General features: G+C 32.8%; 1 protein-coding gene and 1 long non-coding RNA gene across 2 annotated transcripts; both read left to right on the forward strand.

The window, feature by feature from the left end:
* Positions 1–8,599: 8,599 nt before the first annotated feature.
* Positions 8,600–13,494, forward strand: LOC120187597 (potassium transporter 4-like). Its single transcript, XM_039191288.1, has 9 exons — positions 8,600–8,668; positions 9,535–9,775; positions 9,859–10,101; positions 10,862–10,912; positions 11,038–11,298; positions 11,390–11,442; positions 11,646–11,760; positions 11,841–12,095; positions 12,329–13,494. Exons 1-9 carry the CDS (start codon positions 8,615–8,617, stop codon positions 13,420–13,422), a joined length of 2,367 nt encoding a protein of 788 aa, XP_039047219.1. The 5' UTR covers positions 8,600–8,614; the 3' UTR covers positions 13,423–13,494.
* Positions 13,495–22,752: 9,258 nt separating this feature from the next.
* LOC120187503 lies at positions 22,753–24,600 on the forward strand. Its single transcript, XR_005522293.1, has 7 exons — positions 22,753–22,856; positions 23,192–23,361; positions 23,560–23,807; positions 23,887–24,097; positions 24,199–24,291; positions 24,370–24,468; positions 24,546–24,600. It is a non-coding gene; the product is annotated as an uncharacterized LOC120187503 (long non-coding RNA).
* Positions 24,601–72,089: the final 47,489 nt, after the last annotated feature.

Below are 72,089 nucleotides of genomic sequence, written 5' to 3' on the forward strand. Positions count from 1 at the left end.
TAGAGGCCCAACAACCTATTCCTAATGATCTAATTAAATTGGTAGAGGACCTAAATGCATAGAACCTGTTTCCGTGGGGTTCGTATCTATGGAGAGCTACATGGAATAAGTTGTCGTCTGCCTTTGATGATCGGAAACGTTTGTGTGGCGATGGTTCCAAATACACTTTTGTCAGGCTTTATTTGGGCCTTTAATGTAATAATTTTTATATAATGTTTCCAAAATTATAATTAATTCTTTAACAATTACTAATGTTTGTTATTATATTGTTTATAGATTTGGATATTTGAGGCCTTTCCCGCCATGCAGACATATGCATTAAAAACTTCTAATGATATTCCTTGGGTTATTTCTTGGAAGAGGAAACGGTCCTTGCAGCAATGAGAAGATTTACTACTGTATACTAAAATAAATAATGTAAGTTAACACAAATACTACCATATGTTTATAAACAAGTTATTACTAGTACACGTTTAACTTTGTTTGAGCTTTTATATTGTTAGGAGGCTAACACTCCATTACAGAGGCTGACACCCACGGAAGTTGAGCTTGCCACATATTGGTGGCAAGCTAGTAAGCGTTTTTTTGATGGCACGGATGATGAGCAGCCACCACTTCGAGAGCCATCACCTCACCCAGAGCCATCACTTGATCGACCTGAATATACACATCCACAACGAGAGTCGTCACCTATTCTGTCACATCATCGAGCCTCTTCTCCACCATCACCTCATGATAGGCGACCGACAAAGATGCCACGACGTTTATCTCCCTGTTCTCCAACTCCACGGGATGAGTTAGGGGAGTTACGTAATGAGGTCAATGCCTTGCGTGAGGAGGTCGGTACTTTACGCGATGACAATGGTGCATGGCATGTTGAGGTGTCTACTTTACGTGGTGAGGTATCAGCTCTACGTGAGATTGTAGCATCGTTGCAGAACGAGGTTCATACTCTACGCAACAAGGTAAGTTTAATATTTTTCATATTTAACTTGATGATAAATTTACTCATAATTTCACTTAGATTGCTTAGTAAATTCATTCGGTTGCTGCCAATACTATTTAACTGTTTATTCTTTAACCCTGTGAAGTTAGTATTTGTTTTTGGTTGTCTTTTGGTTGAAGTAATGCAATCCATTCAAGTTTCAATTTGCAGAAGAAGAATAGTTTACTATCGCAATGCGAAAATGACTATCGCAACGCGAAAATGACTATCACAATGAGAGAATCGCATTGCGAAATGAAAAGCGCAACAACAAAATCGCAACGCGAAAATGATTATCGCAATGCGAAAATGATTATCGCAATGCGAAAATGACTATCGCAATGCGAATTTTGACTATCGCAACGAAAGAATCGCAATGCGAAATGAAAATCGCATTGCGATTCTCTCGTTGCGATAGTCAAATTCGCATTGCGATAGTCAAATTCGCATTGCGATAGTCATTTTTGCATTGCGATAGTCAAATTCGCGTTGCGATAGTCATTTTCGCGTTGCGATAGTCATTTTCGCGTTGCGATTTTAAGTTTCAGATTCTATTCTTCTTCTGCAAATTGAAACTTGAATGAATTGCATTACTTCAACCAAAAGACAAATACTAACTTCACAGTGTTGAAAATTTAAGTTTCAAGAATAAACTACTACTCTTTATGTTGTCATTGAACCTGCACTAAACCTATATGTTATCCTTTTAAATGTTTATATAAGTGCTTACTTCTGGAATGTTATCTGATGCATTTTGTGAATAATGATATAATAATGACTTGGGTGAATACCGTGCAAGTTTGAAATATATTTGTCTTTGTTTTCACTGTTTAATATCATGTCTGTTTATTTACTGATTTATGTATTAATTTATTTTTTAGTGGACCGCTAAGGTGGATGCTCTACGTCGGGTTTTTCTTGCAAGACGGAGTTCACGCATCAGACGGCGTGCACGTTCCATTACGTCTCCGTTTACCCCAATAGTGCAAAGAATCCGTAAGAAAAAGCCTGACTCACCTGTCATCGTTCAAGAGGCCTCCCCTATCATTCAAGAGGCCCCTATCATCCCTCAAGAGTCCCCTCCCACCGTTCAAGAGGCCACTGTCATCGTTGAAGAGGTCCCTCCCAACATTCTAGAGCCCGATTCATACGGCGTAATATATCGAATTATTGAGAAGCCCCCTCACGTGCCGGACATGATGGATGACTGTTGGCTTTCGTATAAGTTACCGGCCAGTACCATTTCGGCAGATGAAGTGGACAGGAAACAACTACCGGAAACAATTCTGGATAATACCCTTTGGGCTAAGACCGCAGTTGATTTTTATCTACATGAGCGGAGCCAAGGGTGTTACGCTGACATATACAAACTCAACGATGATATGCATTTGTTGATTGAACGGTCTTGGTGGGGTGTATTATTAGGGGTTGAAGACAATGGCTATTTCGATGGGGGGAAAGTCTTATATTTCTTCTTATATTTCAGTTTGATTAATTTTTTTTAAAATTTATGTAATTCACTAATATATGTCTTTTTTTGTAAAACAACATATTGATGCATGGGTGACACGTCTTCTAATTGTAAGGAAATTGAAGAAAAATATAAAAAAAAACGTGATATACGATTATGCCGATGTCTTTTCACGTAGTTCACTTGAAGAATCAACGACAGGAATCATATGTGTTGGCTAATGGACAAGCTAAACTTTATCCTGCATGGTGGGAGGTCGATAATGTTAGTATTTATTTGTTTAAATATTTTAAAGGTGTTCATAAATAAGTGCGCAATTTGAATTATTACATTTCGATGCAGGTGTTTATCCCTGTTTTGGAACGTACTCATTGGCTTCTCGTCGAGCTTCAGCTCCCATCCCTAAAGACAATAGTATATGACAGCATGATAAATTACACATCATTGTCTGATTTGAGAGATATTATTAAGGGATGGAGCTCTCATGTGGCTAAATTCTTGGATGCAATTAATTATTGGACTAATTCTGGAAACAAGAAGCCAAAGAATTTCAATGTTACAGTTATCAGAGACGAGACCGCGCCACAACAAACGAAGGAAGCCAGAGGGGATTGTGGTCCTCTCGTATGCATGTGCTTGGAGCGTTTGACGATAGGAAGTACACAGTTTCTACCTCCCACCGATAGAGATAGAGGTGCAGTAGGCTTGTGGTTTCGGCATTTTACGGCTAGAACGATATATGCGAGACGCTGCCTACCTGCATCCGTGTTATGAAAGTGTCCATAAACAATTTGTAAGTCAAATGCAAGTGTTGTTAAACATATATACTCTTTTTGGTTTGAAAATGTTTGGTTAAGTAGCTAGAATTCAATAATTTGTTGTTTGTAGGTTTTAGATGTGTAGAAAGTGTTGTTGATTCAATGTTTGGTTTCTGCAGGTTAATCCTGAAGTGAGCTGCGTGAAATGGATGTATGGGTGCAAAAGTTGATTCAATAATTGATGAGGAAATAATTCTTATTATTATTTTTTGATTGTTTAATTGATTTGTAAAAGATGATTTGTAAGTGTTGATTTGTTTAATTGATGTGTTCATAATTATTATTTGTGCTTGTTTAATTGATTGAAATGTAATAGTTGATTTGTTGATTTCAATCTGCATTATGTTGAATGCAAAACAGACTATCGCAACGCGGAAATGACTATCGCAACGAGAGAATCGCAATGCGAAATGAAAATCGCAACGAGAGAATTGCAATGCGAAAATGAAAATCGCAACGCGAAACTAAATTCGCGTTGCGATTTTCATTTTCGCATTGCGATTCTCTCGTTGCGATTTTCATTTCGTATTGCGATTCTCTCGTTGCGATAGTCATTTCCGCGTTGCGATAGTCAATTCCGCGTTGCGATAGTCATTTCCGTGTTGCGATAGTCATATTCGCGTTGCGATAGTCAAATGAATTTCTAATAAGTGATAACAACTGAACATATCATAGCAATGTTCAAACTCAAGTTACTAATACATGCCTAACTGAAAATGTTAAAAGTTCACACATAATATACACATAATACAATGTTTGCATTTAAAAATCACCTAAGTTAACAGTCCTAAAAGGTGAAGCCGGTTGTGATTGGGATTTTGATGAGGATCCATATTTTGGTAGAGGAAAAGATGATTGTGATGGCACTGGTGATCCACATGTCAACCTTGTATGACCACTTTCCTTGCACCGACTACATGTCGATCTCTTCTTCTCTTTACCCTTAGACGGTATACGATCGTGACTTTTTGGTCGGCCAGGTAGCCTTCTGTCCATGGCTGGTAGCAAAACTGTTTGTAAGTCATCTGGTATGTCCCACTTAGAAGGATGTGGAATAGGGTAGACAATCTCGACATAATTCTGTCGATATACTTCTGTAGTGTAGCAATCCATAGCGTATGCGATTGAATCATCTTGGTTTAGATGAAGAGCAACTTTTATAACATGGCCACACGGATAACCAGATGTTTGCCATTTCATACAACTACACGTCTTTGCATTTAGATCGACAAGCCCATTTAAGTTATTATCCAGTACTTCAAACAAAGTGTTTGAACATGGTTCAACTCTCCATGACGTTGACTTCACAACACGTTTCATTATCTTTTTTTTTCAGTCCATGGTGTAACACGATGTTTCATGTTCCTGTAAATTTAAATAAATAATACTTAGTAAAATATATGATAAGTTACGAATTTAAAGAAATAATACCTGCATGGTTTCTTTTCTTGTAGTATCACTGTTGAATAGAGGCTCGAAAAAACTCCATTAACATAGTAATGGGTAATTTCCGGGAATGACGACTTAGAGTGTTGATTGATTCTGCACTATTAGATGTCATGAAATCATATCTTGCTCCAAGTTGATGTACTCTTGACCATCTTTCAAACCCGACATCTTCTAGTGTTTGAGCACACTGAGGCAAAACACGTCTTAAACAGTTTATATGCTTATTAAAATCCACTTCCTGATAAGCTTTTACAACCTTCCAGTATGTCCATTTGTGATTTTTTATACCAGCAGACCTTGATTTTAGATTTCTATACAAATGAACACCACAAAGTCCATGAAAAGCATCTGGGAAACACCTTCTAACAGTGTTGTCAATTGAGTTTTCCCTATCGGATATGATTTTCAGATTGCTAATAGGACCTATGCAATCCCTAAGATGCCCCATAAACCATGTCCATGAATCAGAGGTTTCAAATTTGCCAACCCCGTAAGCTATTGGCAGTATCCCATTGTTAGCATCCATGGCTATTGCTAATAAGTTTACTCCAAGGTATCGACCTTTTAAATGTGCTCCGTCAACTATAATAACTGGGCGCATGCAAGTAATAAACGAACGAATCTACAAAATCATATACACAAGAAATATAATCATTTAAATGTGAAATGCATGTAACTAACAAAAATGAGTCAACAAAATTATATTGATTTATTAACCAGAGCACCAATGGCGATAAACAACAACTCAAAGCGTCCATCTCTATCTGTTTTGATATGATTTACCGACCCAGGATTTTTCAGCTTTAAATTGTGACAATAAGCCGGCAGTTGGGCAAACGATGCTTCTGGCGACCCCCTCAACAATTCCAAGGCATAACATTTGGCTCTCCAAGCTTGAGAATATGAGATACTAATCTTGAACCGAGCATTCATGTCAGTCATAATTTCATGTCCCCGATATACCCTGCCATTCAAAAACATTAACTCAGCCAGAAAACCACCCAACACCTTTTTGTTTGCTTGTTTATGGTGAGGAAAAACTTGGGTTCTTGAACATGTATGTTTATCAATAAAAGTCCTAACTTGAAACATTTTGCAATCTTTTATCCTCTTTGTAATCATACGCCACATATAGTTTTTGTCAATCATACACCTTGTTTCGAAACGATCTTTGCTTGATTTGTTAACTTTTAGTTGATAGCCATCTTCCACACATTTCGTATACAAAGCTATCTTCAAGTCTTCCTTTGTATCAAAACAATCATCTTTCTTGATACGAATAATTTTTGTGTGACAATCAACTGCTATCTTTACCAACTCTTCTTCCGGTATCTGAAGTAATTCTAGCATATTCCAGTTATACTCCCGTGACATTTTCTTCGGGGACTTTTCTTTGGGGATTTCTTTTTCTTCTTTTTCTTCTTCAGGGTTATATGAATTACAGAATGGATGTTCAACATGTTCATTTATAGTCGTAACTTCCTCCTCATTATCATCAACAACATCTTCCTCGGCAACGGCTGCTTCATCATCAAAATTTGGGTATTGACCAATATCAAAATCATTACACGTAGGGTCTGTTTCTTCTTCTGAAAAATTATCAAAATCCGAGTATTGACCAAGATCAAAGTCCGGGTATTGAGCAAGATCAAATTTCGAATGCTGACTAGTACTCACAATTTTTTCTGTTGGCTCATCATCGTCTAACTGGTCAATACGAAAACCGGAATTTGGTGCTGAAAGTTGATTGGGATTTGGATTAAGGAAAGGTTGTGGGTTTTGAGATTGTGTTTGGTATTGGAAACGTGGTGAAACAATATTTGCTTGGTGATGAAATTGTGGTGGAACCATTAAATTTTGAGCACCATAAACTGGGGTTGAAAAACTTAGTTGATTACTACCCGCTACTGACCCAACTTCACTACTTCTAGGTTCAACAACATACAATGTAACATCATCACTTGAAACACTAATGTAAGCAATGAATCGTTCAACATCTTCATTGTCGGTTAACAAATAAACTTTACCATTTCTCTGATAAGATAGCCTAAATCCACTTAGGGGCTCTAAATTCAATTTATTTGCAACACGTAACATCAGAGTTTCATAAGTTAACTTTTTTAATGACAGTTTTAGTTGAAGATTCATGGGTAAAGGAATATATTGTAAAACACCATGAACATTCTCCCATGACCCTCCAAAACACAAATCTATCCAAACATGATCAACATTAGATGATTTCATTATTGTAAATTAATTTACTAAACAAACGAGCTGCGAAACTAAAACCTGTTGCCGGATGGGGAAGGATGTCGTTGGATATAGGAACGGATGTCGCCGGAGAGAATGATAGATGGAGATGGAATGAGTTGCGATTTAGAGATTTAGGTTATGAGTTGCTGCTGCGTAGTTATATACCCAAAACATTTGTGTTGCGAAACTAAAACCTGTTGCAAATTCAGAAATCGAGTTGCGAATTTGAAATTCAGTATTGCGATAGTCATAATCTCGTTGCGATAGTCAGAATCTCGTTGCGATAGTCAGATTCGCGTTGTGATTTACGTATTCGCATTTCGATTTACGTATTCTCATTGCGATTTACGTATTCGCATTGCGATTTACGTATTCGCATTGCGATTTACGTATTCACATTGCGATTTACGTATTCGCATTGCGAATTAGGAAAATCGCAATGCGATAGTCAGAATCGCGTTGCGAATCTGGAAACTGATTTGCGATACCGGAGATCGTATTACGAATTATCGATCGCATTGCGAATTATCGATCGCATTGCGATTTAGTTGATCATTTTGGCAAATCCAAAAAAAAGTTGGTTAAAATCGTATATTATAAGGCATTTTTGATCACTGAGGTTATTTTCTCGCACAAAAATAGTAGAACCATAAATCATATAATGTTGAAAGCAATTACTACAAAAATGAAAAATCCGATTACGTTTGATCAGTCAAAGGTACTCCTAAAGCTTTTGCCTCTTTCTTTTACATAACACATCAGGTTAGGTCAGGTAAAGAATAATGTCAATGCATCAGCAAAAATAATTTATAATGTATTTTTTTGTAATAATTTATAATTGATTATTTTTTAGTTTGTGGTATATTTTAATTTTCAATTTTTTACTATATATATATATATATTTATTTATTTTTAATAATTTAATTTATTGAATATTTTTTATTTTTAAATTTTAAATTTAAAAAATTAAATAAGTCCTTTAACTTTTAAAAAATAATTAAATCTTTGAACAAGATCAAAAATACAATTTAGTTTATCTATCACTTCATCAACCATCGTGAACTACTATTTCAATACCGTAACAATTAATGACGAAAAATTGTCGATCAAACGATCATATTAGATTTTTCTTGAATTCAGAGGTCACATTAAGAGCACAAATAATCAGAGGTGTCACATTATTTATTTTTTAAAAAATGTGAGGACCTAAAATATCATTAGTACGGGTGAACATAAACTAAAAAGTATATGAAAATTTTAATTGATTAGAAGGCTTTAATAGTAATATAGGTAAATAGAAAAATAACGGAAGGAAAATAGATAATAATGAAAAGCGCTATCTAGTCATCATCATCCAACCAAACCAAACCAACGAGAGTCATTGAATGGGACAAGTCACTGTCAGAACATTAATTTTCTTCATTGGCATTATCCTATCCTATAAATTTTAGATTTATTTGGAGGTATGCGCATGAGATGATAAATTTTGATATGATTCCAGATTAGAATAACAGCAGCAGCGTTTGTTGGACTTACTGTTTGTTCATAGTGGGAGATCCGTTGCCAATTGCATAACTCATTCATTAACCTACAAGAAAGAAACAAAATCAACACTCTCTTACTCCGACTCTGCTCTCGATGGAGCCAGACTCTGTAATCTCCGTTCCTTCTCCTTCTCGAAATGCTTCCCCGGTTAGTTTTCACTTAGTTGTTTTTTTATGATTTTGAATCTTGTTCTCGTTCTTGTGTGTTTGATTTTCTTATTTGTAATCTGCTTGTTTTGCGATGCTTTTCAATCCTTAACTTTTAATTACAGTTGCAGTCGTACATTCGTTCTTTATTTTAATTAGTTGTTTGATTGAGTTATCACTTAGTTATCAACTAGTTATCAACGATTCAATCACACTCCATTAATCCTTTACTTTTGCTAGACTAACTTCTGCTCATTTTCAGGTTACCGCTTCCATGCGGTCTATTTCTTTTATTCAACTTTCTCTTCTGATATAATATATCGTAACCTGTATTTATGTTTGGAATATTTTAAATTCTCCTCATGGATCCGCAGCCCGATTTTAGGAAGGGTAAATAATATCAGTTGTGTCCATTTTCTGTCTTTCAGTTCAATTCTGTGGTGAAATAGAGAAAATCGAATACTGTGTTTGGTCGGGAGAACGATGGAAAATTTATAGTCTGATGGTTGAGAAATGAGATTCATAAACAGATTCTAGTTTCGCAAGTTTTGACCTGCTTCCTGAAGACAAGGACAACTATTCTGCATAATCAGTGTCTTATTCCTACTTTCAACCATGTCAAATTTAAATGTTAATCTATATGATGGCGTAGAACAATCTGTAATATGCATATGATAACTTTGTGTTAGTTCCTTATATTGGAATACGTTCCTGATCTTTTTCTACGTAATATTTTCTATATTGACCACTGATTGAGTTGGAGCCTTTGGTTTAGCCGTTTAGGCATGTTTCAGCATATATCCTGGCATTAGCATCTGTGTGTTTTTTGAAACCCTAAAATGTTATCTACCTGTATCACTTTTGCAGCTTTTGTGGGTCAATCTCTCTAGGAACCTAATATTAGCATATCAGAGCTTGGGGGTGGTGTATGGAGACCTGAGCACTTCGCCTCTTTATGTTTACTCTAGCACGTTCATAGGGAAATTGCAGAAGCATCAGAATGAAGATGCAATATTTGGAGCATTTTCCTTGATTTTTTGGACCCTTACACTGATACCCCTTCTTAAATATGTGTTTATTGTGCTGAGTGCAGATGATAACGGTGAAGGTGTGGTAAACCATTAAACTTCACCGTCTCTCTTATAAAACTTTGCCTAATCATTTGCAAACTTATATATGAATTCTTGTCAGGTGGCCCTTTCGCTCTCTACTCGCTTCTTTGTAGGCATGCTAAGTTTAACTTGCTTCCCAATCAGCAAGCAGCTGATGAAGAGCTCTCTGCCTACAAATATGGGCCCTCAACACAAGCCACTGGCTCTCCATTGAAGCGATTTTTAGAGAAGCATAAAAAGCTAAGAACAGCCCTTCTTGTTGTGGTACTCTTCGGTGCTGCTATGGTCATTGGTGATGGTGTGCTCACTCCAGCAATATCAGGTAGAATTAACACGGCTAAATAAAGATGAATATAACAAATTCTTAGATTATTCTCTTTGTGGCTGTCCGTTATAAAGTTAACACTTTTACTTTCCTGGAATTTCCTCTTGAACATATGTGACGCATAGGACTATAAGAAATATATATGCTAGCCTGTATCATGTTAGTATGATTGTGGATGAAAGTTGTCAGCTTGAGAAGAAATTTCAATGAAGAGCTATGCTGATATTTTGCACATGAATAAAACAAGAATTTTCAATGAAAAACTTTGCTGGTACTTCACCTTTTATAGACACAGCTCAACAAGTTGATCCAAAGCTAGAGTTTTTGGTTAAGCGAATCCTTTTACTCGAACTTGCTTGTTTGAACCATTTGCTAGACAACACAATCAGTGTGGCAACTTCGCATGTCATATTAGAATTTTTACAAATCACGACTATGTTGATTCTTTCAATGTGCTTATTTCTCGATTGGACATAATTGACCTCCAATTATTTAGTTATGAGGTCCCATCATCAGAAATACTTTCAGGACCATAGCAGTGCAAATGTGGATTTCCATACTTGCTCTTTTTGCCAAGCGGTTGCATCAATCCTCTTGCCTATAGTATATATTGTTTGTGGAGATGCTGTTTGACATTTTCAGATTCTGATATTCCAATGATTTTGTTGCTGTATTTGTGCCTTTTCATCCTTAATTGGCTGTGTTAATGATTTCTCCCTCTCAATTGTTAAGGGGTTAAATGTTTTTGCATTTGCAGTTCTTTCATCAGTTTCTGGACTTCAAATTACTGAAAAGAAATTAACTAGTGGTAATTCAACTCTCATTTTGGTCTTCTTTTCCTCTATTGTTTCTGTTAAGTTCCTGGTTCATGATTTCTCTCGATATGTTTTTTCCCGTAGTGCTTAAAAACTTAGGCTTTATTTTTGAACCTAGGTGAACTTGTCGTGCTTGCTTGTGTCATATTGGTCGGCCTATTTGCTCTGCAGCATGTTGGTACGCACAGGGTAGCTTTTATGTTTGCGCCGGTCGTGATCATCTGGTTGGTTTCAATTTTTTCCATTGGCTTGTACAACATTATACATTGGAACCCTAAGATTGTTCATGCAATTTCTCCATATTATATTATCAAGTTCTTTAGAGAGACTGGTAAAGATGGCTGGATTTCTCTTGGAGGGATCCTTCTTTCAGTAACTGGTAAAATACTACAGCATGAATTTTATTTTAATCAACTTAGATGGTTGTTGATTTGAATTAGCAATCATGTGCAATTTTTGGGTCTCACCAGGCACTGAAGCTATGTTTGCAGACGTTGGTCATTTCACTGCCTTATCAATTAGGGTAAGAGTAATTCCTTATTTGCTCGTCTTAATTTTTTCATTCCTAACATGTGATAGTAAACTCTGGTTTGATTTAAACGTGCTTTATTCCCTTGCCATATAAGACTAATCCTCTTGCCATCTTAATCCACGTCTCTGGAACTTAATAGTGAACTTTTGTTTGATTGGTATATTACAGACTTGATAGTTTTCCTGATTGTGCAGCTTGCATTTGCATTCGTAGTATACCCATGTTTGGTTGTTCAATACATGGGTCAAGCTGCCTTCTTGTCCAGAAACCTGGAAAAGATACCCAACAGTTTTTATGACTCAATTCCTGGTTAGTGCAATCTGGTATCAACTGTTTTGCTTCTAAACATTGTTATAATATTTGCATAATGTTTCATTGTATCATTGCAGGTTCTGTTTATTGGCCTGTCTTTGTAATTGCCACCCTGGCAGCTATTGTTGGGAGTCAGGCTATTATAACTGCCACGTTTTCAATAATTAAACAATGCCATGCCCTTGGATGCTTCCCTCGAGTTAAAGTTGTTCACACCTCAAAACATATATTTGGCCAGATCTACATCCCTGAAATAAACTGGATACTCATGATACTTACTCTTGCTATAACTATTGGATTCCAAGATACAACTTTAATTGGAAATGCTTATGGTAATTCATTCTCTGATAACTCTCCATTTCTCCTCAATATTCTTGATAAAAATATGATTACATAATAAATTTTTGAACTAACGTTTTGGTAAGTTTGTTATGACACTTAAATAGAGTTCGAGGTATTGCTAGTGATCACATAGTTTAGATTCTTGAGAGTTACTAACTTGCATCAATTCGGCTGTTGTACTTTTGTTTAGACATGATGTTTCTTATTTGATATTGGTTTTCAGGACTTGCATGCATCACGGTGATGTTCACTACAACATTTCTCATGGCTCTTGTGGTGATCTTTGTTTGGAAGAAAAGTGTTTGGCTTGCTGCAGTGTTCCTTGCATTCTTCTGGCTTTGTGAAGGTGTTTACTTATCAGCAGCACTCATGAAAGTTCCTCAAGGTGGATGGGTGCCTCTTGTGTTGTCAGTCATCTTTATGATGATTATGTACATATGGCATTATGGGATTCGCAAGAAGTACAATTTTGACATGCACAACAAAGTATCACTGAGATGGTTGCTTGGGTTAGGTCCTAGCCTTGGTATCATGCGTGTGCCTGGTATAGGCCTCATTTACTCAGAACTGGCGACAGGAGTCCCTGCAATCTTCTCCCACTTTGTCACAAACCTGCCAGCTTTCCATAAGGTCTTAGTTTTCATTTGCGTGAAATCAGTTCCAGTCCCATATGTTTCACCAGAAGAACGCTTTCTTATTGGCCGGGTATGCCCCAGGCCATATCGTATGTATAGGTGTATTGTCAGGTATGGATACAAAGATATCCGGCGAGATGATGGTGATTTCGAGGACCAGCTTATACAAAGCATAGCAGAGTTCATCCAGATGGAAGCTGGAGAACCACAAGTTTCCAGTTCCGAGACTTCGTCATATGATGGGAGGCTGGCCGTTATAGGTAGCAGGACCATCCAATCAAGCTCGAGTTTAATAGTTGCCGAGAACGAGGATTGGGATGGTATCGAGTCCATACAAAGCAGCAAATCCCAAACGTTACAGAGCTTGAGAAGTGCTTATCCTGATGATCATGAGAATCAAGCAGCGAGGAGGAGGCGTGTGAGGTTCGAGGTAGCATCGAGTCCGGGTATGGATATGGGTATGAGGGAAGAGCTGATAGATTTGATAGAGGCAAAGGAAGCAGGGGTTGCATACATAATGGGACATTCGTATGTGAAGGCCAGGAAAAGTTCATCGTATTTGAAAAAGATGGTGATAGATATGGGGTATTCATTTCTTAGAAAGAACTGCAGAGGTCCTGCGGTAGCACTAAACATTCCTCGCACTAATCTGATTGAAGTTGGAATGATATATTATGTGTAGTTTAGTAGTCTAGTGTAGTGTAGAGTACCATACTGCTGATTATTAGAAAAATAACAAACTGTTGGTTGACAATATTATTATTATTATTATTATTATTATTATTATTATTATTATTATTATTATTATTATTATTATTATTTATTATTTTTATATTATTATTATTATATTATTATTATTATTATTATTATTATTATTATTATTATTATTATATTATTTTATTATATTATTATATTATTATTATTATTATATTATTATTATTATTATATTATTATTTTATTATTATTATTATTATATTATTATTTATTATTATTATTATTATTATTATTATTATTATTATTATTTTATTATTATATTCTTATTATTATTATTATATATTATTATTATTATTATATTATTATTATTATATTATTTTATTATTATTATTTTATTTATTATTATTGTTATTGTTATTATTATTAATGCACTTAAAGTTAAATTGAAATAGAGCTTAACCTGTTCCAAGATAGGAACTTTTTCTTTGTCCTTTTTTTTAATGGGTAAGGGGCTCTTGGGAATTCTTTTAGCTTGGGGTGAATTTATTATGCACCTGAAAAATAATATGATTTTGTTATAGATTGAGAGAAAAAGAAAAGATTTAAGAGAAGAATTTAGACGAGAGAGTTGATAGAGGAGAAAATTCATCATTCATTGCATAATGAATTTTTACAACCTAGTCTGTTAATTATTTAGTTACAACTGTCACTCATTTCATGCCAGCTGTCCCAATTATATAACAGATTGATTCTTCTATTTCTTTTCTTTCTTCTATTTCTTTTCTTTCTCAGGTATTGGGCCTTCGATATTGGCTGCTCCTTCAAACCTCCCTTTTGCTCAGCTTGTTTCTCTGATAAGGTAAGTGACCTCGTGCCTCTCACATGATTCAATTCTCAATTTTTGTCTTCAATCCCTAACCCTCGATCTTTATTTCCTAAATGATCTTCGATATTTCCTCGCCGTTCCTCTTCTTCTTCTCCAATCCTGACAATACCCACCCCTCGAGACGAGCCTTGTCCCCAAGGATCGAACGCCGGAAACTACCCTTTTCAGAGTAGAGTAATCCTCCCAAGTATCGTTCTCTTCAGCGAGGTTCTCCCAGCGAACCAAAAGTTAAGTAACAGGTTTACTGTTTCTGTTTATAATTCTTCTACCCATAATTTTCAATGTTTAATTTGTAACTCTCCTTCTTCATCTACTGTAGGAGGATCGGTAGCAACAATAGAGGAATCGCCTATGAACTTCAATAAATTGACATGGAAAACCGGATGCAAGCGAGAGGAATGAGGTAAGTCCAATCGATAGGCTACTGTTCCTATCTTTTCTAGAATTCGATAGGGTCCAAAAAAAATTGCTGCTAACTTTAAGTTCTTTCGCAGGGCAATTGATGTCTGTCTATAGGGCTGCAATTTCAGGTAAACTAAATCCCCAATCTCAAAAGTCCTTTCAGTTCAATTTTTATCTTCTTGCTGCTTCATTTGATTGCTTGCTAACTGTAACTGATTCTTTAGCAACTGCCTATTAGCCTATCTACTGTTCGTCATCTCTGAAATAGTCTATACTGTAGACTCAGTAGGCCAAACCATAATAGGTGGTTTGTATCCATATAATGCATGAGAAGGTGTTAACTTTAGAGCAGTATGATAAGTAGTATTGTACCACCACTCTGCATGTGGTAGCCACTTAGCCCATTGCTTAGGTTAATAGAAGCAAAGGCCTCTCAAATACTGCTATAAACATTGATTGACTCTCTCTATTTGTCCATCTGTTTATGGATGGTAAGCAGTGCTGAAAAGTGTCTGTGTTCCAAGCTATTTCATTAACTCCTTCCAAAAACCACTTGTGAAGGTCTTATCTCTGTTAGAAATGGCCATTTTAGGCTGGCCATGTAACTTGTACACATTGTCTAGGTATAGTTTAGCCACCTCTCACTACAACAAATTTGTCAATTTATGACAATTTCTATATGACGTTACGTATATCGTCACAAAACATACTATAATGTGATGTTTTTTTTTATTTTTGTCATATTTATTGATTAATGGTATATATTTTATGACAATTTTAAAAATGGTCATTGATTTTTGTCACTATATGTTTGGCGCCAAAATCTTCCCACCAAATTCTTTGGTGGGAAACCTTTAAATGACATTTAGATAAAATAATGACGTTGTAAAATCGTCTCCAATGAAAAACATGTATTAGTGACGATTTATTATAATGACGATTGAATTTGAATTAGTGGTGTTGCACATTTGTCACTAATAAATTTTATTCGTGACAATTTAATTTGTAATATTTTATAAGACACTAAAAGTGACATTTTATTATTGTCACAAAAATAGTTTTAGCATGACGAAATCAATTATTTGTCATTTGTTTTTCTCTTTTTTTTTTTATATGACGATTTTAAAAGATGTCAAGAAATTATGTCAGTTAATGTTAAAAAATAAGATAATCTAACAACTTTTTTAAATAATGCAATTTATAGAGTTTTTTTTGTGTTTTTTATTTTATTGACATGATTCTATTTAGATTATCTCACATTCAAAGTTTTTTAGAGTAAAACATAAAATAATAAATTGTTAAAATGAAATGAGCAGATGATTTTTTATATATTATTGTACTTCTATGATTTTCATGATGTTACATCAAAGTGTTTAGGAAAAAATAGATATTTATACTTGATCATAGAAATACCCATAAAGTTTTAGTATATTTAGATACCTATAACATCAATAATTTTAAAATATAAAATATTACTCTTTTATATATATAAAAAAGCTAATATTATAAAACAATTGTCATAAAAAATTAAATTATAAAACTCTTAAATTATAAAAACAATAACTTTCAACATAAATAACTTCAACTGTCTTTGTATAAAAAATAACAATCACACAGTTCATACATAAATAACATAGTTACAAAATAGGTTCTATATCAGTATCATATTCATCACATTCAATTTCATCCCCTCTAATGTCATCTTCACTCTCTTGATTACTGTCAACCAAAACATTCACATTATCTACAATATCACAGTTAATAACAGTTGATGTAATGTCATCCCTATGAAAAGATATATTTGCTGAAAACTGCATTTCCATATCGCGATCATAAATTTTTCAAAATCTTCATCAACGTCAGAGACTTCATCGTTTTCAACAGTTTGCATCTCTGGAACATCATATAAATGTCTATGGTGAAACTTTTGAATTACTCTCCAATCTTTACCTAACTTGGTATCATCCAAATAAAAAACTTGCTTAGCTTGAACTGTCAAGATAAAAGGGTCACTTTCATACCAATATTTGCTAATATTGACACTTAGCAAATGACCGTCTTTGTGAATTCTCCTCTTTTTATCACCCAAGTCAAACCACTTGCACTTGAACAAAACAACTTTATAATCATTGATATAATTCAACTGAATAATATCATCCAATATACCATAAAAGTTGATTTGGTCCTCATTGTGATTACTTTCAACTGTCACTCCACTATTTTGACTTGTCAAATGTTCATCACGTGCTATTGTGTAGAACCTAACCCCATTAAAAATGCAACCTGTGTATTTTTTAACACGTCTATCAGGACCATAAGCTAAAGAAAACAATTCACTAGATATTCTTTCTGAACCTTGATTGGCAACCTGCAATTTACATGAAATAAAATAAGCATAAATTATAATCGATGTTTGCACAATCCAGAAAAAACATTATAATATCATATACTTACATAATTTTTAAACCATAAGGGAAATTGCTCTATATGTCTTTCTTCAATATACAATGAACTCTGCAGCTGAATCTCCATTTTATGTTTTCTGTTTTAATAAACATAATATAAGTTAAATGACATTAAAAGTAAATCTTACATGAATGAGTGAATGGTAAGTAAATTACTTGCTTCATAAATGGTTCAACTTCATCACAATTTGTCAATATATACCATTGCATCATTTCAAACTCTTGGTCAGACAAGAATTCATATTTTGTACTTCCTAAAGAACGAAAACTTCCTGAAAAATGAGGAGACTATGATTATGAAATTCTTTCCCCCCATCATCATCATCATTTCTGTCTTGTATATTAAATTTAGTCTCAATCCCAGAGAGATACATAGAACAAAAGTTCAGACATTCGGTTGAAATATATGACTATGCTATACATCCTTCAGGACGAGCCTTGTTTCGTGTATATGTTTTAAGCTTACCTAAAAACCTATTATATACAAAAAAAACTTGTTATGAAAAAAATTATAATATTATAATTTAATTTAAAATATAAAAATTAAAGAATTACCTCTCAATAGGATACATCCATCGATAATGTATGAGTCCCCCAAGCATGACTTCACGAGGCAAGTGTATAACCAAATGTACCATCACATCAAAAAAACTTGGAGGAAAAATCTTTTCCAACTTGCACAAAATTATGGCATTATTCTTTTATAAGTCTTCTACTTCATTCTTCTTTAGCTTCTTACAACATAATCTTAAGAAAAAGTTTCCAAGTTCATCTAGAGCTTGAAACACATCTTTCGGAACGAAATCCCTAATGGCAACTGAATCAATATTTGCAAAAGGATATGACAATCATGATTCTTCAACCCTGAAACCTTACCATCATTTACATTAACGCATTGTGAGATGTTCGACGAATATCTATCAGGAAACTTTACTGACTTCAGAAAACAACAAAACTTTTTCATTTCCTCCTCAAGAGTGTCAACATATCATGCAAGACAGTATCTTTTGTTTTCCCTTATGTTCAACCGTTCCTAAAAATGTTATCACAGATGTTCTTCTCAATATGAATGACATCTAGATTGTGTCGTAACTTCATTGTTTTCCAGTAAGCCAGATCAAAGAATATGCTTTTCTTTGTCCAATTCAACTCTTCAGGGGTACGTTTCCTCTTCAATTTATTTGGATATTTCCCAAAGTCATTCTCTTTAAGACAATTTAATTGTTGTAACAACTCAATCCCAAATACATCTTTCGGCTGTGATCTATTTTCTATCTTACCATCAAACATTCTACTTTTCTCCAAACATGATGAGGGAAAGAAGATGAAACATGTAATATCTTATTTCTCAACTTTCGTGACGGTGCATCAACATTACAAATGGGACATGCCAAATATCCTTTTGTACTCCAACATGATAATTCCCCATAAGCAGGAAAATCATTTATAGTCCAAAGAATAACTGCATGCAATTGAAAATGCTCATTCTTGTAAGCATCATAAGTCCACACTCTATTTTCCCATAAATATTTTAGTTCATTTATCAATGGCCTTAAATAGACATCAATATCTTTTCCTGGAGAGTTTCTTCCAGGAATAAGTAATGACATCATCATGAATGGCTCTGTCATACATTTCCAAGGAGGAAGATTATACGGAATAACAATAATTGGCCATATACTATATGTACAACTCATATTCCCGAATGGATTGAATCCATAAGTTGCTAGGCCAAGCCTAACATTTCTTGAATCACTTGCAAACCATTCATTCTCCTTGTTGAAATCTTTCCAAGCATCTCCATCTGCCGGATGCCTTAATGTATCATCATCAACACGCTTTTCTGCATGCCACTGCATATCTTGTGCTATACTCTTTTTCATAAACAATCGTTGGAGTCTTGGTTTTAGCGGAAAATAACGTAGAACTTTCCATGGTATTTTCTTCTCAACAACCTTCCACCGTGACGTTCCACATTTCGGGCAACTTTGTCTATCTTTGAACTCCCTCCAAAATAGAGAACAATCATATATGCATGCATGAATTGGTATGTAACTAAGTCCTATTTCTCTCATAACTTTAACTGCATCATAATATGATGCTGGAATTGTACTATTTGGAAAAGCCTCTCTCATTAGTCCCAATATCACATTTATTGCTTTTTTACTCATTTGGCAATAAGCCTTGATATGTAACAATTTAACAATAAAAGACAATGTAGACATGCTTGAATATCCTGGTAATAAGACACGTGCATCATTCAACACATTGTTGAAACTTTTACCTTCTTTTTCACTTTCACTGAAATTAAAACCTTGATTTGTTTGATCTTCATCTAATATGGGGAACAAATCTCCTAATAAATCATTTAATCCATCATCTAAGACTTCAACATCATGAGATATCCCCTCATTAAATGGATCACTCCTACCAATGAAATCAAATTGCTCACCATGATAAACCCATTTGGTATAACTTCCTGAAATACCTTTTAAAAGTAAATGATCTTCCACCTCATTCTGAGTTCTAACACATACATTTACGCATTCCCGATAAGGACATCGAATTTTACATTCTGATCCCATATTGCTTTTAACAAATTTCATGAAAGATGAAACAACTACAACATAGTTCGCAGAATATTTGGACTCCATCATCCAATTTTTATCCATGGTGTTAAATTATCCTAGTACAAAAGAAAATATATATATATAAGAGGTTGAGTAAAAGATCAAATAGTTAAATTAGAAAAAAAACATGAATTTAGAATTAAAACATGAGCATAGTTAAAACAACATAATACAACTTCACAGTAACATAGATCACATGTGAAACAACCATTGCTTTAGACGGGAACATATTCTTAGCTAATGAGCCATATGAAACTCAATTCTCCTACTGGAAAAAGAAGGTTGGTCTCGCTTTACTTGTGGCTTTATCTGGGATGTCACTCGTAGATGTGAAATAATTTAAACTACTTGTTATTGGGTCATTACATATATACATCATAACCTTAATCCTGAAGTTTATCTAAACAAGTTACGTGGTTTGTGGGGTTAAGAGAGAACATTCTTATGATTTGCTTAGTTTTCATCATCACGAAGACTTTCAAATCTAAGTAACAAGAACAACTCTTTGCTAAAATGAGAATGAAAGGAAAAGGAACCCAAACAAATATTAATAACAAAATTTACTAAAGAAAATATTAAAATTATTGATTGTACTAATGATTTGAAATTTTGAAGTGAATCTTCAATGAAGATATCAAATCCAGGGTTCCAAGATAGAATTATTCACTTTGTCATTATGTGTGAAAACAGGGGTAATGATACTAAAGACATCATTAAGGGGTAGCAGAATTGATGACATCAATTTGAATGATCAAATCATAAAATCAGTACTTACTTGAGAGATCACTTCAAATGATGAACTTGGTCTTCAACAAGATCACGCTCATTCCTCAACGACCTTAGTTGCTGCATGAACGTACATGTATCGGTTGCAAGGAATTAAAATGCTATTATAAAATAGGAACGTGTAAGAGTTTTCATGCTTTAAAACTTCTACATGTTTTGGGCTGAATTATCCTTAAATCTTACCAAACAGATAGATGGACCATGAGATAATATAGATATGGACTAACGAATTCCTATCAAGTCAAAAACAGAATATCGTCTAAGTTATGCCACTTGTGTGATTACAACACATTCTTCTTAATGAATTAAAGTTTTACAATAAATTACCCAAACAGTCTCATACAAAATTTAAATTCCATGATAAACATCAAACATGTAAATCCACCTTTCGATTATCTCTTGATTACCAAAGCAATTCAACCTCCCTCTCAAGCTCTGGAACAACAAGCATTGTCCTCCATCCTAATCATAGAAAAATTACAGAATTCAAAGCTCTTATGCATCAAGATAAACCAAATATTCAAGTAGATGCAGTTTTTGTATGCTTTATATCACAACATTATAGCAAGTAGAAAATAATTCAACATACCTGTTGATGAAAAAACCTGATAAGCAAATAATTCAACAAATCCCGTTCTTGAACCTTTTTGGAGCAACACAAACCTAAAAAACCCCAATTGATGGCTCCACAAGAATAACACAGATTCCCGATAAGCATATAAACTGTTAGACATATCAAATATACATAGAAAGTAAGTTAATTATAAAAATCTTTAATATTCAATCAAAAAAAGTTCTTTAAAATATATTAATAAATTATTTAATATATAGAAAGTAAGTTAATTATAGTTAGTAAATTAATATATAGTTGATTAAAATATATTAATAAATTATTTAATATATAGAAAGTAAGTTAATTAAAATATATTAATAAATTATTTAATATATAGTTGGTAAATTAATATAAATTATGAAGTATACATAGAAATCGGTGAAAATGAGTATATAGAAAGTAAGTTAATTATAGTTAGGGGTGAGTGCTTGATAGAGTCAAGTAAAAAAATTTTGACCTATTCGAGTTGATGACTTATATTTTATAACTCAACTCACATTTAAGTTTTTTTTTTTTTGAGTTATTCGAGTTATTATTTGAGTTATATTTATAACTAAACTTGATTTTGAAATCTTTTAAGTTGAATTAAGTCTGTAAACTTATTAGTTGAGTTTTTTTAGTCGAACCAATTTGAAAATATCAATTTTTAGTCGAATTGAGTTCTATACACACCTAATTATAGCATGCGTTCGGACTATGAGTGTTAATAGATTCAAATCGTCCACTCTTTATTCAATAATTGTTGGATAAAACATAAAAGTATTTAACTTTTATTCAAATTGTGTGCTACTTATGAGCTTTCCCTAGCAACACGTACAATTGATTGTATTATTTTTTGGTACAATAAAGTTTAGGTCAGGGTGCCATCTTAGTCTAGGGTCAGGGCATACTTAAGATCCAATTGAGATTTACATAGGAATTTACATATTTTCCACCAAGAGTGACAGTGGTAGGATTCAAACTTGGCCTTACAAGCTCAAATTTATGAATCTCAACCACCTGTACCAACTCTCATTGGCTTCGATCATATTATTTTAAATTCTACATATTTTTAAATAATTTAAAAAATAATATAATAAGAAATAAATATAATTAATATAGTTATTTATAGTACAATCAGTTTAGGGTTTTAATAATCTTATACTTCATATAAGATACAATAAAAATCATAAAATTATTTATTAATATATTTTAAAAAAATTACTAACTGACTTTCTATATATTAAATAATTTATTAATATATTTTAATTAACTTAGTTTCTATATATTAAATAATTTATTAATATATTTTAAAGAACTTTTTAGCAAAGAACTCTCTTCCCTCCTTTCATATAACCTGATTCTTCTCTGCGTTCCCTCCATCCGGGACTGCTTTGATTCTCACTTCTTTGTCTATTAAAAGTGATTTTATGTATGTTTGATCTGATTTTTTTTTTATGAATTCATGAGTTCTCGTCTGTTGGAGTTTTATTTTTTGGCTAAAAGTTGTGACTTAATTCACATGCTCTATACTTACGCTTGTATTCCCTTGACAAATACTATAGGCCAAGTGAAGATTTCATGCCTCACGAATTTCATATTCTTCCCTTGTGAAAGCTGTTCCCTTGCCGAGAACTGAAGGTAAGTGTCAATAGCTTGGGGTAGGATATGAATGTGTTTTGAATCTCATACCAGTGAATTAATTCAAACTTGGCTTAGATCATACAAAATAAAACACATTCATGAACTTATATAATTCACTGTTGGTGGCCTTAATCACATGGGAAATCATATTTCAAGCAAATCTATGTAGTGGAATATCACGTGTAATTTATATAAATTCAATAGTATTGTTTCGATTAATTGGCTATAAAATATAATATTTATTTTATTTTTTATTAAACACAAATGGTAGCAGCATTATTCTGATCTCATTGCTAATATATATTACTTATAATATTTTTTATATGTTTTAGGATGGCACCAGGCAAAGTATTTCGTAAAAAGATTCGAACACAAGAAAATGAAAATCAAGAAGTCTCTAGTAAACTAAATCGAACCCAAGAATATGAACCTCAACAAGTTACTGATGCTCCAAATCAAACACATGAAGAAATTGATCCAGATACAACAATTGAAAATTCAGGTAAACATTTATTTCCAATATTTATATAAATGAATAGCAAAAGAGGATTGAGTAGTACTAATGATATAGTTAAAAAATATAAAAAATAAGAATATGTATATATACATATTATTTTATTTGTAGCAAAGTCTTTTATTTAAACGTTGAATAATTTATTTATTTTATTATTATTCCAAAGTTAATATTTTTATTCTATAGATTCAGCCAATTTATCACATCAAAAGGTACGAGGACCAAGTCGAGGTAAGGGACTAGAAAATTTCATGAAAAGTAAGAATAAGTTGATAGTAGAGATACCAGAGGGAAAGGGTCGACCTATTGAAGCAATTTAATCAGCCAAATTATCTTCTGCAATTGGAATCATTTCACGACAATTCATATAAATACCAACAAAATGGAAGGATATGAAGGATAATGATAAACTTCATGCCCTAGAGAGACTCAAAGTGAGTTTATTTAGTTTAATACTTCTTTTTTTAATATTTATGTACTTAATTTATCTAATTATATTTTTTAATGTTTTAGTCAAAGTTTGAGATGAAATTAGATGATGATTATGTGAAGAGCTCTGTCATGTCAATTATGTCAAAGTTATCAAGGAACCATCAACATAAGGTTCATTTGCATTTTAAGCAATTCCTAAATGATGTTGTGGTATGCCAAACCAACACAATATAACTTGACACAAGAAAATTGGGAACAACTTTGTGATTTGTTTAGTGATCCTGAATATCAGGTACGACTACTGTATTTTGATTTATGTGATTCATAATTTTTTACTCTTTTTTATTTCTATAATAAATTATAAATTATGTTTATACATGTTTATAATTGAAGAGGAAGTGTGAAACTAATGCAAGAGTTAGAAGAAATGTCAAGTTAACTCCTAATCAAGGATCTCGGGCTTTTGTCGCTAGCCGATATGCTATGGTAAGTTGGACACTTTTGATATTTATTATAAAGTTTATTTTTATTTTAAAGTATAATTTTTATTTTGAAATCATATAGCGCAAGGATGATGAAGAACAAAATAGGATTGATTTCTTCAAGGCAACTCATTATTCAAATGAAAAAGGATGGACAACATCTGAGGCACAAGCAAAATATGTAAGACCTCACAAAATTAAGTATTAAATTGTAATTTTTCATCTAAGGATTATTTTATATATGAATGATTTTTTTAGGAGAAAATGGTGGAGTTGCAATCAACTCCAGTTGAAGAAGGAGCAGAACCTAAAATTGATGATATGGATGAGGTACTTGGTACGAGACCAGGACATTCCGGGGCTTGGATATGGACCAAAGCCTAAGAAAACAATTCAAGTGCAGATACAATCGAGTTAAAAAAGAGTTTGAAGAATAAAGAAGATGAACTTAATAACTATAAGTCGAATTTTGAATTGATTCAAACTCATATGGAAGCTATGAGATATGCTTTGTTAGTTGTTGGAATTCAAGTGCAATCACTTCAATTTTCAGGTAAACAATATAGTTAATCTAATAAAAATTATTATATAAAATTAATACAACGAACTCAACATCAACAGAATCATAACCGACTCAAGGTTTGGATTGAGATTGCTACAACGAAATATTCCATAAGTCATATTATTTTTATTTTCTGTAAATATTTAAACATTTTTATATTTATAAAAATGAAATTATTATGTTTTTAGTGAAATATTTGTTTAAATCTTATTATTTTGCAATAAGTGAACTATTTTTTATTTAGATTTATATAAATAATTTCATTTTAATATATATAGTCATTAAAAATATGACAAATTTTAGTTTTACCACTATATTGGTGACAATATATATGGTGACGTTATGCATGATCATCATTCATAATATTATTAGGTAATGATATATTATGTCACTAAAAATGTGACAATATCTCTTTCGTCACATATAAGTTGATTTTAATGCATTATTTGTGACAATATAAATTATGAATAACGAAATCTTATTTAATTTAGTGACGTAACAAACTGTCATAGAATATAAATTATAAAGTGACGTTATGCATAAACGTCATTCATAATATTATTAGGTAACATTTATATTATGTCACTAAAAATTTGACAATATCTCTTTCGTCACATATAGGTTGATTTTAATGTATTGTCCGTGACGATATAAATCATCAATAACGAAATTTTACATAATTTAGTGACATAATTAGTTGTCATTGAATATTAATCATATAGTGACGTTATATTTAAATGTCATCCATGCAACTATTAGGTGACGATATACTACGTCACTAACAATGTGACAATTTTCTTTTCGTCACATATACAATGAAATTATTGTATTATTGGTGACGATATGGTTTATTAATGACGAAAATGTACATCATTTGGTGACAAAAGTAATTGTTACTGAAGGCAAATTAAACTGTGACGTTATCCGTTATCGTCACTATATATTTAACAATACATGACGATAACACATATATCGTCACTTTTGACATTTAGTGACACACCTAAGGTGACGATCGTCGTGACATTGACTTTTACGTCACAAAATACATCTAGTGACATAAATTGAAGTTTTAGTGACAATAACCTAGATGCCACTAATAAGAAAATTTGTTGTAGTGTCTGCTGCAGAATAAGGGTGAGCTAAAGACAAAAAATGAATGTACTTTGTAAACTTATCCACAATGACCAAAATACAGTTTTTCTTGAATGAAGTAGGTAGACCTTCAATAAAATCCATAGTAATTATTTCCCAAGCATGATTAAGAACAAGAAGGGGTTATAGCAAACCGGGCTTTGCTACATGTTCAACCTTAGTCTGCTGGCAAATTTCACAGCTTCTCACATAAGTAACAACCATAGTTTTAAGATTTGGCCAATAAAAATATGACCTAATCCTATAATAAGTACCTTGTGCACCTGAATGTCCTCCTTGAGGAGAGTCATGTAAGGTCTTAATAACCTTCAATCTAAGACTGCCATGAGCTCCAATATAAACTCTACCACTGTATCTAAGGACAACTTTATAATATTTCCATTTACTGTCAGCTGTAGGATTAATAGTAAGAGTTGAAATCCAGTACTGAGCTAAACTATCACCTTTATAACTCTCTTCCACCTCTTGAACCCAAGTAGGTAAGAAAATAGTAGCTCCCATAGCAAAACATGTAGCCTGATCCTCCCATCTTCTAGATAAGGCATCAGCAACAACATTGGACTTTTCTTTTCTATAGTGAATAGTGTAGTCCAATCCCAAGAGCTTTGTCAACCCTTTCTTTTGAATAGTGGTAGTCAACTTCTATTCTAGAAGAAATTTAAGAGGCTCATGATCAGTCTTAATAATAAAAGGCTTACTCTCCAAATAATGTCTCCATTTTGAAACAACCAAGAGAATAGCAAGGTATTCTCTTTCATAGATAGATAATGCTGAATTTTTAGGACTTAGGGCTTGACTCAAATAAGCAATAGGTCTTCCTTCTTGTGATAGAACAACCCCTATACCTCCAGAACTAGCATCTGTTTCCAGATAAAAGGTTTTAGAAAAATCTGGTAAGGCTAACACTGGAGCAGAACACATAGCTATTTTAAGATCTTCAAAAGCCTTATAAGCAGCAACAGTCCACTGAAATCCATCATTTTTCAACAACTGTGTCAAAGGTCTACTAATAATGCCATAATTTCTGATAAATCTCCTGTAATAGCCTGTTAACCCAAGAAATCCTTTGAGAGATTTAAGAGTTTTAGGCTTAGGCCAATTCTGTATAGCTTCCACCTTGCTAGGGTCAGTAGATACCCCTGCAACAGAAATAATATGACCAAGATATTCCACCTGAGTCTGTCCAAAGAAACACTTGGACAATTTGGAAAATAATTGATTCACCTTTAAAACTTCCAAAACCAGCTGTAAGTGTTTAATATGATCTTGCATACTGCTGCTATACACCAAGATATTATGAAAGAAAACTAAAACAAATTTTCTAAGGAAAGAATTGAACAATTCATTCATAAGAGCCTGAAATGTAGCAGGGGAATTAGTAAGACCAAAAGGCATTACCTTAAACTCATAATGACATTGATAAGTTCTAAAGGTTGTCTTGTAAATATCCTCAGGTTTAATTTTGATCTACCAATAACCTAACCTCAAATCTATTTTTAAAAAGTAGACTGCCAAATGCAACTCATTCAGTAAATCTTCCACTATAGGAATAGGAAATTTGTCTTTAATGGTCATATTATTTAATTCTCTGTAATCCATACAAAATATCCAAGTGTCATCCTTCTTTTTGATAAGAATGCAGGGAGAGGCAAATGGACTCTTACTAGGCTGAATAACAGAAGAAGAAAGCATAGTATCTATCTGTTTTTCCACTTCAGCCTTTTGATTGTAAGGAAATCTGTAAGGTCTTAAATTGATAGGTGTAGCATTAGATTTGAGTGGAAGAGCATGATCATGAGTCCTCTGTGGAGGTAGCCCTTTAGGTTCAACAAAAACTGTGTTGTACTGCTCCAACATATGTTGAATTTCAATAGGAATATTAGTAGAATTTTTTCCATAGTCAATAAGATAACATGGCCCAAAATATCAGAATCTCATGCAGACATTTTAAGTAGTGTAGCCCCTGAAATTTGCAGCAGTTCATTAGAGGGCTGTTGGCCTTGAATACAAATCTGATCCCCTTGATGGTCAAAGCTTAAGGTCATGTTGTTAAAGTCCATTAATATTGGACTAAATAGCTTCATCCAATAAACTCCCAAGACCATGTCACTTCCTCCCAATTTAACCAACCTAAAATCATGTAAAAAAGTATGACCTGCATTTTCCATTCTACCTTGTTGCATCTAGCAGAACTGAATAGTTGTTGGCCATTAGCCATAGTGATAGCCAGAGGATTAGGGGTAGTAATCTGTATACCAGCATCAACCCATTTAGGAGTCAAGAAACTATGTGTGCTGTCACTATCAATTAAGATATTCAAGGGTCTTCCCTGAATAGTACCTTGAATTCTCAATGTATTATGACCAATACAACCAATAATGGCATTCATATAAATTTCTAGGTTTTCATATTCTGACTGCTGGAACTGTTCTGTATCAGTAGGACCAGCTTCTAAAGGAGAAGTGTCAATCTCTTCAGTCATCATATTTAACTGCTTGTTTTTACACGGATAGCCTGGTAGATATTTCTCACCACATTTGAAACAAATATTATTTTGCCTTCTATAATCCAAAAGATTTTGTTTTGGATTTGGTGAGGCAGTAGGCTTTGTAGGCATTGGCAGAATATTTGTCTTAGATGTAAATATGGGGTTTGGGTAGGGTGGGCTTTTAAAAGAAGGCCTTAATCTCTTGTTTTCAAATTTCATAGAAAGTTCATATAGCTTGGCATGTTTACATGCTTCAAACAGGTTTTTAGGATCTAAAGCTTTGAGCCTATGCTTAATGTCATCTCTTAGACCACTAATAAAAAGTGATACAAAAAACTCCCCAGTTAAAGTAGGATTCTGCAACAACATATAAGGTTGCAACTCCTCAAAATTTTCCTGATACTCTTCCACTGACCCCTTTTGAGTCAATTTAGTGAACTCTTCTACAATATCAGAAAAAGATATGTCATCGAATCTGTGACAGATATCAACTTCAAATTCATGCCATGTTACATGGTGCTTTTGCATTATATACCCATCAAACCATATTTCTGCTTTGCCTGTTAAATACATAGTAGCTACCTCTACTCTTTGCTCAACAGGAACACTACAAATAGAGAAATATTTCAGGCATTTTTGAATCCATCCCCTAGGATTAACCCCTTCAAAAAATGACAGTTCTACCTTAGGTCTGTGCCACATAGTTCCATAACTATTAATTGAACCCCCTGACCCCTTTTTTCAGCTTTCACTCCAAACACATTAAATCTAGAATCACTGTTTTCACCTACTTGATTTCCAGGCCTCAAACTGTTCTTAAGAACTAAACAAGCATCAGGTTTAGTCTTTAATATCCCAGGTTCATCCGGTTTATAAGTAAATCTAGACTTATCATTCACCACAGTCACCAAAACTGGATTCTTGTCCTTATTCTTAGAAGTATCAGGAGATTGTACCTGTTCATTAGTAGAATGCTCCTGCTCCCCATTTCTGCCTGTCAGAATCTTTAATAGTTCCTCCACATAACCTTGATTAGTAACCATTCTAGACTCCAATATAGTGATTCTATTCTCTTGAGTCTCCCATCATTTAGGTGGATTAGTTTCATCCTGCCCTTGTTTCACCAATGTAGCTAGGTCTTCAATCTATTTTTGGATCCCAGATAAATCAGTTTCCGCAATGGATTGGTTCTTCTTTGGCATGCCCACAAGAGATTTTTGCTAGAATCAAAGCTCTGATTACCAATTGTTATAGATTGAGAGAAAAATAAAAGATTTAAGAGAAGAATTTAGACGAGAGAGAGTTGATAGAGAAGAAAATTCATCATTCATTGCATAAGGAATTTTTGCAACCAAGTATGTTAATTATTTAGTTACAATTGTCACTCATTTCATGCCATCTGTCCCAACTATATAACATATTGATTATTCTCTTTCTTTTCTTTCTCAGGTATTGGGCCTTCGGTATTGGGATGCTCCTTCAGACCTCCCTTTTGCTCAGCATGTTTCTCTGATAAGGTAAGTGACCCCGTGCCTCTCACATGATTCAATTCCCAATTTCTGTCTTCAATCCCTAACCCTCGATCTTTATTTCCCAAATGCTCTTCAATATTTCCTCGTCGTTCCTCTTCTTCTTCTCAAATCCTGACAGATTTCAAATGGTGAAAAATAGCTTAGGATGCAGCAACTAAATTCAAGTAATCGACCATGTTTAGAAGCCTTCGGTAACACGGGAAATGGTATCAACACGAGTTACATTCACCACCCTCGGTTGCGCTGCAGATGCACGTGCCTCTAGGGTCAAATGCATACCATTATTTTAGACGATTAAATATAATTTAATATATTAAAAAATTAAAATATTTATATATTTATTTTATTAAAAAATTAAGCATTAAAATTTTTTGTACTTCCATTTTTTAATTTTTGAATCTATCATGACTAAGGATACAACGACAAGCGCATCCTTTCCTACATATCCTACTTTTAGATGTTTGATTTCTTTTCCCCCTTAACATGAAATATCTAAAGTTCGGTAGATGAATTTCCCACCGATCTTATCTCCTCATCGATCTTATATAAATAATGATGAATTTAAATTTATACATAAATCTAAAAAAATGAGTTTAAAAAAGTAGAAATCAAAATACAAAATATAAACTTAAAAGAACGGGTATGTTTGATTTTAAAATATATAAATTATTTTTATTTTCTTAAAAAATAGAAAACATCGGAAAAATATATTTGATTTTAAAATTAAAAAATAATTTCTAAAAAATAAAAACAAAAAATAAGGGAAAATAGGAAAACATAAAATAAATATTAGAGGTCATTGTACATTATTTTAACACTAGAATAACATCCGAAACGTCTATAACAACAAACTAAACACCCAAGCCCTCACATACTTTTTCACCATCATACAAGAAACAAACTTATGTAGATGATATATAAGTAGTAGGGAAGAGTTATAGTGGGTTACCTCAGCTCCTAGCTACCCAAAAGCTTCTCTAACTTACTCAAAAGTCACAAATTGATTCTAACATAAAAAGAAAGGATACTAGTTGTTAAAAAACAACTATAACACAAGAAAATCGGATGAAAACATTCGGAGGAACTCTTGGAGTTTAAATCTTCTTTAGAACCTTCATAAAGCTCAAAATCACCATTGGAAAAGATATTGAGCTTTTCATGAAGCTTAAGAACTCTAAATTAAGAATCTTACCTTTAGGGTTTCGGATGGTTGAACATAATTAAGAAACATGGAGTCTTAGAGAGAAGAGAAGAAAAAAATGAAAAGATAAGAAAATAGAAGAGGAGATGAAGAAGGAAAGAGAACCTTTTACTCTTCCTTCGTAGAACCCATGCCCAAAGGAGAAAGAATACTTATAAATCAACCATGTTTTTCTTAAATGGGTAAATTACATTATAGGACCCTTTACTTTTAACCAAAGCTTAAAAATCCTCTTTTTATCTCTAGTAAATATAATTTCTTACCGATTAATTCCGAATTTGAACCGATGAAGCTCTACACTATAATAAACCTATTAAATAAATTCTTGGGTCAACCCGAAGCTACTAACTCGATGTTTTGTTACATTAATAATGAATTATATTTTATATTTTTAATTTAAATAAATTTTTAGTTTTTTTTTAATTTAATAAGTCCTCAAACTTTATAAAATAATCAATTAAGTCCATCTAACACATAATCGTACGTCATCTTATTGCTATAAGAATATCATGAACTATCACATCAATATTGTAGATTGCCAAGTAAGTTTGTGAGTCGTCAAGTAAGGGTCGTGACGATCAACATTTGATTCCGCTGTTCAAAGGGTCAGATTAATTCTTTTTTCTAAGTTTAAGGATCATATTTGCTGTAAAAAAATGTTCAGGGACTATACTAATTAATTTTCCAAAAGTTTGAGGGTCTCAATTATCACTAAACATATTTTTTATATTAATGTCATTTTTATGTGCTCTCACTTATAACAAATTTTTTATGTATTTTTAAATTTAATTGATGTTTAATATACATTAACATTATATTATTATTATTATTATTATTATTATCATAAACTAAAAAAATATTGTATTATGAAATTTCTTATCAGTTTTATTATTTTATATTTGCATAAGTCTTATGTTAAATTTATGTAATGATGTTTTTAATAATTATAGTTTAATTTAATTATTTAATAACTATTTATTTATTTCTATTTTAAAAATAAGATACCAAATACATTTTTATTAGTTTCATTTTAGATACAAGTTTTCATTTATATTAACCAAACATGTATTCTACTTAAAAATTTAAAAATAAAAAAATATTTTCTGAAAATAAAATAAAAATATTTTATATAACTAAAAGACTACTTTTTTTCTTTTAAAGAAAAAATAATTTTTATTTGTAATTGGGGTGATTGACCATAATGTCAACATCACCAAGATCTCAACAATGAGAAAAAAAATTAACGAGGGAAGGGATAGACTGAACTTGCATTCATTCCAAAGGTAGGGCACCCGTCAACCACTGTACTTATTCAGTGACGAAATCAAAATTTTTTAAAGGTCTAGTCAATATAAATATAATAAAAGTTTTATTTAAAATAATTCACATATATTTTTAATATAAAAACATAATAAGAAAATTAATATATGTGTGTGTATGAGGGATTAAATCTAGAAAAAAAGTATATTAATTGGATTAATATAATTTATTTAACATAATTTATACATATATTTTATTTAGGGTAAATTTACTATTTGATCCCCCACATATCACATAATTTATGTTTTGGTCACTTAAATATTATCTTTTTCAAAATCATAGTCAACCTTACAATTTAGTTCTATTTAGATTACCTACCATTAAAAAAATTAAAAATGATGTTAATATGATATTTTTAATTATTTTTCAATCATGACATGATATTATCTTATGATGATACAGTAACATCTCAACTAATCTTTTAAAGACGAGTGATCAAAACAAAACTAAAATATTACATTAAGTATGATTTAAAATAAATAATAATTGAATAATCAAAATAAAAACTACTTTATAAATAGTTGACTGAATAAATAAATTACTCTTTTGTATGCATAGGGGACATGACTTAGGTAGGCCTAGGCCTAGATACACCCTGCACTAATCTCCCCACTTTGTTAATATTTTCAATATTTTTTTATATATCTTACTATAACTAATGGCATTCCTTAGCGACTGGACTAAAGAAATTTTAATTGCATACAACTTGATTGAAGTCATTTAAAAAGTTAAATAGTCTGATTAAAATAATTAAAAAATTAGTGATTAGAATGAAAAAGGAAAATAGGTAAGTGGTCATATTTCTTTTTTTAGAAAAAGATGAAAGGAAAGTTTTTATTATTGTTTTAGTTAATTAATACTTTATTAATATTTTTTATATTTTTTATTATTCACCACCCAATCTCATCCCTAACCACCCAACCTTGAAAACCCGTTGACCACCTAACCCAAATCGTCCACTAGCTTAAGACTCAAGCACAAAGGGGATAGAGAAGGCGATGAGGGTACTAGCTAACCAATTCAAAAATAGGTGGTGACAACCCTAATATTGGTTCATCGGCGACTAAAGCACGATGGTTCAACGGTGATGCATCATAACTGTCGACACCACATTTCTACAAATAAAAATTTAAAGGTACCGAATTTTTTGGTCGATTTTTTTTTCTTTTCGAAAATCTCTCATCGCTTTTGATTGACTTGGTTTCCTTCGAAAATCACTCTTTTTCTTTTTTTTTTCTTTCTATTTTATGGGTCCCGAAAATATATAGAATGCTTTGTATCTTCGATTGCATGCAAATGGGAAAAAAATGCTTTTGATGACATTGTCTAGTTTCTTCCCATTTTTGGCTTTGTGCACTGGCCGAGGAGGGGGGAACGTCGGACGGGTAGTAGGACAGGGTAAAAATTATTTTACCCCGGGTCTACTCTTCATCATTTTCGGGATGCTGGACGACAAATCCGGGGACAGTGACAAGCTTCAGGAATCGGCGAGCCACAACCGAGCACTAGAGGCCAATGGTGAGGCTGATGCGCATGGAGCTTTGGGTTCGTGACGACGCATGTAAGGCGATTAAATTTAGGTTAAAAACCTAGTCTAGGGCTGATCTGGACCGTTGGATGAAATATGATCCAACGATTGATGTGGCTTGGCGGCTGAGGGAAAAGGGCAAAACCCTAGTTTGGTTGGACTGTGGAAATGGGCCACTATTTTTGGGTTGTAAAAAATTTATTTGATAATAATAATTAACTTTTTTGGTTGCTTAATAATAATACTAATAATAATAATAATAATAATAAATATGATAAATGACGAAAAATGGTGATTACAATTACACCTCTTTGCTCAATGTGATGGAATTGGAATAGAGCAAAGATATAAACACCATTTTCAGATGCTAGTGTCGAGTTCTTATTAGGAACTTCTTCTTTGGGAAACATTGATCCAACCCCTTCTATGATTGATTTAAATTATCTCAAGTGAGATGACGCTAATCCTATTCCTTATGTGATGGAATCGAGCGAAGTGGTGATGCTGATCCTGCTCATTATGTGATGGATTTAAACCTCAAGTGAAATGATATTAAAATTTGTGTTTCAAGGGAAACTATCTCGAGTGAGATGATGCTAATCCAATTCCTTCTGTAATGGAATCGAGCCAAAATGTGACACTGATCCACTCCTTATGTGATGGATTTAAACCTCAAGTGAAATTATATTGAAGTTTGAGTTTCAAGGGAAACTATCTCGAGCCTGATCCAACTCCTATTTTTCCAAATACATAAATATGCATGCATGATGTCATTTTAGTATTGCCAGCTCCACTGTCTTGAAAATCTTTGCTTCATTATCTTTGTTGAGCCTTTCTTTTGGTCGAGAATTCATCTCGTGACAAGTTTTCCTTATTCCCCCAATAATATTGGCCTTCAACATTCAATTTCTTTGCCCCTGTTTCTAAGTCTAAGCGACATTTTTCAGGTTTCTACGATACCATTCCAGGGAAGTTATCTTGTTTGAAAGATATTTTCCTTTGAAAAATTTGTTGAAGAAACAAAATATTGCACCTTCTTAGGCTCACAATTGAAGCAAATAAAAAAACACGAGTTCACTGAATATTAAAAGAATCAACTGCTCTTTAAATTTTCAAAGTTATAATCCTCTGACAAGTGTCAGGATTGACAGGTTGGTTTCAGGTTGGCTTTCTATTTTTCTAAGGTTTCAATGATCGAATCCTTCTTTTCTATGTCTTTGGGATCGTTATACATATCCCTCATTTCTGGCTTGTTATTTAATCGGATGCGGACAAAATTTTACAGCTAGCATATTTAATTGCTAGACCATTTAGAATACTTCTATTTCAGTTCTTTGAAATCTTCCATTTGTTCAATCTTCATAGATTCTTTCAGCAGAAGTGGAACGAACTAAAGACAAAATTCTTGAGTGTTTATATGAAGTTGACTATAACAAATGTTTCTCAATTCCCTTAGTCCATCTTTCATGGGAGCTCTTCTCAATTCATATTTACTTTAGGCCTTACCACATTTCTTTAAATTATACTTCGTTAATTTTAGTGTTCTTTTATTCACTTTAATTTTGCTAGGAGATTCATCTCGACACATAGAGGCTATTTTCATGATCTGAATGTAATCTTATTCATAAAGTTAGGGCTCTTGATGTAACCCATTACTTTAGTGAAATACCCATAATTAGAGGATACAAGTGTCAGAAAGTCTTTGACTTGACAACTCGAACGGAAATCACTTCATAAAGCTCGGAAATTAACACATAGTTGCTTCAAAAATTACCTCCGAAGATTAATAGCTTAATACTTTCAAAGGAGTGCCCCCATCAAAGTTAAAATTGGCTTTTATTATTTCCTTGAGTTTTGATTTTAAGATTTATTAAGCTCGTCAAGAATAATCTATTATAGTATGGGTGTTAGTACGCTTCTGATCTTGTAGCACACCGTTATTTTTTTTCTCTTGTTTTTTAAAGGCTTGTTCTTCCACCATCCTCTCACAGTCACCATCCTATTCAACCATGTCAGAAGTCAACGACTCTTTATCAAAACTACCAATTGATGAAGGAGAGGATGATGATCTCTAGGTTGACCACGACGAATTAGTGCCCGAAACAGCATTGGATTTTTGCTTTGTGGGGTATGTTCTTAACTTCCAGTGTCATCCACTTCCAATCCATGTAAGCCACTCTTGCCAACGTTTGGCACCCAATTGGTGGAATAGCTATTTCTGATCTGGGTGAGCGCCGCTTCTTGTTTCGTCTTCTCAACAACGTAAATGCAAATCGAATTAACATCCCCTGGAATTTCAACAACCACCTTCTACTTCTTCACACTTCACAGATTAAAAGTGGGAGAAAATTCTTTATTGGCTCCTCTAACTCATATGAACTATTGGGTTCTTGTCCACGATGCTCCTATCGGTTTTCTATTAGAGAGGGTGACTAAATCGATTGATAATTTTATCGGCTCTTTCCTTGAATACGACTCATCGGCTACTGCTCTAGGCTATAAGCGTATAATGAGAATTCGTGTGAGAATGGATATCAGACAACCACTAAAAAGGAGGAAATGAATATTACTCTCCTTTGACAACCAGCATTATGTTAGATTTAAGTATGAAAAATTAACTATTTTTTGTTTCAGTTGTGGTTTATTAGGCCATGGAGAGAGCTTTTGCCCCATCCGAGTCTCTCATGTTGATTCCAAAATCACAATGGCGTGGGATAATTCTCTACGAGCTCCTCTCCGACGGACGGTGGCACCAACAAGCTTTTGGTTGAGGGAAGATCCTGAAATTAAAGCTGAATTCTTAGGCACTGTGATAGAAGGAACTAAGGAATATCATATCTTGCCTAAATCAAGTCCCTTAAATTCAGATCCCAAAATCCCCTTATTCACGTAGAAGGTTATTAATGAGCCAAAGAAATGACCATCCAGCTCAGTTGGTAGACCACAAGGTTTTTAACCTTGAGGTCGTGGAATCGAGTCCCACGGAGGGCATTTCATATAAGGAGGTCTCCCACGGAAGCTACTCTCAATCTGGCGTTGGGGGCAGCCTACTATCTTACCTCCCCCTACCCTATTACATATGAGAATAAGGGTCGGCAATTTATTTTTTATTAATGAGCCAAAGTCAAAAGATACTGTTGCATCACATTCAATTGGACAAACTTATCGGATGGGCCCTAATTTGGACCACAATATAGTTTTTGATAACATATGTTCTTCGCTAAGGAAGACAACCCACTTGCTAATGCTGAAGGCTCTAAGTGAGCACGAGTAACATCTCTCCCACCAGGATCTTTTGATAATTCAGATTTGAATGGTGACTCTTCTAATACATCGGTAAGACTATCTCAACAGGTCCGCCGTCAACAATGAAAATATTAAGGAATTTATTAAGGTCTCTCCATGCATTTCAAAACTCACCTTGGATGGTAGTAGGAGATTTCAACGAGGTTTTATTAGCATCACAAAGGAAAGGTGGTCGAGTCAAACCTAACAGACAAATGGAAGCTTTTCGATCTGTCTTATTCGATTATGACCTTTCTGATCTAGGGTTCAATGATTAATGATATAGTTAGGAGAGAAGACGACTCTCCTCTAATAACATTCGGAAGAGACTTGATAGAGGCTTAGCCAATCCAGCTTGGTGGGACTTATTCCCTGAGTTTTCAGTCCAACACTTATCCCACATAATATCCGACCATTGGCCTGTTCTTATCAACACATCATTGAATAATTCTGGTGCTTCCTCACCCATTTACAATTTTAAATTTGATGCTAATTGGATTTTTGAAGATGAATGCGAGCTTCTTATTCAATCTTCTTGGAATTCCAATTCTGACAACATTCCAATTAAACTTTCATTGCTTGGGGAGTCTATAGCCAAATGGGGTCGCGTCAACAAATGTGAGACGAAAAAATATACAAAGGCTCTTAATGACTAACTAGTGTCGTTGTCTTCTAGTGACCCCGATGACGAATCTCTTGCTGAATTGTTAGAAGTTAAATTGGCATTGAATCTCGAAGTAGACAAAGAAGAGCTATACTAGGAACAATGGCCAAGGATCAATTGGTTACAACATGGTGACCGAAATTCTGAATTTTTTTTTCATAAATGGGCTTCTCTAAGGAAAAAGAAGAATATTTTGCTGAAACTTAAAGATAACAATGGAAATTGGTCCTTTGATGATCGAGGGATGTCCTCTATTGCTGACTCCTTTTAGAAAGACTTATTTTCGGCTTCTTCTACGTCCTCGACTGATACAATCATTGATTCTGTTTGTCCTCCTATCACTGCTGAAATGAATCATAATTTGCTGTAAAGAGATCTTAGCTGCTGTAAAAGCATTGCCCCCATGAAAGCTTCGGGTAAGGATGGCTACCCCGTCCTTTTTTGTAAAAAAATACTTGCACATCATAGGCGAGGAGGTTTCCACTTTCTGCCTGTCAATACTTAATGAAGGCGCAGACTTGAGCAGTATTAATGAGACGAATATTATTTTTCTGCCAAAGATCAATTCTCCTCCTTCTATGTATTAATTCAGACTGAGCGCTCTATGTAATGTCCTTTATAAGATTATTACAAAGGCTATTGTTAATCATCTCTATGGTATTTTAGATATATGTATCGACCAAACACAAGGTTCATTTATTCTGGGAAAGCATATTACTGATAATATGCTTGTTGCTTATGAAGTGCTACATATGCTAAAATTGAAGAGATTGAGGCATAAAAGCTCATTTGCGCTAAAGCTCGATATGAGTAAAGCGTACGATAGGGTGGAGTGAGGCTTTAGTCGTATCATGATAAAATCTATTAGCTTTGATGAAAAATGGATAAAACTGGTGATGAAATGTGTTTGCTTTGTTTCTTATATGGTTTTGCTAAATGGAATACCTAGTGAATCTTTCAAGTCGTCTCCTGGACTTAGACAAGGTGATCGTCTTATCCCATACTTATTTTTATTTTGCGCAGAAGAACTCTCTTCTATTATCCACAAATCTCGTGAGTCTAATCTCATTCATAGTGTTAAAGTTGACAGAAATGATGTTCCCTTGACTCACCTCTTTTTTGCGGATGACTGCATCCTCTTCGGACAGGCGTCTAATTTAGGTGCATATAGATTGAAGAACCTCCTCACCGCTTATGAGTCAGCTTCTGATAAAAATATAAATTACGAAAAATCACTATATACTTCAGCAACAACACCTACCAAACAACCAAGGTTCATATTAGTAATTTCTTTGGGGTTTGCACTACATCTAACCTAGAATCTTACCTGGGCTTTCCTATAATGGTTGGCATAAAAGAAAAAAAAAGGCGAGCTTTTGCAAGTCTACGCGATAAAGACAATAAAAGAGTAGATCGCTTAAATAAGTGTTTATTATCTATAGGGGGTAAAGAGGTCTTCATCAAGAGTATCCTTCAGGCTATTCTGGTTTGCATAATGTAATGATTCCTACTCGCTTTATCTTTATACCATGAACTAGAGTCTATTTTGTGCAAATTCTAGTGGCGCAATTGCAACTCAAAAAAAGGCATTCATTAGTGTCGATGGAATGACTTATGTCATCTGAAATCTATGAGTGGAATGGGCTTTAGTGATCTGAGTAAATTCAGCATTGCAATCCTTGCTAAACATGGTTAGAATATTTTATCTAATCCAGGCTCTCTTTTGGCCCATGTTTTAAAGGGAAAATATTTTTCGAATAGAACATTTATGGAAGCTGATTAGGGTTCTTACCCTTCATACACATGGAAGAGTATCTGGTGCAATTGTGGGCTGCTTCAACAAGGTGTCGGCCGGAGAGTTGGGAATGGTTCCTCAATCAACATCTGGTCAGATTCTTGGCTACCAGGTCTTGGAAATGGTAAGGTATTCGACAATTCGATTAATACTCATTTTACTTATGTTGCAGACCTTATTGACCACAATACCCATAAATGGAATGATTCAATTATTCAATCTCTCCTCACTCCTTATCAAGCTGCGCATGTTTTAAGCATTCATTACCCTTTTCTGCTCAAGATGACTCATTAATATAGAGACATGATCGAAGCGGTCAATTTTCAGTTCGTAGTGGATATAAAACTCTTTTGGGGTCTAATGTCTATCCTACAAGTGAGCCTTCTCATCATCAACAATGTATGGCTACTCTTTTTGGGTCACTTTGGTCATTAGAATTGCCTCCAAAGGTAAAGATAACTGTCTGGCATTTTACAAAAAACTATCTTACTAAAATAGCTAATTTAATAAAGAGACAATTAAATGTCAACCCAGTCTGCAAACTTTGTAATAGAGGACTAGAATCTACTTACCACTTACTTTGTGATTTCTCTTTCACCAACTAGGTATTGTCTGAGCTATGCACGGTTTTACCCCCGCCCCTACTGAAGATCAATGGCTACTCTGGTTAGCCAATCTCTTTGAGAACCTGCAAATACCACTGATTTCATTATTTAACTTTATGGTCACTTTGGACAATTAGAAACAAAAAAATTCATGAAGACTCACCTTAACGGCCATGTGATTTAGTTCGATTCATCCACAACTATACATCTAAAGTAGTTGCTAGCAATTTTCAATCGCCTGCTCAAGTTCCTTCTTCGCCAACCATATAGAACACTCCTACGGATGTGGTCAAAACTAATTTTGAAGCAAGTTTTGATGAGTTAACAAAGACATCAGTTTCAGGCACCATCATTCGAGACTCAAATTGTTTGATTATGGGCTCTAGCACTCATCAAAAGTTCTTTTGTAACTAGTCCTGAAGTAGCTGAAGCCAAGGCATGTGAGCAAGCGGTCCTTATTACCCATGATTTTGGTTTTAGAAAAGCCATCTTTGAAGGTTGATAAACTTAAATGATTTTGATATAACATGATATATATATATATATATATATATATATACTATTTTTAAAAAAATTAATTTTATGTCTCTAAAATTTGTCCAAACTTTAAAATGAGTCTTTTAAGTTCAAATTATGTCAAAAATATCATTCAAACACTTTAAAACAATTTTCAAGGTTATATATTTCTCAAAATGTCCAAAATCATCATAAAATGCTTTTACCAAAAGTTTCGAAACTTCTACAAGAGTTTCGAAACTATCCAAAACAGAAGACTTTGGAGTTTCGAAACTTCACAAGAGTTTCAAAACTTTCATAAGATTTTCAATACTTTCATAAGATTTTCAAAACTTTCATTAAAGTTTCGATACTTCGGGTTTTGACGGTCATATTTTTTAATTATCTTTCGAAGAGTTTCTAAACTTTCCCTATAGTTTTGAAACTTCCTGTGCGGGTAGCCTTTAATGCACGGATTTAATGCTTCAAAAGACTCCAATCTCCCTTCAACCACCTCAAACGACTAGAAATCAGTGCTCTCCAATCTCCCTCCAACCACCTCAAACGACTAGAAATCAATGAGAGCACATACAAGGGGTATTCAAACAACTAAGAAGACATAAGAAAGCTATTCCAACAATCAAAGAGAAAATAAAGCCAAATTTGTATTCCATTGTGTCTTTCTTTCATTGAACATTGTTCCATTGATTGTCAATTTTATTCTAGTGTTCTTGGGTGTCTGTGAGAGCTTCAATTTGCAAACAATATATCTTTGTAAGGATATTCAAAGTGTTGAAAACATTTTGATGTTTCGATATAACAAATTAAATGATTTTTCTAAGCATATTCGATATATTAAATCGAATATCAAAATATTACTCAAAGTATTTCAAAGTTCATTTTAAATTCTTACTAAAGTGTAAAATTAAGTTTTAATCTTAAAATAATTTCAAAACAATTTTACAAAGTATTTCGAACCGTTTCAAAGCCAAAAATTACAGTTTGTCCAGAGGGAACCGATTCCCCCCAGGGGGGTACCGATTCCCCCTGAATGGTTTTGCTCCGAGAAATAACATTGTGCTCGGAGGGAACCGATTCCCCCCAGGGGGTATCAATTCCCCCCACTGTTCAACGGTCGAATATTTGAATTTTACACTTAGGGAACCGATTTCCCATAAGGGGGTACCGATTCCCCCTACGCTCTAAGCAGAAATATTAATTGTTTTCACACTTAAACGGCTCCAATAACTTCATTAATGATCCCCAACGTTCAGAAGTGATTCAATGTGTATTTAAACAAGCTTAGAAGCCATTGATCAATAACAAGAAACATCAAGCAACTAGAATCAAGAGAGAATCAAAGAGAAAGCATCAAACCTCAAGATTGAGCATTTCAAACGTATTTTTCATTCAATATTCATTTTGCTTTCAAGAACACTTATTGTGCTCAATTATATTTATTCTTGAGTGTTTCTTTCTTTGTTCTAGAATTGTGCAAACATCTTACCTTGTGAGGTTTTCTTGTAAGTTTGTGAAATTGTAATCTTCTCTTTGAGAAAGAGTGTTCTCAAGAATTGGGGTATAATTCTTGAGGGAGTTGTAAGCTTATCTCTTTGGCCTCAAAAGAAAGAATAAATTAGTGAATTTGTTGGAAAATCCTTAGTGTCGATAGCTAAGGTAGTGGACGTAGACTTTGTTGAGAAATTCGAACCACTGTAAATCGCCGTGCAATTACTTTCAATTTTCTGCAAAAGCTTCCACCAAAATTTTAATTGTCAATTCACCCCCTCTTGACTGATTCCATCGATCGATTAACTCAACAATTGGTATCAGAGCCTAACTCATTTGAAGGTTTAATCGCCTCTTGAGTCGATTCGGGAAGAGTTATATCGATAATCAAAGTCATCAATGGCTTCTACTTCAAACTTTGACTCCGGTCTCGATTCGATGCCCGTCAACAAGCCTCCTTTCTTCAATGGGGCTAACTATGCCTATTGGAAAAATAGGATGATGTACTTTATTCAACAAAGTGACATGAGAGCATGGAATGCCGTAGAAGAATGATACATCAAGCCTCTCACTCATCCAAGATTGTGGAGTGAAGGAGAGACAAGAATGTTCCAGCTCAACTCCAAAGCCATCCATATCATATTTTGTGCTCTTGGACCAGATGAATACGGAAGAGTTTCATCTTATACAACCTCCAAAGAAATATGGGACAAACTTCAAGTCACTCATGAAGGTACCGATGAGGTAAAGAAATCTAAAATTAGTATTCTAACGCATAGCTATGAAAATTTCAGGATGAAACCAAATGAAGATATCAAAGCTATGACGGATAGATTTTCAACGATTGTCAATGGTCTCAAATCATATGGAGAGATCATTTCAAATGAAAAGCTTGCGAGGAAGTTAGTCTATTCCCTTCCAAAATCGTGGCAATCAAAGAAGACGACAATCATTGAGTCTAAGGACCTAACGTCCATAACTCTTTAAGAACTAATCGGTTCCCTTCTCACTCATGAAATAATGCTTGAAGATGAAGTGGACCTCGATAAGATTGACGAGACACCAAAGGAGAAGGAGAAGAAGAAAAACATTGGAGTTGCTCTCAAATCCACAAAAGATGAGAGTGATTCGATGACGATGATGATGACGAGGAAATGGCATATTTGCCAAACGATTCAAAAAGTTGATGATGCCCAACCGAGGAAGAAAATTCAAACGTCATGAAGGCTTCAAAACTGAATCGAATAAGAAAGACCCGATCATTTGCTATGAATGCAAAAAGCCGGGGCATGTCAAATATGATTGCCCACAATTAAAGAAAAATGGTCAATCCAAAAAGAAGCACAAGGCTCATGTAGCTACATGGAGCGATGAAGAAGGTTTCGATGAAGAGGAACAAGAAGTTGCAAACTTGTGCTTGATGGCTATCGGGGAAGATTCTAATGTAACCTCTAACTCATTCGATTTGGATGAGTTATTAGAGGATTATAATGGGTTGGCTTCGGATTATAAGAATCTATTTTCAAAATAAAAAAAAAGATATTTCAAAATTGAAAAACGAAAATAGTCTTATATCCAAGACCAACAATGAGCTTGAAAGTAAGATCAAAGAATTGCAAATCAAAATTAATGATGTTGAAAAGAAAAATACTGATTTGCATAACTTACTTTCAAAAGTTCAAGATGATCATCAAAAGAAGATTGATGATCTTAAAACTTCTTTTAATAAGGTTGAAACAAATTTTTTTGAAAAAGGTGAGAATTCAAAATCCAACTTTGTTAAGAAAAGTTTTAGAAGCTACAATCATAGAAATCCTCAACGAACCATGAATGGTAAAATTGTTAGGAGTATATGGGTTCCTAAAGAGTTCATTACTACTAAAAATAAGGATGCCCTTCATAAATGGATACCAAAGGGGACAAGGATTTTAGAAACTAATGAATATGGACCCAAAAGAATTTGGGTACCAAAAATTAGAAATTAATCTATGTTTGTATGAAAAGGAGCATTGCTACAAGGCACGGGAAACAAATCCAAATTCATGGTACCTTGATAATAGATGCTCGAGACATATGACCGGAGACAAAAGCCGGTTCATAGAGTTTAACGCCAAAAATGGAGGAGAAGTGACTTTTGGTGATAATTCAAAAGGTCACATTGAAGGTATTGGTACTATAGGTAATACCTCTTCCATACAAATTATAAATGTGTTATATGTGAATGGATTAAAGCATAATCTATTGAGTATTAGTCAATTATACGATAAGGGATTCAATGTCATGTTTGAAATTAATGGTTGTAAAGTCATTGACATTGCATCTAATCGGATTATGCTTGTTGGTCATAGAATAGGAAACATATACATGGTGCTTTTAGATTATATTGATATGACTAATTTATGCCTAGTTGCTAAGGATGAGCATGATAGTTGGTTATGTCATAGGAGACTAGGACATGCTGGCATGAGTGTTTTGCAATGGTTAGTTCAAGGAGAATTGGTTCGAGGGCTGCCTAAACTAAAATTTGATAATGATAAAATCTGTGATGCTTGTGCTAAAGGAAAACAAAAGCGAGTTTCTTTTAAATCCATTAATGATGTGTCAACTAGTAGAGTATTACAATTGATCCATATAGATCTTTTTGGGCCAACTAGGACTACTAGCTTGGGTGGAAAATAATATGCATTTGTCTTGGTAAATGACTATTCTAGATATACTTGGGTTCTATTCTTAAGTACTAAAGATGAAGCATTAAAAAATTTCATCACATTTTCAAAAGTAATCCAAAACGAAAAAGGTTACTCTATCACTAGTGTTAAAAGTGATCATGACACTGAATTTGAAAATCTTGGATTTAATGAGTTTTGTAATTCTAATGGTATTAGCCATAATTTTTCAGCACCTAGAACCCCTCAACAAAATGGAACTGTTGAGAGGAAAAATCGAACTTTAGAAGAAATGGCTAGAACCATGCTTTGTGAAAATAATTTGCCAAAATATTTTTGGGCGGAAGCAACAAATACCGCTTGTTATGTTGTAAATCGAGTAATGATTAGGCCAATTTTAAAGAAAACTCCATATGAAATTTTCAAAAATAAAAAACCGAACATTAGCTATTTTTATCCTTTTGGATGTAAATGTTTTGTTTTAAACAATGGTAAAGAAAACCTTGGCAAATTTGATGCTAAAAGTGATTAAGGAAATTTTATGGGTTATTCCTTAAATTCTAAAGCTTATCAAGTATTTAATAAAAGAACTTTAGTTGTAGAAGAGTCTATACATGTTGTTTTCGATGATAATCTTCTTCCGAGGAAGAATTCTTGTGTTAATGATGATGTAGGTATTATAAATGCAAATGACGTTAGACATGAAGTTGGAGAATCATCATCAAAGGAAGAAACGAAAGATGAGGAAACTCATGATCCTCTCGAGAATCTAACCATTGAAGAAATGGAAGTATCTTATCCAAGAGAGTACAACTATGTCAAGGATGGAGAGATTATAGGTGATCCATCCAAAGGGGTAACAACTCAATCTTCTCTTAGAAATATTTGTAATTATGTTGCATTTATTTCATGCATAGAGACTTGTTGCTCAAGTGTATACTCAAGAAGAGGCATAGACTATGATGAAACATACGCTCCCGTAGCTAGGATGGAAGCAATTAGAATGTTATTAGCATTTGCATGTTTTCATGAATTTAAATTATATCAAATGGATGTTAAAAGTGCATTTTTAAATGGTTTTATAAAAGAAGAAGTGTATGTGGAACAACCTCCAGGTTTTGAAGATTCAAAATTTTCGAATCATGTTCTTAAATTGACAAAAGCACTTTATGGTTTAAAACAAGCTCCTAGAGCTTGTTATGAATGATTATCAAACTTTTTAATTGAAAAATGTATTTCAACAGGGAAGGTTGACACTACATTATTTTTAAAGCAGAAAGGTAAAGATTTATTAGTAGTTCAAATTTATGTTGATGATATAATATTTGGTTCTACTAATGATGTTCTTTGCCAAGAATTTTCTAAGCTAATGCAAAGCGAATTTGAAATGAGCATGATGGGGAGCTCTCATTTTTCTTGGGACTCCAATCAAGCAAAGAAAAGATGGCATCTTCATCAATCAAGCTAAGTACGTCAAAGATATGCTCAAGAAATTTGGACTGGAAAATGGCAAGCCTCATGACACTCCAATGAGCTCTTCAACAAAGCTTGACTTAGATGAAGGAGGTAAATGTGTAGATGTTAAATCATATAAGTCAATGATTGGATCTTTACTTTATCTAATTGTAAGTAGACCGACATTATGTTTAGTGTTGCTTAGTGCTAGATTTCAATCATGCCCTAAGGAATCACATTTACTAGCTGTTGAGAGAATCTTTAGATACCTTAAGGACACTCCTAGTTTAGGACTTTGGTATCCTAGAGACTCTAGCTTTAGCTTGCATGCCTTTTCTGATGCGGAATATGGAGGATGCAAATTAGATAGGAAAAGCACCTCCGGTACTTGCCAATTCCTTGGAAATATGTTGATTTCTTGGTTTTCAAAGAAACAAAATTGTGTTGCATTATTTACCACTGAAGCAGAATACATTTCAGCTGGTAGTTGTTGTGCACAAGTTTTATGGATGAAACAACAACTTTTTGATTATGGAATTGAAGTAGGTACCATTCCTATCAAGTGTGACAATACTAGTGCTATTTGTCTCACTAAAAATCCCATCCAACACTCTAGAACTAAGCACATTGAAATAAGACATCACTTCATTAGAGACCATGCCACTAAGGAAGATATAGTTCATTAGACATCAATTAGCGGATATCTTTACAAAACCTTTAGACAAGGAACGTTTTTGGACACTTAGGAGAGAATTAGGTTTAACTGACCTATCTTCACTAAGTGTTTAAAATAATTTTATCACTTTAAAAAATAAATGAAAAATGCTTATAATAGTAATTTCTGATTACATTCATTGCTATTAGTTAGGGGGAGTTTATGATTCTTGATGAAAAATTAAATTTATGTTCAAATGTAGTTTAAGGATTAATTTGATTGATTGAACATAATTAATTTTTGATATATGAGTTGCCAATACCACTAGAGAAGATTAATTTAGCATTTTGAGTGTTTTAAAATACAGATTTTTGAATTATAGGGCAGAGGGAATCGATACCCCCTTGAAGGGGAACCGATTTCCCCTTTGAAGGGGAACCGATTCCCCCTAGGGGAATCGATACCCCCCTGGGGTTCTGGTTTTTAACACGGGCAGAACACCCAAAATTTTCAAACCCTCTCTTCTTCTCTCTTAGCCATTCCTCCTCTCTACTCTCTCCCTATCTCCATTTTGCCTCAAAACAATGTTTTTAATCGGAATTCTCTTCAAATATCATCTCCTAAACCTGTTGGAATCAACAAAATCGTGCAAACTTCATCTAATCTCACAAAATCCGAAAATCTTCAAGGTATTTTTCTAAAACTTCTATTTTCAATTTTGAACATATACTAGTTTTAATTAGTTCTAGATTGAAATAGTGATAGGGAATTGATTGTTTAGTGATTAGAAACTAGATTTTACAACTAATTTCATCAAAAACACAAGAATTTTCCAGAATTCTTTGAAATTTTCGAAATAAAAAAAGTTGTTTTTCAAATTATTGTGTTTTGATTGAATTATGAAACTTCTATTTTATCAAATTTTGAACATATAACTAGTTTTAATTAGTTCTAGATTGAAATAGTGATAGGGAATTGATTGTTTAGTGATTAGAAACTAGATTTTACAACTAATTTCATCAAAAACACAAGAATTTTCCAGAATTCTTTGAAATTTTCGAAAAAAATTGCCCATTAGGATTGATTTAGAGAACCTTGAAATATTGAGGACTCAATTGAGTTTTGGGATTGATTACATTGCATACATGTGTTTTATAATTGCAGGTTGTTCATTCTATTCAAATTTTCTTAAACCATGTCAAATCCTAAACGTGCTAGGTCTTCTTCTATTCGTCCAAACCAACAACCAAATCCACCTCCAAATCCTCATTCTATTCCTGAAATTCCTATTCCTGAAATTCCTATTCCTAATCCTGTTGATCCTAATATGACTATCCAAAACTCGTGCTTCAATCATCTTGGTCCTAGAAATCATCGTTTTTGGTATTATCAATATTTTGACTCTTACAAAATTAGAGAAGAACGTATCCCTTCTCTGCAAGCTATGATAGATATCAATTTTAGATATCTACCTCTTTTACAAGAGTGGAAATTTGATAAACTTTGTGACCTTGAACCTATAGTTTACCATCAATTTGTTCGCATCTTCTATTCTAATGCCATTTGTATTAAAAACTGAGCTCAAAACAAAACCATAGGAGTTCGTTCCTATCTCCTAGAATAATTCTTCCATCTTGACTCGACTTACATAGCCAATGAATTAGGATTAGATAATGATGGTATATCAAATGAAAAATAGTTTTTAGGTTCTCGTTATAAAAGAAGGGATAGTGCGAGTGTCTTAGATCTTTATGATCGTTTTCTCCATCTAATAATTTCTTGGTGGTTTCGACCATCCGGAGGTCGTTACTCAACTCTTACAGCCTTGGATCTTTGGTGGTTATATTGTTTCCAAAACAATATTAAAATAAACCTACCTCAAATTATTTTTACTGAAATTGTTGAGACTGTAAATCTTGTTCCTAATAAAAAACTCTGTTCATCTCTAGTTTACGGTTGCATTATGAGTAATCTATTTTCTAAAGTCGGGCTTAGAGTTGGTCTAGATGCCGTCTTTCCTCTCAAAAAACAAATTAATCTTCTTTTCTTAACGAGAGCGGGATGGATAAAGAATAAAGAAACCGGTGAATGGGTTCGATCTTCTGAGAATACTCCGGGAGCTAGTTCTTCACAAGCTCCAGCAGAAGCTGACGACGATCCCGAGCTTGAACAATTAATGCAAGATATTGATGAAGCCGACGATGAGCCAGAGCAGCACGAGGAACAAGCTTAGTAAGAAGATCAAGTGCCTCCATATTTTTAATCATTTATGGAGACATTTTGATTTCCGTTATGCATCCTTGGATTCTCGCTTCACTTCCATAGAATCTCACTTCTCAATTATGGAAGCTCAACAATTGGAAATTCTCCGGGAGATGCGTGCAAACAATGAAGCAACCAACGCTCATATTAATGCACTCTCTCATGAAATGGCAGCTATGCGAGCTCATTTCCCTCCTCCCGATCCTCCTACGGATGCTTGAACTTTGATCTATGCTTTGCTTGTTTGGATTGAACTTGGATATTTGCATTATTGTTAAAACATTTTGAATGCTTTTGGATTGTTTATTTTTGGTTGTTCGAACTTATGTTTAATATATTTGATTTGGATTTCGTGTTTATTTTGCATCTTTAGACATATATGACCAATTATCCATTACATGTTTATGAATATTGATTATGAAACTAATGGCTAACCTCTCTTTTGATTGTGATCTTATCAGCTTAAGCTTTATATTAATAAATCAATTGGCTTACATTTTTCAAAATTCTTGTTTAAAATGTTTTTATAAGGTCTTTTTGATTTAACAAAAAGGGGGAGAAAATGTTAAAGTAAGGGGGAGTAGTATTTTATTTTTCAAAATCAAAATTCATTTTGAAATTAGAAAATCTTAAAATGTTTTGTTATATCAAAAAGGGGGAGATTGTTGAAAACATTTTGATGTTTCGATATAACAAATTAAATTAAAAGAATTTTAATTTTGAAAATGATTTTTCTAAGCATATTCGATATATTAAATCGAATATCAAAACATTACTCAAAGTATTTCAAAGTTCATTTTAAATCCTTACTAAAGTGTAAAATTAATTTTTAATCTTAAAATAATTTCAAAACAATTTTACAAAGTATTTCGAACCGTTTCAAAGCCAAAAATTACAGTTTGTCCAGAGGGAACCGATTCCCCCCCCAAGGGGGTACCGATTCCCCCTGAATAGTTTTGCTCCGAGAAATAACAGTGTGCTCGGAGGGAACCGATTCCCCCCAGGGGGTATCGATTCCCCCCACTGTTCAACGGGTCGAATATTTGAATTTTACACTTAGGGAACTGATTCCCCATAAGGGGGTACCGATTCCCCCTACGCTCCAAGCAGAAATATAATTGTTTTTACACTTAAACGGCTCCAATAACTTCATTAATGATCCCCAACGTTCAGAAGTGATTCAAGGTGTATTTAAACAAGCTTTGAAGCCATTGATCAATAACAAAAAACATCAGGCAACTAGAATCAAGAGAGAATCAAAGAGAAAGCATCAAACCTCAAGTTTGAGCATTTCAAGCCTATTTTTCATTCAATATTCATTTTTCTTTCAAGAACACTTATTGTGCTCAATTATATTTATTCTTGAGTGTTCTTTCTTTGTTCTAGAATTGTGCAAACATCTTACCTTGTGAGGTTTTCTTGTAAGTTTGTGAAATTTATAATCTTCTCTTTGAGAAAGAGTGTTCTCAAGAATTGGGGTATAATTCTTGAGGGAGTTATAAGGTTATCTTTTTGGCCTCAAAAGAAAGAACAAATTAGTGAATTTGTTGGAAAATCCTTAGTGTGGATAGCTAAGGTAGTGGACGTAGACTTTGTTGAGAAAGTCGAACCACTGTAAATCGCTGTGCAATTACTTTCAATTTTCTGCAAAAGCTTCCACCAAAATTTTAATTGCCAATTCACCCCCCTCTTGGCCGATTCCATCGATTGATTAACTCAACACAAAGTTTGCTCAATTTGTAATTTCTTCTTAGGAAGGGTTGAACACTTAAGACTTTGGGGTATAAGTGTTAGAGTTGTGTAAAGTTACACCCTTGTCCTAAAAGGTTAGAAAAAATAGTGAATTTGTTGAAATACTTAGTTATGAAGGTAAGGTAGTGCATGTAGACTTCATTAAGAAAGTTTAACCACTCTAAATCCCTTTTGTCAATTTCTTATTTCTTGCTTAAGCTTCCAAAAAAATTTTATTGCTAATTCACCCCTCCTCTTGGCCAATTTCTTTGATCGATTGACTCAACAATTGGTATCAAAGCTAGACTTATAGGAATGTTTTACCACCTCTTAAGAATATACTAGAAGAGTCAAATCATCAATCTATTCATCTATGGCCTCTACATTAGGTTTCAACGTTGTCAATGGTTCTCAACCTATCAACAAGCCTCCTTACTTTAATAGAGGCAACTATGCTTATTGGAAGTATAAGATGATGCTTTTCATTCAAGCAAGTGATTTGGAAGATTGGTGCATCATGATGATTGAACATTCTACTTCAACTAGAGAAATTGAGGAGTAGAATGAAGAATAAAAGAAATTGTTCTAGCTCAATGCAAAGGTAGTGCACATTCTATTTTGTGCACTTTGCCACGAAGAATATAGAAGGGTTTCATCTTGTTCCAATGCCGAAGAGATTTCAGACAAACTTGAAGTTACTCATGAAGGAACTAATGAGGTAAGATAAACTAAGATTAGTCTTCTCAATCATAATTATGAAAACTTCAAGATGAGACTGGATGAGGATATTAAAATCATGACCGATCAATTTTTGATTATTGTCAATGGTCTCAAAGTCTTTGGAGAAGTCATTTCTAATGAGAAGCTTGTTAGAAAGATGATCTATAGTCTTCTCAAGTAATGGTAATCCAAGAAGACCGCCATTGTTGAAGTAAAGAATCTAAAGACCCTTAATATAGATGAGCTTATTGGGTCTTTTCTTACTCATGAGATGATGGTGAAAGAAGAATAAGAATAAGAGAAGAATGACGAGGAAAAGAAGGAAATGGAAAAGAATAAAAAGATTGGTGTTGCTCTCAAGTTTACAAAAGAAGAGAGTGACTCAAATGAAGATGATAAAGATGAAGAAACGATCATGTTTGCCAAAAGATTCATGAAGCCCATGAGGTCCAACAAAGGAAAGAGATTCCAAAGAAAGAGGGGCTTCAAAAATGAATCCTAGGAGAAAGATCCTATTATTTTCTATGAGTGTAAAAAGTTTGGGCATGTCAAGTTTGAATGCCCACAATTGAAGAAAAAGAAGAAATCCTCCAAGAAGAAACACGAGGCACAAGTAAGCTATATGGCTAATGATGAGTCCTCCAATGAAGACGAGGAAGAAGTAGCCAACTTGTGTCTCATAGCCATAGAGGATTATTCTAGGGTAACCTCTAATTCATTTATTTCAAATTATTATTCCTTTGATGAATTGTAAGAGGCTTATGATGAATTAGCCTTAGAATTTGATATCATGATTTCTAAAAATAAGAAAAACATTTCCAAATTGAAAAATGAAAATGATCTCATTTCTAAGACTAAACTTGAGCTTGAAATTCAAGTCAAAGATATGCAAGTCAAACTTGAAGAGCTTGAAAAGAAAAATTAAGATTTGCATAACTTGCTTTAAAAGACCTATGATGATCATTAAAAGAAGCTTGATGATCTGAAAAAGGTGAACATTTAAAACCCAACTATGTTAAAAATAACTTTAATTATGAAAAACATAGAGGTCCCCAAAGAAATTCATATAGAAAAATTATTATGAGCATATGGGTCCCCAAAGGACTCATTGCTACTAATGATAAGGATATCATTGAAAAATGGATACCCAAGGGGACAAGATTATTGGGAACTAATGTTAATGGATCTAAAAGAATTTAGGTACTAAAAATCAAAACTTAATCTATGTTTGTATGTGGAGCATTACTACAAGGCATAAAACAAAAGTTCAAATTCATGGTACATTGATAGTGGCTGCTTAAGATACTTGATCAATGACAAGAGATGGTTCTTGGAGCTTAAATCTAAAAGTGGATGAGTAATAACCTTTGGTGACAACTCAAAAGGTCAAATTAAAGCATAATCTACTTAGTATTAGTCAATTATGTGATAAGGGATACAATGTCTTATTTGAGTCTAATGATCGCAAAATTGTTGACATTGCATGTATTATGATTATGCTTGTTGGTCATACGATAAGAAATATTTACATGGTGCATTTAGATAATATTGACATTTCCAATGTATGTTTGTTTTCTAAAGATGAGCATTATTATTGCTTGTGGCATAGGAAACTTAGACATGCTAGCATGAGTGTTTTACAAAAACTTATTCAAAGCAATCTAGTAATAGGCTTGCCAGAGATAAAATTTGACCTTGATAAGATTTGTGATGCATGTGCTAAATAAAAATACAAAAGAATTTCTTTTAAACCTATTAATGATGTATCATCTAGTAGAATATTACAATTGATCCATATAGATCTTTTTGGGCCTATTAGAACTACTAGCTTGGGTGAAAAAATGTACATTTGTTTTGGTTGATAATTATTATAGATTTACTTGGGTTATTTTCTTAATTACAAAAGATGAAGCTTTAGAAAATTTCATCACTTTCTCTAAAATAAACCAAAATTAAAAAGTTATTCAATTTCAAGTCTTAGAAGTGATCATGGAACTGAATTTCAAAATCTTGGGTTTGATGCTTTTTGTAACTCTAATGGAATTAGACATAATTTTTCAGCCCCAGGACTCCTCAATAAAATGGAGTTGTTGAGAGGAAAAATAGAAGTTTAGAATAAATGACTAGGGCCATGCTTTGTGAAAACAATTTACCAAAGTATTTTTGGGTGGAAGCTACAAATACCGATTGTTATGTGATTAATAGAGTAATGATTAGGTTTATTTAAAAAACAAAATCCATGTGAACTTTTCAAAAATAAAAAGTATACATTAGTTATTTTCATCATTTTGGATGCAAATGTTTTGTTTTAAATAATGAAAAAGATAATATAGGCAAATTTGATGCAAAAAGTGATGAATGAAATTTTCTTGTTTATCCTTCAAATTCTAAACCTTATCGATTCTTTAATAAAAGAACTCTAGGGGTAAAAGAGTCCATACATGTTTCGATGAGAATCCCCTTCTGAGGAAGGATTCATGTGTTGATGATGATGTAGGTATCTTAAATCTAAATGAATTTGGTGAATCATCATTGAAAAAAAATAAAGAATGTGGAAACTCAAGATGCCTTCATATCAAGAATCTAACTCTAGAGGAAATGGAGATCTCTTGCCCAAGGGAGTACAACTATGTCAAAGATGGTGAAATTTTAGGTGATTCTTCCAAAGGGGTAACCACTAAATCTTCTCTTAAGAATATTTTTAATTATGTTGCATTTATCTCATGTATAGAGCCTAAAAATGTAAAAGAAGCATTAAATGATGAACATTGGATTATGGCTATGCAAGAAGAGTTAACTCAATTTGAGAGAAGTAAAGTATGGACATTAATTGAAAGGCCTAGTAATTAATCTACTATTGATATTGTAGTAACTAATTTTAGTTCAGTCTACTCTTTATTATTATTATTAGTATTATCATTATTATTATTATTATTATTTTATTAATATTATTGTCATTACTAATACATTTGTATTTTATTTTATTTTGCAGACCCAAATTACAAAATAAACCCAAATACAACCCAAGTTTACAAACAGAGGCCCAAATCAGACTAGCCTAAGAGAATTAGGGTTTCAACATATTCCAACCTAACCACCCTATCTCATCCGTTAGATCTGGATGCAGATCTAACGGTCTAGAGGGCCCCAAATACTAGGGTTTTTGAAACCTTAAGCATGCTGCCCCGCCATTGTTTGTTCTTGTCGTCACTGCTACCTAGGCTAAATCACTCTGATGCCGCCGTTTCAACCATCATCAACATATCTATCAATCAACAAAAGGCCAAAATTATCCAAAAAACCAAACATCACAAGGATCAACTTAAATAAAACAAGGAAAATAAAAAAGAATCTAAGACTGTCAACTCCAATGAAATAGGATAATCATATTCTACCTTCTTGATAATGCCTAAGCACGATCAAATATAACATGCAAAGAAAGAGAGTGCAGAAGGAGGATTCAAACCATTTAAAAAAAGGATTTCAAAAAAAAAATAGGATAGATTCGAGCGAAATCCAGCAACCGAAAAAGAGAAAGAAAAGATCTTACCTTGCCTAAAGACCATTGAAACGTAGAAAGGCCATCGGAGTTCAAAGATTTCGAAAGGTATATTGATAGATCTAGGCTATATAGGATGCTTTTTGGCCAAGGTGACATCGGATTTGGGTAGAGAGAATAAAAAGAAAAATTTTGGGGAATTTTCATTCTATCGGGCTACCGTGAAATGCCATTAGTGAACGGTGGCCATCTTCCTCGGCGATGGGAAGTTCAGAGAGTTTACAAATTCTCTCTTTTTTTATTTGAAACAAAAGTGAAAATGAAGGCTAGGGTTTCAAATTTTTTTAAAAAGGGGTATTTAAACTCAACCCAAAATGACGCCGTTTTGGGTACCTATGAGCCACGTGTTTTGTGAGTAGGGGTGACCTTCGGATGGTTATTCGAGTAAAAACAATTTTTTAGTATAATTTTTTATTTATTTATGTTTCATTATATATTAAGTTAAGTAGATATATCTTATTTCACTTTAAAATAAATGTATAATTTTTAACATTTTTAATGAAATTATTTTAATAAATAAAAATTCATTGAGTTTTATTTTATTTAGTATTTCATTATTATTTTATTTATTTATTTGTCATAATATGTGAATATTTCATCCATTATATATGTCATTTATTACTACTGCATACACTTATTTCTTGTTTTGTTGAATATTCAAAGGCAATGTTGTCTCACATTGTGGGTTAATAGAATTGCGTTCAATATAACGGGATTTCAATTTTCATTAATTCACGTAGTAAGGGGACATCCTTTTTGAATAAAATTAAGTGAATTAAATCATTTTTATCGAGTCAATTATTTTAAAATTAGATTCACTCATTCTAAAAATATTTCATTGAAATAAAATGATCACAATTTAAATTTTGAATTCAAATTTGTAAAATTCCATTACTTAGACAACATATAATCGAGGGTACCAATTTCGGGTGATATGGGGGTGCTCACCCTTCCTTACGTGTAATCGACTCTCAAACCCTAAAAATGAATTTCTAGTTATACGCAAATCAATTTTGTATTTTTAAATATTTTTTTATTAAAATTGTTTTAAAAGATATTTTTAGGTATTCGACCTACCTAACCCAAAAGTCGATGGTGACTCCAAATTTCAAATTAAACCAAAATTCATAATTTTCCAAAAAAAATCATAATTATTTTAAATTAAATTATTTATTAAAGAATGGTTATGATAGGTACTAATTGGGTTATAGAAACAAACTGCATGAGAGTGGTAACATAATGAGAAATAGAGCTAGACTAGTTTCTTAAGGTTACACTAAAGAAAAGGCAATTGATTTTGATGAAACATATGCTCCCGTAGCTAGAATGGAATCCATTAGGTTATTACTTGCTTTTGCATGTTTTTATAAATTTAAGCTTTATAAAATGGATGTTAAAAGTGCTTTTCTAAATGACTTTATTAATGAAGAAGTGTATGTTGAATAACCTCCTGGTTTTGAAGATTTAAAATTTCCAAACTATGTTTTCAAAATTTCAAAATCTTTATATGGTTTGAAACAAGCTCCTAGATCTTGGTATCAAAGATTATCAAAATTTTTAACTGAAAAAGGTTTTTCTAAAGAGAAGTTTGATACTACAATATTCATTAAAATAAAAGAGAATAACTTGTTAACAGTAAAAATTTATGTTGATGATATTATATTTAGTGCTACTAATGATATTCTTTGTCAATAATTCTCTAAGTTTATGCAATTGAATTTGAGTTGAGAATGATGGGGGGTCTCTCATTTTTCTTGAGCCTCCAAATCAAGCAAATAAAGGATGACATCTTCATCAATCAAGCTAAATACATAAGGGATATGCTCAAAAAGTTTCGTTTGGAGAATGCCAAACCTCAAGGAACACCCATGAGAGATTCAACAAATCTTGAAAAAGATGAGGAAGTGAAATATGCATCAAAAGCACATCAAAGAAGGATAGACTAACGCTTCTAAGTGATCCACACTACAAAACATTTGAAAATAAGACCAACACAATAGTAGACTTACGACTATTTTTGAATGGGATACTGATGTTATTTGGTTGAGATGTCTCTGAAGTTACAAGCGTCTATCTCTTAGCTTTCTAACAGTTACTGAATCACAACAATATGATATCATGAACTCAAGATACGTTTATTTTAGTGAAGACAACACATGCAGAAATTCCTATACGAGATCAATACGGGATTTTGTAAATATTATGAATTTTCAATATTTTATTGATTATTTGTAATATAATTTAATATAAGGTGATGCATTATCTTTTAGGATTATATTTATTATTTTATTAGGAATTAAGATAGATTTAAAACAATTATCTTTAGTTTATTACTATTAGGACATCTTTTATTTATTATTTTATTACATAGTTATGTTACATCAAGGATTCCTCACCTATATAAAGGAGGCTCCTCCCATCATTGTAAGCACATATTTTCTTTAAATAATAATACAATGTGAGTACATTTTTACAAGAGTTGATTACTTTGTGCCTTTGAAGCTTCTTTTTCTTTTAGTTTTTTTCAAGTTCTTGAGAGAGACTTCTTCACACTCTGGTTTGCCTTTCCATTACGATTAGGACGGTTGGTTAGAGTAGTATTATCGAGTTTACCTTTCCATTGTGACTAGTAAGATTCGATAAGACATTTATCCATCTATCTTCATCTTCCACAAATCCATTATCCTTCTCCCTCCATTATTGTCGCCACCTCAATTTGCTAAGTTTAATCTTTCCATTACATATCTTTATTTTATCTTTATCTATTCTTATTTTTATTTTGTCCATCTTTTTTATTATCCTTATTTTTCATTTTCTCAATCTTTGTTTCTTGTCTCAATTTTTAGCAACCCTAATCCAAATACCTACGTTCTTTACTGTCGCCCATAACTTCCCATTTTTCCCTTTTATTCTTTGATTGAGTCTAGAACTTTCTAGATTTGATTGTTCAACAACGAGCAATGTTCATTATCCCCTACCTTATCTCAATCAATTAGTATCATATTTAGGATGATTCTTGAAAACAATCAAGATTTCTTGATCATTCTTGCAAGCATACATCGCTAAGGTACCCCAACGGAGATAGTTGGTACAAGATCACTGTTTTAAGGTTCTTTTTTATTTTTTTTCAATTTAGTTTCAATTCCTTATGGTTAGTTTGTTTTTTTTTCATTGAAAATAAAATAAAAAAAATAAAAAAACAAAAGTAAAGAAAAAAGACAAAAAAAAAAAGAAAAAGAGAAATCCAGAAATTGAAAATTAAGGAATTTGGAGTTGATTTATTACATGAACATTCTTAATACTAATAGAGATTTACAGTCCAAAATTAAAGACAATCAGACATCAATAGACCCTCTCTGATCCATCGTTCAAGATTGTTCGACATATTTGAGCATTAGTCCTTAACAAATTTTCGTAGAATGTTCCAAATAAATTTGGTGATGAAATTTTCCAAATTGAAACTATATCCATTTAAAGAAATCCAAAAAAAATAAAAATTTTAGGAGATCAAAAACATCTTCATAAGCATTGCTCAAGTTGATCATGCGTTTAATCGACAAATTTGGGGACTTGTCATTGACGATTTTTTAGAATTTTTCAGAAAGAGTTTGATGCTAAATTTTTTATATCCAAACTAAATTCACTGTAAGACACCTAAAAAATTCAAAATTTTAGGAGATCGAAAAACCCTTAAAAATGTTACTCAAGTTGATCTAACAAATCAAGTTTTTTTGGGTTTTAAAGTTTCCAACTTTTTCTTTGATTATTATTGCTTTAGGTTTCTTTGTTTCACCTTTTCTTTGTTCTTTTACATCATCTAACACATTATTTTCCTTGTGTTAGCAGGATGAAAAGAGTTTGAATACTTCTTCTTCCATGCATTCTCGTTCTCTTAGAGTCATACATTTGTTTGGACTTTTAGAGTTTTTAGTAACGTTTTCTCTTTGTTAGCGATTACACTCCGATATGAACATTGAAAAGCTTTTTGAAGAAGAGAGTTTTAAAGAGTAAAAGATCGACTTTCTTACCTCTCGTTGTGTTGCTTCCTTGGAGTGACTTGTCAGGTTTCTTGTTTTCTTTGATTTTATTTTTTTCATATTACATGTTGCTTTGAGTGTGGTGATTTATAGGATGGCTAAGGAAAAATCATTCAATGAGGAACTCACAAACCTCAAGAATGCTATTGTTCAACGAACGACCATACTTAATGGTTTTCAAAAGAAAATAGAAGAACTTTCAATCAATCTCACCATAAAGAGACAACAAAATGTCAATGATCAATCAAGATTTCATATGCCATAATTTTTTGCTAAACTAAAGTTAACAATTCCATATTTCAAAGGAGATTATGACCTGTACATCTACATAAATTGCAAAAGCAAAGTCAACCTCATGTTCTCTCACTAAAAGTTTTCCATGGAAGAACAAGTACCATTGATCACCTCAAAATTTATTGTTTATGTTTCACATGGTGGAGGCAAACAAAAAAAAATTCCAGCAATCAATTCATGGTATGCACTAAAACAAGTAATAAGAAAATGTTTTCTCCTGACATAGTATATTCGAGAAGTCAAGCAATGACTTCACTGACTTCAACAATATAGAAGTTCAGTAGAAGAATACTACAAGGAATTAACATTCTTAATGAATCGTGTAGACATACATAAAACAAAAGGATATACAATGAATAGATTTTTTGTCGGCTTGCATCCAAACATCGTTAATATTATTGACTTACATGGTTATAAAACCCTTGAAGATACACTGAACAAAACAATGACAATCGAATCACAACTTCAAAGGAAGTATTATTTCAGAGACACTTACCAAGATACTTCATCTACTTACCAAGGTAATTCGTCTACTTCCACTTATTCTTATACTCCAACTTCTACCACGGATACTGAATCAGATAATGAAATCGATGAATAAGATGCTAGCAACATTGTAATAGAAGAAACCAATCTTCAATCACTTAACCTTACACTATTAGAATCAAAATATGCACTTGAAAGTCATGTGATGAAATTTTGTGAGGAGGGTGGGGAAAAACACTGAAAAAGAGGCAAAAACAAAATATGTTACAATCGATAAAAGCCAAGAACATAACCCAAGAGAGGTGAATGAACCTAATTATGAGAAGAAAATAGCGATTGTGAGCACAAAAGAATTGAGAGAAAACCTTCTTCACAAAGAGCCTTGTATTCTTGTTCACTTTAGACAACCACTAGTTTTGATTTCTGACAATAACACTAGCTTTCCTAGTATGTTTGTTATTCCTTTACAAAGTTGTCGAATGATATTAGCTGACCCTCTTTATGGGTTACCACACAGGCCATATTAGTGGTAAATCATGAGTGACAAGAGTCCAAAGGTAAGTATGTTATTACTCATTTTAATGATATTATAACCTACTTATTCTCCTTTTACATGGTAAGGCTCTTGATAAACCCTTTAAGTTATTAAAAAACTTAGGTAAGTAACACATAGTAGAAGATGCAATATCCCGGAGGTTATATAGTCCACAAAGCTCCTTCACAAGAATTCTCAGCTTATGAACCATACTTAGGAGACTTCATGGATTACCTCACCAAATAACTTGGCATGGTTTTTAAACACTCCTTCTCGCCACAAATGAGTAAAGCCATGAAGAGAACCAATAATGACTGACACCATGTTGGTCTTTAACCTAAACTCCAAACTACAAGACTTTTCGGGAAAAAAGGCTTTCAATATGAAAATAAATCAGTTTCAACAAGGAAGAAACCTCTACTAAAGCGCACAACGACACATCAAATTGATATGGGTAAGTATTTCACGAGTTATTCCTCCCACATATATAATTTTCTTTCTCTTGAATTTTCAGATTCGTGGGTGAATCCTTTTGAGGAGAGAGGGAATGATACATGCTCCAGAGTCCATAATTATGAAAATGATGGCTTATTTGGACTAATGTTTCTACTTGAACGTATTAGAAGAGCAAAGTCTTGAAGATTCAAAGTCTATCTATTCGGTAAGTATAACATGAATGAATACTTTAAAGATCCTAATGTTTCTACCTTTGATGTTTCAAATTCGAGGTCTAATCTTTTTAAAGAGATGAGGTATGATACATGCATCACAAGGTTCACATCAAAGGAAGATTAACGCTTCTAAGTGATTCGTATGACAAAGCATTGGAAAATAAGAGTAACAGAGAAACATACTTGCGATTTCGTTTTGAATGGGATCTTGATGTTATTTTGTCAAGATGTCTTCTGAAGTTATAACCTTTTTTCTCTTATATTTCCAACGGTTCTTGAATCGCATCAATCCGATATCGAAAACTCAAGATACACTCATTTTAATGAAGATTATGCATGCAGAAATTCCTATACGAGATTAATACGAGATTTTGTAAATATTACACATTTTTAATATTTTTATTGATTATTTGTAATATAATTTAATATAGGATAATTCATTATCTTTTAGGATTAGATTCATTATTTTATTAGGAATTAAGATATATTTAAAACAATTTCTTTAGTTTATTGCTATTAGGACATATTTTATTTATTATTTTATTTTATTACATAGTTATGTTACAACAAGTATTCCTCCTCGCGTATATAAGGGAGGCTCCTCCCACCATTGTAAACACATATTTTCTTTGAATAATAGTAGAACGTGAGTACTTTTTTGCAAGATTCGATTGCCTTGTGCCTTCGAAGCCTCTTTTTCTTTTAGTTCTTATCAAGTTCTTGAGAGAGAGATCTTTATACTATGGTTTGCCTTTTCATTGCAATTAGGAGGGCTAGTTAGTGCCGTATTATCGATTTTTTCTTTTCATTGCGACTTGAAGGGTTCGATAGGACATTTTTCCATCTATCTTCATTACATAAATCTATTATCCTTTTTCCTCGATTATTACCGCCACCTCCATTGGCTAAGTCTAATCTTTCCATTAAAAATCTCTATTTTATCTTTAACAATTCTTATTTTTATTTTATCCATCTTTTTTATTATCCTTATTTTTCATTGTCTTAATCTTTGTTTCTTTGTCTCAATTTTTAGTAACCGTAACCGAAAAACCTATATTCTTTACCACTGCCCATAACTTCCCATTCTTTCCCTCTCATTCTTTGATTGAGTCTAGAGCTTTATAGGTTTAATTGTTTAATGACAAGCAACGTTCATTATCCCCATCCATATCTCTATCAGGAAGGTAAATGTATAGATATTAAATTATACAGGTCAATGATTGGTTCTTTGCTCTATCTTACCGTAAGTAGACCATATATTATGTTTAGTGTTTTCTTGTGTGGTAGATATCAATCTTGTCCCAAGAAATCTCATTTTATGCAATTAAGAGAATCTTTAGATACCTTAGAGACAGTCCTAGATTAGGACTTTGGTATCCTAGAGACTTAAACTTTAACTTGCATGTCTTCTCGGATGTAGATTTTGGAGGTTACAAATTTGATAAAAAAAAAGAGCACCTCAGGTATATGTCAATTCCTAGGAAATATGCTAATTTCATGGTTTTCTAAGAAACAAAATAGTGTTGCATTATCAACCACCGAGGCAGAATACATTTCGGTCGGCAGTTGTTGTCTGTACGTTATATTGATGAAACAACAACTTTTAGACTATGAAATTGAAGTTGGTACCATTATAATTAAGTGTGACAATACTAGTGCAATTTGTCTCACTAAGAATCCCATCCAACGCTCTAGAACTAAACATATTGAAATTAGACAACATTTTATTAGGGATCATGTCCTTAAGAAAGATGTAATTCAAGAATATGATGATACTTTGCATCAAATAGCTGATATTTTTACCAAGCCTTTAGATAAAGAAAGATTTTGGACACTTAAGAGAGAGTTAGGACTTTCTAGCATTCACTAGGCCTTAGTCCAAATTTTTGAATTTAGTTCTTTTAAATGAATTTTTGGCTTAAAATTGGTTTTTATGCATTCTTGAGTAATTATATTAGATTTTCCACTGCAATGATTGAGGGGGAGATATGTATGTCATTTCAAGACCTTTTAAACTTGTTTTTGCACTCTTTAAATTTCTAAGTGTGCATAAATGTAACTTTATGTGTTCATACACATTGAAAAAATGCTTAAATCTATACCATATAGCTTCAACTTTGTTTATATATGCTTTTCAACTATACAATGCTTCCATTCATGTTAGAATTATATTTTGGGTGATTTTAGGACTTAAAATTAGCAAAATTACATTTTCTACATCATTAGTTTTAAAATTTTGCATAAAGTATCGATACTCTTTCTAAAGTTTCAAAATTGTCAAAAACAATGTGTTTTGAAGTATCAAAACTCTGCCTACAGTTTTGAAACTATGTCTAAAGTTTTGAAACTCCTTGACAAGTATTGAAACTTGTCGCATGACTCCAATTTTAAATAGTTTTTTAAACATTCTTATATCTTTCAAAGGCAGTTTGTCCCTCTTTCAAAAACCCTTCACCCCAACCGTCCGACCGTCGTCGAAGGAGCCCTTATTCTGTCCGTCGCCCTCTGGTGTTCGCTCCATTCATCACCCGTTGCTTCCCTTGTTTCATCTTTGTTCTTTTTAATAGTATTTTTACTCAAACCCTAATACCCAAATTTTATAAATCTTTCAATTTTTCTAATTTAATATTGATTTCAAGTTTATTTTTCATACTTAAATCATTTTCCCATGTATTCCCTTAAGTCTTTCATGTTTATCACCATAAATTTTGAAAATTTAAGTAGGTTAGGGTTTCAAAATTTTCATTAAAATTTATGCAAAAATTAATTGTTTTGATATTTAGAATAATATATGTGTGTTTTTGTTGCAGGAAGGTTACCTATTTATCAATTTTTCTTAGAACCCTCGTTTTTAAGTTTGCCCATCAATTGTTTGACAAAATCTCTAAACCAAAATTTTCTATCCTTAGCCACTTTTTTGTCACCCAAATGGCTCCCAAAACTTCCAACAAACGTCCTATAGTCAACTAGGGGTGTTCAAAAAAACCCAAAACTGTTAACCGTAACCGTTAACCGATATAACCATTACATTTAACAGGTTAATTAACTGAACCGTTAATATTAAATGGTTTTGGTTAACCGAACCGCTAAAAATGATGGTTAACAGTTAAGGTTACACTTACAAGTTTTGATAAACGGCTAACCAACGATTAAACATTAAGAAATTAAATTTATAATTAAATTTAATAATTTATATAATTTATAAATTATTAAATATATTAATTATAATTTATATATATATATAGTTAATAAAATTTGTATACAAATAATTTAATATATATATATATAAATATTTATCATTTATCATTTTTATTTCTTTGAAAATATAGAAATATTCTTTCACCAATATAATAATGTGTTTATTGTTAGGTACTGAGATATTTAGAGATGTACATAATTACACTGATGTAAGTATATGTGAAGTGCTACACTTTTTTTATTTTATTTACTTACATCAATGTAAGTATGTGTTAAGTTATAAATTTTTTGTAGTATGAATTATGAAAATTTTTGATAAATAATTGTAATAGGTTAACCGTAGGTTACCCTGTAACTGAATCGTTAATAATGGTTAACCGTTAGTGGTTAATTGTTTCTTAATGGTTAGGTTACAATTAGAAAAATCTTATAGCAAGTAAAACAGTTAACCGACCGTTTAGGCTAAATGGTATGGTTAACCGTCCATGAACAACCCTAGAGTCAACCAATCATCCAAATCATCCAATTCTTTCGAGTCTCTTTGTTTTGAATTTGACAAAGATCGTCATAGGTTCCGTCAATTCTTTTGTGATAAACCCATTCGACTGAAAAGTAAATATAATGAAGATTTTCTTTTATCCATTGTTTATAACTTTAGTTTTCTTTACCTCTCTACCACTTGGAGATGGTTCGACCTAATGCACATTCCAAATGTCATTTATCCAAATCTTGTTCGAGCTTTCTCTTGTAACGTCGTTCTTCTTCATGAAAAACCTAATCCTGATGTACCTCTTTAACGTCAAACCCAAAAAGTCATTGGTATTCAATCCTATCTCATGGGAAATATCATGAGCTTACCATTCATTCCATCGCCACATACCTAGGAATTCCTTGTGACAGACCTTTCAATGAGGAAGCTCCAGTTGCCATTGGTCCTCTTCAAGGTCACAATCGTACCCTTTTAAACTTTTAAGAGCATCTCTTGCACCTTCTTGTTACTTTGTTTATCTACCCTTCGGGTGGAAAAGCCACTCATATGAGGGACTTAGACTATTGGTGGATTTTTCATTTTTGATCACATACCCATCCTCACCTAGCTTATATTATCTTTACTGAGCTTGTCAATACCGTCTCTGAGGTTCTTGGGTCTAAACGGTCTTTACCTTATGCTTGCGTACATAGTCACATCTTCACTAAACGTCAGGTTAACCTTACCTATGACACCGCTGTTCCCCTCTCAAGCTCCATCGATCTTACCTCGGCTCACAAAATCAGGTATCACTTCTTCAATGGTGAATGGGTTCGTATTCATCAAGATCAAGCCAGAGAAGCTTCTGGAGTTGATGTCGTGTATGTTGCTCATGGAGTTGTTGCTCCTCTTCCGCATCCTTCAACCACTTTGGAGTCACTTTACGACTACATGGCCGGTCAATTCGATGATGTATTTCACCGCTTTAATGCCATGAATGCTCGCCTTGGTGCTTTAGAGGCTCGTTTCCTGGATTCTTATACTCTTCATAGTCCTTTTTCTCATGTGGATGATGATGATGTTGATGATGATGAGGATTGATCGTCATTTTATTTAACATTTCATGATACATTTAGGAATTTTAGATGATTTCAGATATTACTGTAGTTGGATGTTTTGATTATTTTGGATTTTTAGGATTTCATATATATTGGATGTTTTGGTTATTTTAGACATTTTGCTTATTGCATATGCTTTTCTTATGATACTTTTATGGATTTATATTTTGAATATTTATTTTGTATATTTTTTGCTTATCATATGTTGGATTATTTATCCTTGCTTATTATGCTTTAATACTTTCTTCTCTTTTGTAGCTAAATGATTTTGATTTAACAAAAAGGGAGATAAAAAATAACAAACACTTTTGATTAAATTTTTCATTTTTGATTAAATTTTTTATAGCCTTAAATTCTTTTTCAAAGGGGAGTTATATGAAAATTCATTGTTTTTGAATGATATATAATTTGATAAATTTCTGAAAAATCTTGATTCGAGAAAAGCTTTAGAAAAATATTTTGTTATATCAAAAATAGAGAGAATAATAAACTTAAATGATTTTGATATAACATAATATATATTATTTTTTGTAAAATTAATTTTGTCCCTAAAATTTTTCCAAACTTTAAAACGAGTCTTTTAAGTTCAAATTATGTCAAAAATATCATTCAAACACTTTAAAACAATTTTCAAGGTTAATTTATTTCTCAAAATGTAAAAAAATCATCATTTTAAATAAGCTTTGACCAGAAGTTTTGATACTTCACAAAAGTTTCAAAACTTTCATAAAAGTTTTGAAACTTCCATTAAAGTTTCAATACTTTGGGTTTCAACGATCATATTTTTTAATCATTTTTTCAAAGAGTTTCAAAACTTTCCTCATAGTTTCAAAACTTACTGTGCAGATAGCTTTTAATGCACAAATTTAATGCTTCAAACGGCTCCAATCTCCCTCCAACTACCTCAAATGGCTAGAAATTAATGAGAGCGTATAAAAAGGGTCTTCAAACAGCCAAAACATAGTAAAACATAATAAAGTCAAATTTGTATTCCAATGTAACTTTCTTTCATTGAACACTATTTCATTCATTATCAATTTTATTTTAGTGTTTTTTGGTGTGTGTGAGATCTTCAATTTGCAAACAATCTATCTTTGTAAGGATATTCAAAGTTTTCTCAATTTGTAATTTCTTCTTAAGGAAGGTTGAACACTTAAGACTTTGGGATATAAGACTTTGGGGTATAAGTCTTAGTGTAGTCTAAGGCTAGAACAAATGAGTGAATTTGTTAAAATCCTTAATTAGGAAGCGTATTAGATTTATAGTTTATTAAGGAAGTTGAACCGATCTAAATCTCTTGTGTCAATTTCTTATTTCTTGTTTAAACTTTCAACAATTTTTTATTGTCAACTCATCCTCTTGACCACTTTCTTTGATCGATTGACTCAACAAAGGTGATTCGTTGAGTGCAATCAACCAAATGACAAGCTCCACAGTTGATAAATCGAAAATTCATGCTCTTATTCAAAATGTGCATTCTCTTAAAAGTCAATTTGAGAAAATTTCATTAAATCATGTGAGAAGCGATCAAAATCGCCCAGCTCACCTACTTACAAAATTAGGCAGAACTCTCACATCGCAAGTGATTTGGGTCGAAGAAGCTTCGCCTGAAGTTGAATTAGCAGCCGCTCAAGACCATTGGTGGGTTGATCCGCCTGATTAAGTTGGGATCCTTCACTAGTTTCTGACAAGAGATTCTTCATTCCATCTTTGTCTCTCTGTTTTCATCTGCATGCACCAGTCATTGCCTTGCTCTGATTCATTCATAGGGTTGGAACCCAGATGAAAGTTTGTTGATATTCTTTTTCTCTATTTGATTAGAGCTTTCTGGACTCTGTATTCTTCACTTTTTCCGCTTATTTTTAGTTTCTTCATCTTTTTGTTTAGGTCAGCTTTTTACCGGTTGGGTATGTTCCCGGTATTGTTTTATTTTCTTGACAACTATTTAAATTATTTATCTTCTGTCCAAATCTGACTCTCTACCCCCGGTTACACCCTTTAAAAAATTGCACCTTTATATTTTTTCCTAAATTTCATTTTTAAAATTTTAAATTAAAAGTAAAAGTATTAAAATTAATTAGTTTTAAATTAGTTTGTATTTTAAATTTAATTTTTAATCTTTAAATATATAAATTAACATAAAATAAATTTAAAAATGATGTAAATAATATTATTTAAATAATTAAATACATATATTATTTTGAAAATTAAAATATAATAAAAAATAATTTCAAATATTAATTAAAAATTGTATAAAATAAAAAAATAGATATATTAACTAATTGACATAATTTTAATTGAAATAAATGTGTAATTCAGTTAGAATATATTAAGGAGTCTATAAAAATATATTTATTTTATAATATTATTTTTTTAAATTGAGATATAAAATTCTCTTTTATATTTAAATTTGTAAAAAAAAATATTTGTAATTATTTAATTTTTTTTTAAATTAATTATACTACAAGATGATTTAGGACTAATTCAAAATATAAGATATATTTTAGAAACATTTTTAATTAATTTTGTATGACACATTCCCTTATTTGATCTAATTTAAGAAAATTGACATATAATTTCACCTTTTTTTAAAAAAAAATCAATGCCTTGTATGAAAAATCTCTAAACAATTAATTTCAATTTCAACATTTAACCATTTTAAAAAGAAATTAATTAATTTTTTAAATAGTAAAAATAAAAAATATAATAATTTTCTATTTTATAAATTAAATAAATATGTATTGATTTATTTTATTTCCTATTAATTAAATTTTAATTATTTTAATTTTGGTTTAAAAAATTTGAAATAGAATTTAGGAAAAAATATATAGAGGGGTTTTTATCTAAAGGAGACATGTGATACAAATTTTTTGAAGGGATGCAAATGAGGGTAGGGAGTGGGGCAGAGGGGCTAAACTCACGATATAATGCACTCAAAATAAATAAATCATGATCTGATGCATTCCCTATATTATTTACTGAAATAGGGCAAAATCAACAGTAGCAATAGGTCGCCATGCCTTCCGGGCGACCTACTACGTCGCCATGGCTTCCCGGGAGAGATAATGGACGTTTGCATGGCACATGCACGTCCCCAACAGGTCGCCATGCATTCCCCAACACCCCTACAAGGTCGCCAAGCACTCCCAGTGACCTACAAGGTCGCCATGCACTCCCAGCGACCTTTTAGGTCGCCAAGCAGTCCCGGCGACCAAGCTTCACGTGCCCCTCTGCTCCCGTGCTCCTCTCCTGCTCGTGAAATCACCTGCTTCATGCAGCAATGCATGCATGTGAAGCCGTGAATTATTGAACAATTGCAGCGTGAAATCAGCTGCTGTAATTGCATAATTATTGGTGAAATAATTGAGGCAGCCGGTGACATTATTGGTGAAATAATTGAGGCAGCCGGTGACACCTAAATTATATATTGGGTGTGCATTATAGTTAGAACATAAAAGAAAGAAAGGGAGAATAGATTGCAGCAGAACAAAGGGAGAAGAAATTGTAGCCGAGAAAGAAAGAAAGGGAGAAAGGAAAGGAAGAAGAAGAAAGGGAGATAAGGCTCTTGTGAGGTAATTTTTTTTTTATTTAAATTAGTTTATTATTATAAATGTTTAGTTTGTTAGTTTAGGGTTTATGGTAAAACAAAAATCAGTTAATTAGTTTGTTAATTTAGGGTTATATGATTGTTAGTTTAAGTTATATTATACATAAATAAAAAATTATTTAATTAGTATGTTTGATAGTTATATAGTTAAAAAATAATTAATTAGTTTGTTTTGTTAATCGTTAGTTATATAAAAAAATTATTTAATTAGTTTGTGGTAGTTAAATAGTTAAGTTATATTTGTTTGTTGAATTTATATTATATAAAAAATTAGTTAGTAAGTTTATTAGTAGTATATTATAATGAAAAAATAGTTTATTAGTTTTAGTTATATAAAAGAATATTTTATTAGTTGTTTAAGGGTTTAGCGTTTACGTTTAACTTATATTTTAAAAAGTTTAGTTTGTTAGTTTATTAGTTTATTATATTAAAGTTTAGTGTTGTAAATTAGTTAGTTAGTTAGTTTATATTAGATTATATTAAATGGTTTTTTAAATATTGTTGTTTAATTTTTTTACAGATTCATCCAATGGCTGACCAAATTCAACTGTTGAGGCTTGACAATGAACATATTTCAAGTCATTTGGGAATAATGGTGAATAAAATATTTGTTTAATGAATTATAATTAATAAAATATTTGAATATTATTTTATGATTGTGATAAATTTTTTGAAATATTTAATTGCAGGAGGACGAGCAGCGAGTCCTTCGTCTTCGGATACATAAAGTGCCCAAGCCACACAGATTGATAGAAGAAAACTTGCAGGAGGCTGGATTTTGGTATGTAACATTTGTGCGAGATTACAAGTTGGTCCCAGGCCCACGTTTCATTTGCCGTGTGGAGAATGTACGATAACTCTGGAGGATGTGGCATTGCAACTCGGGGTCCAAACAAATGGGATACCAGTGGTAATGTCACATGAGTTTAATAATGTGGCACAACTTTGTAGCTTGTTTCTTGGGAAAACGCCCGTACCACCAGAGTGTAAAGGGTGGCGTGTGAGGTTGTCATGGTTGAAGAATGAATTTCAGCTTCAACCAAATAGTACGGAGCACGAAATTATATATGCAACACGAGCATATATATTACAGTTGATTGGGGGTATTTTAATGCCGGATAAATCCGGTAGTTATGTTCACACTCAATATCTTCTTTTTTTAAGAAATTTTGAGAATAGTAGGCAATATAGCTGGGGATCGGCGATATTGGCGTTCTTGTATCGTGAGATGTGCAAGGCGTCATTAGTCGTGAATGATAATAATACAACAGAAATCGGTGGATGTCTGTTGCTGCTACAGTCATGGGCTTGGCATAGACTTCCGTTTCTGACACCGATTAGTCGAACTGCGGTTGACTTTCCGCTTGCCGGAAGGTAATATAAATTCTCTATTTTAATATAAAATATTAATTATAAAATAAAAATGACCATATTTTTGTTTTGATTGATATACAGATGGAGGCATAAAATTGAAGGCACAGGGTTGGTGCACAACAACATTAAAGAGTTCAGGCTGAAGATCGACATTAAGGCAAAAAAGGAGGTATGTATAATATGTTATTTTTAATTATTATTTAAATTAACTATATTATTTGATTTAAATAAATTTTATTGTTTTTGTAATTTTACAGTTTAATTGGAGACCATACATGAATGAAGAAATACTTGCGTTGATACCGCACGATATTTTAGATGGGTTTCAATATTGGTGTGTTGTTACACCATTGATCAATTTTGCGTTTGTTGAGATCCAATTTGGGGATAGAGTGTTGAGGCAATTCCACTTCCACCAACCTATTCCGCGGAGTCCATGGGATCATGATGTCCTCCAAATCTTAGATGGTCGTCGTCAGGTGAATTGGGTTGAGACGCATGACCAGCTGCACAGATTTGATGGTCGTCGTAAAGAAAATGTTAATTGGGTTGAGAAGCATACAACCTACATTAATGCTTGGAACAATAGGGCTTCATTCATGCCAACTCTTGACGACATTCAAGACGACGACTTTAATTTTGAGACTTCGGCTTACCTTGCTTATTTTTTGGATAATGGAAAGCCATTCTTGACAACAATTGTAGAGAGGCGACAATTTTTGAGGTTTAAGAAAAGATTTGGTGAAGCTGAATACTCTCTACCAAGTGGGAGTGGGAGTTCATCTTAACAACCTGAAGCGGAAATTACCGATGTGGATAATAGCGCACC

The sequence above is a fragment of the Hibiscus syriacus genome, unplaced genomic scaffold (assembly GCF_006381635.1).
Source record: "Hibiscus syriacus cultivar Baekdansim isolate YM2019G1 unplaced genomic scaffold, ASM638163v2 tig00113725_pilon, whole genome shotgun sequence".
NCBI classification, from domain to species: domain Eukaryota; kingdom Viridiplantae; phylum Streptophyta; class Magnoliopsida; order Malvales; family Malvaceae; genus Hibiscus; species Hibiscus syriacus.

Excerpts from the sequence above, each read along its gene's own strand:
- LOC120187597 (XM_039191288.1), top strand. The coding sequence starts at position 8,615 with ATGGAGCCAGACTCTGTAATCTCCGTTCCTTCTCCTTCTCGAAATGCT. Across the intron at positions 10,913-11,037 it reads TGAAAAGAAATTAACTAGTG|GTGAACTTGTCGTGCTTGCT; the intron begins GTAATTCAACTC and ends TTTTGAACCTAG. Across the intron at positions 11,443-11,645 it reads TCACTGCCTTATCAATTAGG|CTTGCATTTGCATTCGTAGT; the intron begins GTAAGAGTAATT and ends CTGATTGTGCAG.